Genomic DNA, 72,089 nt, shown 5'->3' on the forward strand with positions numbered 1-72,089 from the left:
TAGGTCATACTTCTAGCTGAAAACTATAAGCTGAGTGAATTCAAAATAAAACCAACTAGTCATAAAAATGTATTTTCCTCACTTATCTCTCATCTACATAATTAAAAAGTTATTTACTTGTTATTTGGATTTATATATTGCTCTGTTCGATAGAATTTGCATATTTTCTAAATTCTGCTAACACTTTCAATTAAAGTCAAGTGAACAAATATTTTAAGCCTGATGTCACACTGTGATGAATGCCAGACTTTAAAATGATATTTTCATAGTTTTGTGTCATGGAAAAGTTTTGCTAGATACTACAGAATATAAATGTGCTCTAAAGCTTTAAATGATATAACTATAATATTTTTAGTTTGCATTTGGCATTTGGACTGGTGATATTGAACTACTGTAGAAGGATATGAGCCACCCACTATCGCATCCACAAGAATCAGATGTTTAATGAGACATCTTCACTATTTTCCAAGCACAAAAACCATATACCATAGATTCTTGTATAAAAACATATACAAACCCGCTCAACTCCAGGTGCACGATCCTCAAGGAATGCCTTTCTTTATCCATCCATAGGAACTTGGAAATGTATTAGGTCGGCACTGCCTTGTTTGTTCAAATCAATGTGAACACTTTATTGGTCCATGATAAAAGCTACATACATACAGCCATGAAAAAATAAATAGATAAATGGATAACATCTATGACTAAAGACCAAATTATGGCCTGAAACGTGTCAGATAAGCCTCTATTTTTTCATGGCTGTATGTATGTAACTTTTACAATGGACCAATAAAGTATTCACATTGCTTTGAATGAACAAGTGCGTGTCTTCCTATTCCATTTTTAAGTTCATATACTGTACATGTCAAATGCCAGGAAGTGCAGCTTAGTCTCATTCAAGTTGCCAAAAGGCCATATCACCATTAAAATGTTGCTACTATTGCTGTTTTAAAATATTTATTGCTGGAAGTACTTGTTATAAGACATAGTTATTGAATATGTCCTGGTGCTAGGTAAGCTTTGAATATCTCAGATGGAAGTAATCCCTTAATTTATATATTATAATATTGTGGTACCTGTTGTAATCATTAGATCATTTGGTTCCATGTTCCATGATATGGCAATTTAAGGCTCAAATCTAACTGTCCAATAATAATAATACACTGACTGGTCAATTCTAGTGATAAACAGGCCCAAACCTACATTGTTCCCTCTGCCATTAATACCGTTGATCATCCTGGCACTGATCGTGGGTGTTAGAATTTTAAAGAAAACCTGTTACCAGTAATGGGATTATTAACTAGTGATAGGTTCTAGTAGCCTATGCTATGCTGATTTTAAAAATGTCTTTATCTGAATTCTGAATCATTTCAGCAATTTATATAACTTTAATTCACATTACCTGACTCCCTGTCAGCAGCATGCAGTGAGTCTTGAGAAAGTGGGAGCTGTAGCCTGTGTGTACCCCTGCCTCCTCATTCTTTTTTCCTCTATGCCATGACTCCCCTTTCCCCTCCTGCCTGATCAATGTAGATGACGGGAAGTGGGGAGAAGTGAGGGAGCTGTATGAGTTTGGAGGAGAGTAGACTGACACAGGAACACACATGCTGCAGCTACCCCTCCCCTGCGACTCACTGCATGCTGCAAGCAGAGAGCCAGGCAGTGTTAATTAAACTTATATAAACTACTGAATTGATTCAGAATGATGACTAAAGCATTTAAAAAATCAGCATAGCATAGGCTATTGGAACCAGTTGTCACAGGTGCTCCTACAAACATCCCGGGTTCGTGGGCACACCCTTACCTCTTTTCAGCCACCACCTCCCCTGCCTTATGTCTTCAATTTCCTGTTCCTGTCTTCATGTTCCCCCACCTGCTAGGGAGAGAGTGCCGGCGCTTGAAGATTTACAGGGCCAGGGCACCGTTTATTGGTGCTGGCCATTTCCAGGAATTTAATAAAAGCGGGCCTCTGCTAGCATATTCTGCTGGATATTTGTGATTTATACCTCAGAAAAAGCTTGTTTTGTTGCCTAGTACCTGTCTGATGATTTCCCATTGTGACCCCGGTTGCGTACCTTACTTTGACTGTGGAGCGACCTAGTGGTACCCTGCCGCAGCAAATCCAACCCGCTTTGCGGCAGGTTCTGGTGAAGACCAGGTGCCACCTAGATTCTGCTCCCAGGTGTTGGCTTACACCATCTCTCGGGCTGATACAGACGATCCACTACCTCAGATCCTTACACCAGTCACCATCTAAAAATGAATCTTGACAACAGGTTCGCTTTAAATGCTGCCAGAAAACTGCCAGTGGCTTTTAATAGCAGGTGGAGAACCAGAACTTATATGCTGGAGATGGACCCAATGACTCCAATTGCGTGGCACTTCAAGTGGAATATCTGCCGGCGTTACCTGTTGGAGTAAGTGTTCGGATCAGCTCATCCATATTCTATTCATTTTTTTTTTATTTAAAAAAAACATATACCTATAATGTTTATATTCATTGATAATCATTAAAAGAGTTCAATCATTTTAAATTTGATGAATTAATAGGCATGTGAAGAAATATTAACAAACAAATCAAAACTGAATTACCAGTTAGAAAAAATAATATTACAACCTTTTTCTTGTTTAAATTTTAGAGGTAAAATTAAAAGATTGAAAAAAAGGACTTTAAAATTACTAGTATCTTACAGAACATTTATAAAAGATCAAACTGTTTTCAGTACAATGCACTTCCCAGACAGGGAAATTACAATGACTGCACATCTTCTTTTTTTTTTCCATTGTGGTAGAAGTTCCGTACGTAACAATTCATCCTTTTCATTGTAAAGGTCTTCTTAGAATACCTATAGTTATCACTTCAGCAACATGATCTGACATATTCTTAACAGGAGGAGTCAGCAGAAATAAAAAGAAACCCCAGGACATTGCCACTCGAAACCACAGTTGCTTTGTGGGCTTGTATTGTAGAATGAAATCTGCAGGTAGCCCTGTGGAGGCTTCCTGTATCATTTTAAAATCTTACAAAACTCACTTCCTAGACCTGCTGAGTCAGAAAGCAAGCATTTTCTATAGACACCTCCACAAAAGTTGAGTATGACAAGACTATGCTCCAGCTGGGGGGTAAGGCATGACATTTCACACTGCATGTGTAACACTCTGGTGCTTTACAAAAGCTTTCAGTAGCATAGAACCTTTCAGGCTTAAATATACAATTAAATCAAGAGTTTGTGATTTACTTTACATTTTTCGATGTGATCACAGAGCTGCAAAAAGAAAACTAGGTACTTTTTAATTTCCTAAAATATTGGGAAATGAAGGGCTAATGCTTAGAATCCAAATGTTCTTCGTTATGGTAGTAAAATCAAGTGTCCCGTCTGCATCTCAAAATGACATTTTAGTCAGTACACACTAATGATGCTTACTATGCCTATTTATTTTCCTCAGATGCTTCTCTGTAACAGATTTTTCTCATTATTCTCATCAGAGCAAACAGGATATGTGACTACAATTTAGCTAGGGTCAGAAAATGTATTTTAAAACACAACTTTTAATATATGCAAATTAAAAACAAACTAAGTACAAATCATTAAAAAGTATATAGAATACTATTCTTGTGGGTGATCTTATGAACCAATCTATCAGTAAATATACAAATGAAGATAGTAGAAAGGTTAGATCCTATCCATCCAGATAATTAAGGTAGGGAAGTATAATGGGTTGCACGTGGAGTATATAGGGAGGTCACATGAGTGAGTCCAGGTCAGGATTCAGATGTCAATAAATAACAGGAATTTCACAGCACTCATCTGGTGAAAACCAGGTGCCACTTGGATTCCGGTCCCAGGTGTCGGCTAATTCCATCTCCCGCAGTGTTCCAGAGGATCCACTGATCCTGACACCGTGTCATAAACCTCATGATCTGGCTGCAACTTGTGCACAGCTCCCATGCAGTCGTATGTATGGGGCTTTAGGCCTCCTGCACTTAATGATTTTTTACCTACTGCCACAAAAACGTCTCTAATACTCTTTGTTTTAGTGTATTTCCCTCTTCATTCTGCTTGTCATTATGTCACACTAAAAATGTGATCTTATTATCTGAAGGACACACAACAGATTATACATATATACATATGGCGGTTGATAACTGGTTCAAGCAGCAGCATTTTTATTTATTAAATAATTTTTATTCCATTCCCTTATAAAAATGGATGAACCATCATACAAGTTCTCATACCTCTTGTGTCACCCCCTTCATCCTTATAGACTGTAAGCTCTTGTGTCACCTCCTCATCTCATAGGCTGTAAGCTCTTGTGAGCAGGGCCCTAACTCTTATTGTTTCATATGACTGTACTCTGTAATTTCTTATTTTATTTGTATATCTTCCCCATAATCTGTAAAGCGCTATAGAATTTGATGGTGCTACTGTATATAAATAAAGATTATTATTATTATTATTATCATCATCATCATTTCCATAGTAAAAATGAACAGGAATTAATCCTGATGAGTGCTGTCTATTTACTAATTTGTAGCCTATTAAGCAATCAGATACCTTGAAACAGATGTTTACAATGCATAACACTGTATGTGAGCTACTTCAAGATAAGATATTGTTTTGGAAACTTTGAAATCTTTTATTGTCCTGAAAGCAATGAAGAAGGAAAGCAGAGCAATAATTATGTGGCTGCAGTCTGCACTGCTATACAACTTGTTGAGTTCTGATGACAAAAAAAGTTAACAGTAAAGTAGGTGGTAAATTTTGGAATAAAAAAAAGTTGAATGATCGCTGGTGGAAGGACTTGGATAAATTGTAAGGATCTGCAGAAGTTGGATTGGAAATGAGTGAAATTTTGATAGACTTCTCCACGGATAAGCACTCTCTCCATGAGGGCAACTGGCAGCTTTATTATCAAGCACCTGTACTTTACACCTGTGATGTCCACATACCTGTATCCATGTTTTTTTTTAAAAAAAGATTTGAATGAAAAAAATCAATTTTAGTACCAGATCTTAACCCAGAAAAATAAAGCATGTAGTAAAATAATTTAAACATTATTAACATTTTTTTGCACATAGAAGTTCATCAAGACAACAAAGGAGGTGCCACATTACAAAAACAAGAGAATAGAGAATGGTCCAGAGTCACAACAAGTAAACAATCAGAACAACAGAGCAGAAAATGATCTACAGAATAGCAAACACTATCAAGATAGTCTGGGAACATGGAAGTAATATTGGAGGCCGAGGAGGAAAACAGGTAACAGCTGATCACTTGTCAGGATGTTAACCCTCTCAGATTCTACACATGTGGGTTGTGACAGGCCATTTTTGCTCGTTTACAATACCGTTCCCATAATTTTATGATGCATAATATATGGACAACACATTTAGATGTTTAGTGGGGCCCTGGTATATTGTTGTGTCTGCACCAGTTTTTTTGTCGAACACAAAAAGTGTCTTTGGAGCTTGTATTTATTAGATGTCTGCACCACCTTTGTGTTGCGGCTGCGTTTTGTCCAACACTTTTGAAAACTGTGCACCTACAGGGGCGTGTTGGTGTGTCTGCCTAGTTTATTTATTACTGTATTTGACACAATTGGGTCTCAACATGAAGCTAAATGCTCCAAGTCCATCTTGCAAACAGGCAAGATCTACTATGAGCCTGCGACACTACTGGATTATTTGGAGCAAACCGCACAGAGGCAGGTTGCAACAGTTTTGATATATTTGGGACAATATGGTTAATTTGTTAATGTAAAATATGAACTTGTAAGGGAAGGTAGAAGTTTTGTCACTCTAAGTATAGTACATGTTAAATGGTTTCACATTCTGCAGCTGCACTATTTATTGAGGTATAAGTGAACACCGACTTATATATAAGTTTTATTAAGTTAATATCAATATATAAAGTGTACTTACCCCCTCTTCATTTCCAGGGAACAGCTTTCAGTCTCACCCAAATCCCGAAAGTGCATGTGTTCACATGATAACTTGAGCCAATCAGTGACCTAAATGGTCAAAAGATTGTAAACACCACACATGTTGCACATTTTCTCAGTAATGTTTTTGTAATATGACAATAGTTCAGCCGCAACATCTTAACCCAGCATAAATAAACACATAAACACACTTCCAATAATATGAGTACTGTTAGGAACAAACTGTTTTTTTTTAATCTTTAGAGCAGTAGATGTTTATTGTGTAAATGTGCATTATGTTGATATTTCTTCCAAAAGAATAGTTTGACCTTTACATTAGTAAGAAGGCTATATTCAATGCATGTTGGATTTCGTTCATGCTAGTTTAAATTAGTCAGCCATAACCTTGTTGATTTTCCATCCACAAAATATTTTTCTCAGCTGCAAATTCTGAATAATGTTACATTTCTCATAAACATCAATTCATTGATGAGTTCTAAATAGATTAGTACTGGAGGTTCTTTCACATCGGTATGAATAGTACAGAGTGTTATGTATAGTTTAAGCATATGTACCTCATACCTACGGACTGATCCAAATGAAATTTGACAGCTAAAGTCATTTTATGTTATTTTATATCTTACTAGTAGAATGTTGTTGCTTTCTATATAAAAAATTAGCTATTGTATTATTGTCTAGCATGGATTTTGGAGTCCTGGATCACAAGCGTCACATATACAACAAGAATTGAAAGCTCATAGGGTCATGATCTTGTTATTTAACCCTAGTCAACTTATACTGAAAAGGCAGAAGGTATCATGGAGGACTCTGCTGTAACCCTAAGGACTGTATGGTGATAATAACCTGTCTTATGTTAAAGCCTTTTACCTGTCGAAAAGTCAACTTCATGTTATTCCTTCATTTTGCACCATGCTGAAGAAAGCTTCTTATTTTTAGTAGTGACTTTGTTTAAATAAAATTACCTTTATTGGTCATTACTGTTTCGGTAACTTTTGTGACATAGGATAATCCCCACTATATAACTTTGTAACTGCAATGAGGAGAAGGACAAATCTCACAGAACTATAGCTCTTTTTCAGAAACAATGACTTCTTTGCAGCTTACTGTGATCTCAAAATAAAGTCCCATTAAAATATTACAAGATAAAATATTATAGCATGTAAGTCATGTAACAGGCACGAATCTCACAGAAGTTTTCACAAAAAATCTCCACCAAAAACATACCATATATGCTCCAGTATAAGCCAACATGAGTATAAGCCAAGGTACTTAACTTTACAACCAAAAACTGGAAAAAGCTATTGACTCAAGTATAAGCCGAGGGTGGTAAATACATTGGTCACAGCATCCCCAGTATATAGCTTGCCAGCCTTTTCAACTCCCTCTAGTGTATAGCCTTCCAGCCCTCTGTACTGTATAGCCTGCAAGCCCCCTATAGTATATAGCCAGCCCCCTGTGGTATATATAGTCAGCTCCCTGGCTATATATATATAAGAAGTGATTAAGGCTGCAACTTTTTTCCCCTTACCCTTCATAATCATGTACATTTATTCTCAAAATTCTTGCAGCAGCATACCCAGATTGACATTCCAGCCTTTATTTTGAAGACTGCAATATATCAGAAAACAGTTCCTTACTCATGAGTATTGCAAAATACATTGGAGAGAATTTATCATTAGACTGGCACTTTGTGATTGTTCTACGTCTGTCTTTGGGGCTCCACTGCAGTCTGATTCATTAAATTGGCTTTGGCTCGTGATAAATTTGCTGGCAGGGCTTTGCTGTGTGCGTTGTTTGCAACAGTTACATGAAAAGTTGCAAAAAAAAACCCAACAAAACTCGAAATGTGGACCAGGGTGGGAATGGTGTAAGTTTGTGCCAAAACTTGCGCCTACATGGAAATCTGCGCCAAATCGCAAATTATGAATTCAGTTGTATTATGAAAACTGGACTATCCAAATAACGAATTTGGTGCAAGCAGGGTCCATGTCAAAGTGAGTTTGCACGCTCCTATGTTCATTTGGTGGAACTGCACCAAAACAATGCCAAACTTAGACAAAAACCCCAATCATAATCCCCCTATTGTATTTCCTTAAATATGTAAATAGTAGAGAAATTTGTTTTTTGACAAAGTTTATGAGAATAAAGACTTAATACTTAATTTGCTAAGTGATACCAAAAAATTCTCAAAGGATATGGAATAAAGTTTATTCCAATGTTAGCAGGAAAAGGTAATCCGAAGTAAATGATAATTATTCATGTCCAAGGTTTTGTAGTGTCATAAATGGGAAGAAAAAGTAAAAGGAACATTATGCCCTTAACAAGTAAGATTCTTGCCAAATACATTAGTGCATTAGTACAATAATACACTGAATTTACAACAATGCCGCAGATGAATTGTACTTTGACACTTGTTATCCAGAAAATTGCACTTTGTAACTGCAATGTCACAGAGTTATGAGGAGAAGGACAAATCTCACAGAACTATAGTTCTTTTTCAGAAACAATGACTTCTTACTGTGATCTCAAAATAAAGTCCCATTAAAACGTAATAAGAGAAAATATTATAGCATGTAAGTCATGTAACAGGCACTAATCTCACTGAAGTTTTCACAAAAAATCTCCACCAAAAACATACCGTATATGCTCCAGTATAAGCCAACCTGAGTATAAGCCAAGGTACTTAATTTTACAACCAAAAGAGCTATTGACCCAAGTATACTGTACTGTATAGCCTGCTAGCCCCATATAGTATATAGCCAGCCCCCTGTAGTATAAAGCCTGCCAGCCCCATAGTATATAGCATTCCAGCCCCACAGTATATAGCATGCCAGCTCCCTGTAGTACATAGCCTGCCAGCCCCTTGTAGTATATAGCCTGCCTGCCTCTGTAGTATATAGCCTGCCAGCCCCTTGTAGTATATATCCAGCCTCCCTTTAGTATATAGCCTGCCAGCCCCCTGTAGCATATAGCCAGCCCCCCTCTTTAGTATATCGTCTGCCAGCCCCTTTTAGTATATAGCCTGCCAAACTCCTTTATTATATAGCCTGCCAGCCCTTAAAAGTATATAGCCAGCTCCCCTTTTAGTATATAGCCAACTAGCCCCCTGTATTGTATAGCCTTCCCTATAAACTGAGTATTCACCATTCCGATGCCCCAGACGGCTCCTCTTCTTTCTTCATTTGGTCCACAACAGCTCTGTTGGCAGCGCCAGTTCCTCAACAGCAGCGGTTGACATCACAGTAGTGGACCTGTACCTGGCACACATGAAGAAAGAAGAAGCACTGCGCACTGAGCTGTTGCGGACCTGGTGCTGGTGGCCGCACAGAGGAAGATGGAAGTGTCGGAATAGTGAGTACTCAGTTTATTTTTTTATATATAATCAAGTATAAGTCAATTGGGGAATTTTCAGCACAAAAATTATGCTGAAAAACTTGGCTTATACTCAAGTATATATGATAGATTACATTAAGACATATTTGATATATAGAAGCCAATACAGGCGGTCCCCTGATTAAGAACACCTGACTTACAGACGACCCCTTGTTACAAATGGACCAGGCTACAAAAACCAGCTGTTACATTTATCAAACATGTCTGTAATGAAGCTTTAGTTTTAATCCTGGTTCTTATGACAATCCAATACTTTTAAAATACATTTCTCAGAGAGACCAAAAAAACTTTGGCTGGGGTTACAATCATAAAATATACAGTTCTGGTTTACAAACAAATTCAACTTAAGGATAAACCTACAGAACCTATCTTATACGTAACCCGGGGACTGCCTCTATAGGTTAATGATATGTCTTTTTTAATCTTCCAACTAGTTTCTCATGGACTGCACACAAAAAAGCACTTTCTAAAAAATTAAATGATAGTAGAACTGATGAACTGATGGTGCTTATTCAAAAAAGGGAGGCACCAAGATCTAAGTGTTGGAATCAAATGACCACTTCTAGCCTGGATACCAAACAAGATATAAGTAGGCATGGCTGCATCTTTTGCCCATATATATTGCAGTTGGGGCTATAGATTATTTTTACTTGTAAGTAGCGTAAATTGGTATCCCAGTGTCATAAAAGTTTGATTCGTGAAAATTCTGGTGACCAGTGAAGCCAAGAAATTGTTTAAATCTGGTGAGGCATTCCTGGGAAACCATGGTATTAAATTATATTACCGTCATGTTACCGATTCTCATATTTGATGGCTCTATAGATCATCACACTATCAGTTGTAGAAGTGTGTTGCTCTATGGAAAAGTCAGCATTCACCCAAAGCCACCAGTGTCTGGATGTTATCATCAAACATATCAGAGCTACTCATGCTTATTTGTCAAAATGAGCATCCTCTTTCTTTCAGAACAGCAATCAACTGGACACAATTCTTTGCAGAATTCTGTGTATTATGCCATTTGCTAAAATACTGTATGTAGTACCTATCACTTCAGTCTTCAGTCTTGTCTCTATATATCTCTATGTCCCTCTCTCCAAACAGTGGTAAATAGAAGAGCTTTCTGCATGTAATCTGATGTCCCACTGAACTAAAATTATGACTCTCAAAATAGAGTAGAGAGTAAGTAGACAATTTTTAGTAAATGATCAGTGCAGTAGGCAGGGATAGAAGCAAACTGCCTGACAACTGGAAAAGGGCATTGACATTTTTGGAGATTTTTCACTGCTAAAAAGTTTCACAGGATTATTTCCATCTCTTCACAAATCTGGTGTAAACATAGAGCTATTGCTAGGGCAACACCACACAAAGGCGGATTTATGATTTAGAACTATTCAAAGTATCATAGTATATAAGGCTGGGAAAAGATGCAAGTCCATCAACTTCAACCTTTAAGAATTAATCAAATGTTTTTTTCCCCATTACCCATGATGTTTTTGTTCTCCAGAAAGACATTCAAGCCTCTTTTGAACAAAGAGTCTGCCATAACAACCTGCTGTGGCAGAGAGTTCCATAGTCTCACTGCTCTTACACTAACGAATCCCCGCCTATGGTGATGGGAGAACCGTCTCTCCTCTAGGTGTAGATGATGCCTCCTTGTCCTGGTACAACCCATGCAGGTAATTGTACATTGTAATGAGGTCTCCACTCAGCAGTCAATTTTGCTAAACTGAATACAGGTGGTCCCCTACTTAAGAACACTCAACTTACATACGACCCCTAGTTACAAACGGACCTCTGGATATTGGTAATTTATTGTACTTTAGTCCTAGGCTACAATAAACAGCTATAACAGTTATCAAATGTGTCTGTAATGAAGCTTTATTGTTAATCTTGATTCTTATGACAACAAAAAATTTTTAAAATCCAATTGTCACAGAGACCAAAAAAATTCTGGCTGGGATTACAATGATAAAATATACAGTTCCGACTTACATACAAATTCAACTTAAGAACAAACCTACAGACCCTATCTTGTATGTAACCCGGGAACTGCCTGTAACCCCAAATTTTGTAATTTGCTATTGTATTCTATTCCCCCCTTTCTCCTAATAATCTTGATCTCCTCTCCTGTGCGCCTGTTCCAGTTCTACTATATCCTTTTTATACACTGGTGCTCAAAACTGTACACAATATTCCATGTGTGGTCTGACCAGTGATTTGTAAAGGGCAATTCTATTTCCTTATCATGAGAATCTATTCCTCTCCTGGGACTTATGAAGGAATCATCATAAATTAAAAATAATGCTCTGTCTATCACGGTACATATTTTATGCATTACACAGGAGTGTATGCCATCTGAGCCCGGTGATTTGTCTACATGGTTGTGAGGCAGTGCCACACCTCTGCCTGGGTTAAACTGTTGACATTCCAAAGAGAATTTCCATGATTCCTCATCATATCTTCCACAATAGGATTTTCCTGGGTAAAGTTAGTTGAGAAGGCAACATTTAAAATATTGGCCCTTTTCTTATCTCCCTCCACCATGACTCCCAGTTTATTTCTCATATGGCTCACACTGAAAATTTTTAGTTTTTTTATCATTTATTATTTATATACTTCAAAAATAATTTGGGATTATTTTTACTCTCCTTGGCAATATTTCTTTTTGTCTCTATTGTTGCTACTTTTATATGTTTTTAACTGAATTTATTTATCACTCTATAATCCTTTAATCTTTGTGCTTTAGCACCTTAAACGCCTTATCTTTCTAGTTCACTAGTACTAGTACAATACTAGTTAAAGACATTTGGGCTCATTTACTAAGGGTCCGCGTCCGCACTTTCGTTGGTTTTTCCGATGTTTCGCTGTTGGGTCAGGAATTTAACAGGATTGTGTAGCGCGCGAAAGGATTGTGGCACGGCTGCGCTGGCTATCATGCAACAGAAATTGGGGGGCGTGCCTTTGGACAATCCGACGGATTTGGACTGAGCGCGGGATTTAACTTTCAAATTGTGTCGCAAAACAATGCAGCTACATGCACAAGGAAGAAGAAGGTGAACTCCGTCAGACCTGAGTGGGGAAGCGACACATGCAGGATATTGGGCACACAATCTTAGTGAATCACAGCACAGTGCAAGATCGTCGGACAGTGCACTTTCATGAACTCCGCAGGACCCGATAAGTAAATGTGCCCCACTGGCTTTTTCTTGTTTCTCTTATGCTTTTTTCCCATATGGTATGTGTATCTCACATGGGTTTCTAATATTAATTAGAATATTTGTGAAAATGTCCCATTCTTTGAGAGTGCTTTTGTTTTTGAGAATTGTTTACCCAGTTTCTCCTCAACCTCTTATTTTGATTCCCTGTCAGGTCTGTTGGTTAGGATAAGGTCCAGCAGTGCCCCCCCTCTTGTTGGCTCCAGGACTAGTTGCGACAGGTAATTGTCTCTTGTTGTTGACAAAAACCTGCTACGTTTGAAGAACCTGCAGGTTTATGCTCCCCAGTCTATATTGGGGTAAATGAAGTCCCCAATTATGAGTTTTTCACCATGCTTTGAGGCTGCATCCATTTGACTTTTTCATCCCCTTATCTCCACCCATAGGGACTCCACATTTTCATTTTCATTAGCAATGTCATCGTGCAGGACGGGCTTGAGAAATATTTCACATATAAACATAACAGTCCCTTTTTTTAATTTATTTGATAATTTCTAAAAAGACTATAACCATCTATATTAACAGCCCAGTCATAGCTATTGTCGAGCCATATTTCACTGATATCACTATATCATATTTGCCCTCAAATATTCCAGTTTTTTTAAATGGCAAAAAAGTGGCATTTTCGACTTTGGGCGCGATTCTCTGTTACGGGGTCAGACACATTGAAAAACCGTTATCATATTTTGATAGATCAGGCATTTTTGGACGCAGCAATACCTAATGTGTTTATGATTTTTACTGTTTATTTATATTAATATCAGTTCTAGGGAAAGGGTGGGTGATTTGAATGTTTAGGTTTTTTTATTATAATTTTCTTTTTTTTACTTTTTTTTAATTTTTACTATTTTTCAGACTCCCTAGGGTACTTTAACCCTAGGGTGTCTGTACGATTCTATCATATACTGCCATACTACAGTATGACAGTATATGGGGATTTTACTCCTCATACATTACAATGTGCTGATAGCATTGTCACGGGGAGCGACGATCCTCGGAAAGATGGCCGGCACCGATCGCGGGTGTTACCGTTAAGCCTTTGCTGCAATATGCAGCAAAGTCTTACCGGCTATAGAGAGGGCTCAGCCCGCGGGCCCTCTCTATGCATGTCACATGTCAGTAAGGGGTTAATAAATGTTTTCTCAAAAAGTCCCAAAAACAACCTAAAAATGCATAAAATGTCCCAGCACATTGACCAGCATGGGAATAGAGTAACTATGAGATGTTTTATGAGACTTTTTGTAAAAGTCTTAACTCATGAATCTGGCATTGCACAGTGTTGCACGTGCAGTAGTTCTATGTTTTAACCAGATTAATGAAGAGGTAGAAATTGTCCAGTGAGATGTTTTAGCAATCAAAAGTCTCAAAAAACCTCAATGCGACCACTTTGAAACTTTTCTACATCAAAAACCCAAGAAAACTGATGATAAATAGCCCCCATTGAACTGTCCCAAGGTGCCGCCTAATGATAAATAACCCCCATCAAATAGATTTCTAAGAAGCAAATCCCTATGATAAGTAGAAAGAAGGTGGTTTACAACATGGGAAAAAAACTTTAAAGTAAGTAACTGATTTTACTAGTAAATATTTTGGTACATATTCTATACTGAGAAACTACAGCTCTATCAGTTCGTTTTGCTGGATGCAATACAATAATTTATCTCTAAGTTTTATTTTGCACTTACATTCCCATTAAACGCATTTAGTTGATTTACTTATGAACTTACATACAACATATACATTTCGTTTTAGATCCAGGGACATATCTTTATGCACAGCCTCTTAACCTATATTAAAAGTAAATGAGTTAAATGCAGTCTGTTTAACATTTCTAGCCAGACTCTTACTGCTACCATTTGCTGCTATTAGCAGGGTAAACATGTTTTTCCCAATCAGCATTCACTCACAGCAGAATCCACAAGCAATCTGCTCTGAGAAAGGTGATGATACTTTGCTCGATCAATACTGCATTTTTACACAACTTAGTCAGACAAGATTAGCAGGAAAACTATGAAGTTCAAGCTACGAATAGGGCACAGTTCAAAATCCTGCCTTCATTTATCACATTATACAACACTAAAATTGAGTTGCTTAATATGTACTGAATGCAGTGCGTTTGACAAGGAGTCATTAAAGTGTACCTCACCTTTCAACAAACTTTGCAGAAATCAGTAGTCCAGTGCTTGTATATGAGGAGTAACACTGTTTCTGGTCATTTTTTAGCCTGTGTATTTATTTTCCATATGCTTTTATGTCTACAGGTTCTGTTTCCAATTGTCTTGATTAAGTCACAAGTCACGATTAAGAGCAAGTGAACCACTCGAAATGTATAGACTTCATTTATTGCTGTATACCTGGATGTCACCTAAGCGCTTATAAAGAATAGCATCACACAAGACCTTCACAAGCTGGATTTGCTTTCTTTCTACAATCTGTTTCCAATTGTCTCTTGTGTGAAAGCCAAATCTTGGTTCTGTGACTAGGTTCCTGCTCACTCTTACCACTACCTTCTCCATTAAAGGAACTCTACCACTTCTAAAAAGTAAAAAACACCTACAAATACCTACAACTCTCCTCTCCATCTTGATCTAGGTGGTGGTCTTTGAGAATTTTGACACGTCAGGAACACCTAAAAAAAAGCTTTAAAAAAGCAGCCTGGAGCGGGGGATGCAATGCCGGTGCTCCAGGCTGCGAATTATCCCCGCATCTCACACTTCCCTCTCCCAGTATAATGATGTCATGCAGGAGGCATGAATAATTTTAAATAAATTCCAGCAGTTTAGAGTGCTGGACCCCGTGCTCTGGCTTGTTTTTATAAGTCTTTTTTTAAAGGGGTCTTGTCCTGTTAAGCTTAGCGATGACTACCACCGGGATGAAGATGAAGAGGAGAGTCGAAGAGTATTTATGGATATTTTTTACTTTTTAGAAGTGGTAGATTTTCTTTAAACTTCTATTTGTGCTGACACCTCGGTGGTCTTCTGTCTGTCTCCCTTGCCATGTGGAATTCAGCAAAATTGAATGATTAACATTTTAGGAGAAAGGAAACCATAATAATTATCAGGAAAAGTATATGGAAATCATTAACAAAAAAGAAATGACTATTGAAGAGTAATGTAGCAGTTATGAGCAAGTGTCCCCCTACACACACTCCAAAAATGGATAAATTGCCATTTATTTCTATTTATTTGTATAGAACTTATATGTTAAATAATTCTGCAACAACTAACAAAAATAAACATGGAAGTTTGGGGTATTTTATGGTTTCCTGATATCCATGTAAAACCTTACATTTTCTGTTTAGCTTCTATCCGGTCCTGTCGCAAAATGTCAGGGAATAGAGAATAAAGTGTTATTGTAAACAATAGAAAATTAGAAAAATATATTTATGGAAAATATTTTATTATGAGAAACATATTAATTTTAAGTGCTAATTTTTCTTTGGAACCTGAAATAAACAAAATCCTGCGAACACCAATTGAACTTAGTAACTTTCATGTTTATTAGCTTTTTTTCTATATTCTAATGATTGTGCAGGTAGTGTTCATTATAAGATTATATCAGAATATGTCAGTGCTTCTGTATTACGATATGATTTTTCATGTTACAATGTTTTTTTCCTATATCTGGTATTTTTGTGTGGCATTGGTCCTATGTTTTACCTTGGATATACACATACAGTACATCCAAATTTAATAAATGTTTTAAACCTAGATGTTTGGCATTACGCACAAAAAAGTCTTTAAAGTCTCCCTAATGTAGCGCAGAATTGCTATGTTCCAATTTTGCCACTAGGCGATTATGGTTCTATAAACTACCAGTAGTTTATACTAGTTTTAGTCATCTATATCAAATTGAGAAAAATCATAAGGATATCTATAGAGATGAGCGAACATGCTCGTCCGAGCTTGATGCTCGGTCGAGCATTAGGGTACTCGAAACTGCTCGTTACTCGGACGAATACTTTGCCCGCTCGAGAAAATGGCAGCTCCCGCCGTTTTGCTTTTTGGCGGCCAGAAACAGAGCCAATCACAAGCCAGGAGACTCTGCACTCCACCCAGCATGACGTGGTACCCTTACACGTCGATAGCAGTGGTTGGCTGGCCAGATCAGGTGACCCTGGGATAGACTAGCCGCTGGCCGCGCTGCTCGGATCATTCTGTCTCTGGATGCCGCTAGGGAGAGAGCTGCTGCTGCTCAGGGAAAGCGTTAGGGTGTTCTATTAGCTTACTGTTAGGCAGGAGTGATTCTCAAAGAACCCAACAGCCCTTCTTAGGGCTACAATAACGTTCTACTTTTTTTATTTTAATTTGCATCTTTTACCATTTTGTGAGGAATTAGCAGGGGGACTTGCTACCGTTGTGTTTAGCTCTTAGTGGCACACATATCCATAGCAAAGACCGAAGTGGGAAAATTCAGTAGGGGTTGGATTTCTATTAGGCAATAACTCAGTGTCATCTCATCTGGCATAGTAGTGTGCTTCCTTTGATACTTGGCTAGAAAATAGCCATAGGAGAATACAAACAGCTTCTTGAAGCCTACAGTAGCGTTCTATATATTTGATTTCTGGTTGATCTGCTGGTGGCTGTAGTTTCTGCAGTGCATGTACTTGCCAATTCTGAGCAATTTGTAGTGAGACTTGCGACCGCTGTGTTCTGCGCTTAGTGGCGCACATATCCATAGCAAAGGCCGAAGTGGCAAAATTCAGTAGGGGTTGGATTTCTATTAGGCAATAACTCAGTGTCATCTCATCTGGCATAGTAGTGTGCTTCCTTTGATACTTGGCTAGAAAATAGCCATAGGAGAATACAAACAGCTTCTTGAAGCCTACAGTAGCGTTCTATATATTTGATTTCTGGTTGATCTGCTGGTGGCTGTAGTTTCTGCAGTGCATGTACTTGCCAATTCTGAGCAATTTGTAGTGAGACTTGCGACCGCTGTGTTCTGCGCTTAGTGGCGCACATATCCATAGCAAAGGCCGAAGTGGCAAAATTCAGTAGGGGTTGGATTTCTATTAGGCAATAACTCAGTGTCATCTCATCTGGCATAGTAGTGTGCTTCCTTTGATACTTGGCTAGAAAATAGCCAGAGGAGAATACAAACAGCTTCTTGAAGCCTACAGTAGCGTTCTATATATTTGATTTCTGGTTGATCTGCTGGTGGCTGTAGTTTCTGCAGTGCATGTACTTGCCAATTCTGAGCAATTTGTAGTGAGACTTGCGACCGCTGTGTTCTGCGCTTAGTGGCGCACATATCCATAGCAAAGGCCGAAGTGGCAAAATTCAGTAGGGGTTGGATTTCTATTAGGCAATAACTCAGTGTCATCTCATCTGGCATAGTAGTGTGCTTCCTTTGATACTTGGCTAGAAAATAGCCATAGGAGAATACAAACAGCTTCTTGAAGCCTACAGTAGCGTTCTATATATTTGATTTCTGGTTGATCTGCTGGTGGCTGTAGTTTCTGCAGTGCATGTACTTGCCAATTCTGAGCAATTTGTAGTGAGACTTGCGACCGCTGTGTTCTGCTCTTAGTGGCGCACATATCCATAGCAAAGGCCGAAGTGGCAAAATTCAGTAGGGGTTGGATTTCTATTAGGCAATAACTCAGTGTCATCTCATCTGGCATAGTAGTGTGCTTCCTTTGATACTTGGCTAGAAAATAGCCATAGGAGAATACAAACAGCTTCTTGAAGCCTACAGTAGCGTTCTATATATTTGATTTCTGGTTGATCTGCTGGTGGCTGTAGTTTCTGCAGTGCATGTACTTGCCAATTCTGAGCAATTTGTAGTGAGACTTGCGACCGCTGTGTTCTGCGCTTAGTGGCGCACATATCCATAGCAAAGGCCGAAGTGGCAAAATTCAGTAGGGGTTGGATTTCTATTAGGCAATAACTCAGTGTCATCTCATCTGGCATAGTAGTGTGCTTCCTTTGATACTTGGCTAGAAAATAGCCAGAGGAGAATACAAACAGCTTCTTGAAGCCTACAGTAGCGTTCTATATATTTGATTTCTGGTTGATCTGCTGGTGGCTGTAGTTTCTGCAGTGCATGTACTTGCCAATTCTGAGCAATTTGTAGTGAGACTTGCGACCGCTGTGTTCTGCGCTTAGTGGCGCACATATCCATAGCAAAGGCCGAAGTGGCAAAATTCAGTAGGGGTTGGATTTCTATTAGGCAATAACTCAGTGTCATCTCATCTGGCATAGTAGTGTGCTTCCTTTGATACTTGGCTAGAAAATAGCCATAGCAATAGGATAGGATTGTTTGGTTTTAAAAACTCAAAAAAAAACAAAAAACACAAAAAAAAAAAAAAACACAAAAAAACACCAAAAAAAACAAAAAGAAGTAAAAAAAAAAAAAAAGTTATAACTCTCATTTTAAAAATGTTTAACCCGAGGGCTAGGGGTAGAGGACGAGGGCGGGGACGTGGGCGTCCAACTACTGCAGGGGTCAGAGGCCGTGGTCCTGGGTGGGTTGAGACACCACCTGCTGATGATGGAGCAGGGGAACGCCGCAGAGCTACACTCCCTAGGTTCATGTCTGAAGTTACTGGGACTCGTGGTAGAGCACTGTTGAGGCCAGAACAGTGCGAACAGGTGATGTCGTGGATTGCTGACAATGCTTCGAGCAATTTGTCCACCACCAGTCAGTCTTCCACGCAGTCCACCCATGTCACCGAAATCCCCACTCCTCCAGCTCCTGCACCTCAGCCTCCTCCCCCCCAGTCTGCCCCCTCCCAGGAAAATTTGGCATTTGAACCGGCATACTCTGAGGAACTGTTTTCTGGACCCTTCCCACAGTCACAAACCACTTGTCCGGTTGCTGCTGAGCAATTTTCCGATGCCCAGGTTTTCCACCAGTCACAGTCTGTGGGTGATGATGACCTTCTTGACGTAGTGGAAGTGTGTAAAGAGGTGTCCGACGATGAGGAGACACGGTTGTCAGACAGTGGGGAAGTTGTTGTCAGGGCAGGAAGTCCGAGGGGGGAGCAGACTGAGGGATCGGAGGATGATGAGGTGACAGACCCAAGCTGGGTTGAGAGGCCGGGTGAACACAGTGCTTCTGAGACGGAGGAGAGTCCTCGACCTGAACAGGTTGGAAGAGGCAGTGGTGGGGCCAGACGGAGAGGCAGGGCCAGAGCTGGTGCATCAGCGCCACTGTCAACTAGTGAAGCTCCCGTGGTGAGGGCTCTTGCGGCGAGGGCTAGATCTTCAGAAGTGTGGAGGTTCTTTAAGGAAACACCGGATGACCGACGGACTGTGGTGTGCAACATTTGCCAAACCAGGCTCAGCAGGGGTTCCACCACTACTAGCTTAACTACCACCAGTATGCGCAGGCATATGAATGCTAAGCACCCCACTCAGTGGCAACAAGCCCGTTCACCTCCGGCCGTGCACACCACTGCTCCTTCCCCTGTGTCAGCTGCTAGTCAGCCCCCTGCCCAGGACCCTGGCACAAAAACCCCATCGTCGCCTCCACGATCCTCCACAGCATCCACCAGCGTTCAGCTCTCCATACCCCAGACGCTGGAGCGGAAACGCAAATATAGTGCAACCCACCCGCACGCCCAAGCCCTTAATGTGCACATCTCCAGATTGCTTAGCCTGGAGATGCTGCCCTATAGGCTAGTAGAGACCGAGGCCTTTCGCAACCTCATGGCGGCGGCCGCCCCTCGGTATTCGGTCCCCAGCCGCCACTACTTTTCCCGATGTGCCGTCCCAGCCCTGCACCAGCACGTGTCAGACAACATCATCCGTGCCCTGACCAACGCCGTTTCTGACAAGGTCCACCTGACCACGGACACGTGGACGAGTGCTGCCGGGCAGGGCCACTATATATCGCTGACGGCACATTGGGTTAACTTGGTGGAGGCTGGGACCGAGTCTGACCCTGGGGCTGCTCATATACTGCCGACGCCGAGGATTGCGGGGCCTACCTCGGTCCAGGTGTTTCAGGCCTACTATGCCTCCTCCTCCTCCCACCCCTCCTCCACCTCCTCCTCCGAACTACCATCCGTGGGCACGGCGCCATCAGTCGGTAGCTCTAGGCACAGCAGCAGTGCCGTCGCTAAGCGACAGCAGGCGGTGCTCAAACTGCTGAGCCTAGGCGACAAAAGGCACACCGCCCAAGAGCTATTACAGGGCATCACGGCGCAGACTGATCTGTGGCTGGCACCGCTGAACCTCAAGCCGGGAATGGTTGTGTGTGACAACGGCCGTAACCTGGTGGCGGCTCTGCAACTCGGCAGACTGACACATGTGCCATGCCTGGCCCATGTGTTAAATCTGATAGTGCAGCGTTTCCTCAAGACATACCCCAATCTGTCTGATTTGCTCACGAAGGTGCGCCGCATCTGTGCGCATTTCAGGAAGTCCAGCCCAGATGCTGCCACTCTCAGGGCAGCGCAGCGCCGCCTCCAACTGCCCGCTCACCGACTGTTGTGCGACGTGCCCACGAGGTGGAATTCAACACTGACCATGTTATCCAGAGTTTACCAGCAGCGCAGAGCGATTGTAGACTGCCAGATGTCAACTTCCACCAGAACTGGTAGTCAAGTCAGTCAGCTTCCTCAAGTCTACAATGAGGAGTGGACGTGGATGTCTGATATCTGTCAGGTGCTGAGTAACTTTGAGGAGTCAACACAGATGGTCAGTGGCGATGCCGCCATCATCAGCCTCACCATCCCGCTGCTTGGCCTGTTGAAAAACTCTCTGGTCAGCATGAAGTCGGAAGCTTTGCGCTCGTCACAAGAGACGGGGGAAGAATATTCCCTTGTTGATAGCCAAAGCACCCTGAGGTCTGTTTCTCAGCGCATATCGGAGGAGGTGGAGGTGGAGGAGGATGAGGAGGAAGAGGAGGAGAATGTTGGCGAGACACAAGAGGGGACCATTGTTGAGTCCTTCACTGTTCAGCGTGTATGGGCAGAAGAAGAGGAGTTGGAGGAGTTGGAGGAGGAGGAAATGGACAGTCAGGCCAGTGAGGGGAGTGAATTCTTACGCGTTGGTACTCTGGCGCATATGGCAGATTTCATGCTAGGCTGCCTATCCCGTGACCCTCGCGTTCAAAGAATTTATTCCAGCACCGATTACTGGGTGTTCACTCTCCTGGACCCACGGTACAAGCAAAATCTTCCCACTCTCATCCCTGGAGAGGAAAGGAGTGTGAGAATGCATGAATACCAGCAGGCCCTGGTGCACAAGCTGAAACAGTATTTCCCTTCTGACAGCGCTAGCGGCAGAGTGCGTAGTTCTGCGGGACAAGTAGCGAGGGAGAGTAGGCGAGCAGGCAGCTTGTCCAGCACTGGCAAGGGTACGCTTTACAAGGCTTTTGCCAGCTTTATGTCACCCCAGCAAGACACTGTCACCTGTCCCCAGTCTCGGCAGAGTAGGGCTGATCTTTACAGAAAGATGGTGAGGGAGTACGTAGCTGACCATACCATCGTCCTAAATGATCACACAGCTCCCTACAACTACTGGGTTTCAAAGCTGGACATGTGGCACGAACTGGCGCTGTACGCCTTGGAGGTTCTTGCCTGCCCTGCCGCTAGCGTCTTGTCCGAGCGGGTTTTCAGTGCAGCTGGTGGCATCATCACCGATAAGCGTACACGCCTGTCGACTGACAGCGCTGACAGGCTGACGCTTATTAAAATGAATAAAGGCTGGATTTCTCAGAATTTCCAATCTCCACCAGGTGAAGGAAGCTCAACCTGAATAATTGATCCACTCCTCCTCCTCCTCCTCATTTTCCTCCTTCTCCTCCTCTTTGTACAGTAAAGCAGAGGAAAATGGCTATTTTTTGACAGGGCCCACTGGCTCTTGCTATAGTACTTCATGCATTTAATTTTTCTGGAGGGCCACCTACCCGGTCCTCTGTTTGAAACAATTTTTGTGAGTGCCACATACAGGCACTCAATCTATTCCATTTTTCTGGAGGGCCACCTACCCGGTCCTCTGTTTTAAAAAATTTTTGGGACTGCCACATACAGGCACTCAATCTATTCCATTTTACTGCAGGGCCACCTACCTGCTCCTCTGGTTTGAACAATTTTTGGGACTGCCACATACAGGCACTCAATCTATTCCATTTTACTGGAGGGCCACCTACCTGCTCCTCTGGTTTGAAACATTTTTGGGACTGCCACATACAGGCACTCAATCTATTCCATTTTACTGCAGGGCCACCTACCTGCTCCTCTGGTTTGAACAATTTTTGGGACTGCCACATACAGGCACTCAATCTATTCCATTTTACTGCAGGGCCACCTACCTGCTCCTCTGGTTTGAAACATTTTTGGGACTGCCACATACAGGCACTCAATCTATTCCATTTTACTGCAGGGCCACCTACCTGCTCCTCTGGTTTGAACAATTTTTGGGACTGCCACATACAGGCACTCAATCTATTCCATTTTACTGCAGGGCCACCTACCTGCTCCTCTGGTTTGAACAATTTTTGGGACTGCCACATACAGGCACTCAATCTATTCCATTTTACTGGAGGGCCACCTACCTGCTCCTCTGGTTTGAAACATTTTTGGGACTGCCACATACAGGCACTCAATCTATCCCATTTTACTGGAGGGCCACCTACCTGCTCCTCTGGTTTGAAAAATGTTTGGGACTGCCACATACAGGCACTATCCAAATTAAATTGTCTCCATAGCAGCCTCCACACGTTGTCTCCATTGCTACCTCCAAAAGTCGTCCATATAGCTGCCTCCATACATCGTCCCTTTATCAAACGAGGTGTGTCAGGCAGAAATTTGGGTTGTTTTCATGGATTCCACATCAAAGTTGTTAACTTTGTCGCCACCCTGCTGTGTTATCCACAAAATATACTGGCAAACTTTTACCATTTAGGGATATTATTTCAGCGCTTCTTGCGCATCTGTTTACATTCCCCTCACCCGGCATATCCTAAACTTATAAGAACGCTACTACACTTGATCTTATACAAAAGGTTCTTAGAAGTGCTGTTTGGGGAGTAGCCTAGAGACAGGGGCTTGGATTGGCGAAAGCTCGCCTGGCAGCGGAACGCCAGCTCCATGCGCATCATGCGCTTCTTGCGCATCTGTTTACATTCCCCTCACCCGCCATATCCCAAACTTATAAGAACGCTACTACACTTAACTTGGTGCAGGCTGGGACCGAGTCTGACCCTGGGGCTGGTCATATACTGCCGACGCAGAGAATTGCGGGGCCTACCTCGGTCCAGGTCTCAAAGGCCTACTATACCTCCTCCCACCCCTCCTCCACCTCCTCCGAATTACCATCCGTGGGCATGGCGCCATCAGTCGGTAGCTCTAGGCACAGCAGCAGTGCCGTCGCTAAGCGACAGCAGGCGGTGCTGAAACTGCTGAGCCTAGGCGATAAAAGGCACACCGCCCAAGAGCTATTACAGGGCATTCCACATCAAAGTTGTTAACTTTGTCGCCACCCTGCTGTGTAATCCCCAAAATATACTTGCAAACTTTTACCATTTAGGGATATTATTTCAGCGCTTCTTGCGCATCTGTTTACATTCCCCTCACCCGCCATATCCTAAACTTATAAGAACGCTACTACACTTGATCTTATACAAAAGGTTCTTAGAAGTGCTGTTTGGGGAGTAGCCTATAGACAGGGGCTTGGATTGGCGAAAGCTCGCCTGGCAGCGGAGCGCCAGCTCCATGCCAAGATCCAACTAACATAGTTTTAACTGCAGCACCTTTAATCTACTACTAGTTCACTGCCTCCATACATGGTCCCCTTATCAAACGAGCTGTGTCAGGCAGAATTTTGGGTTGTTTTCATGGCTTCCATGTTAACTTTGTCGCCACCCTGCTGTGTAATCCACAAAATATACTGGCAAACTTTTATCATGTACCGATATTATTTGAGCGCTTCTTGCTCACCTCCTTTGGTTCCTCTCTGCCACCCATTGGTTTGAAGCCTGAGTCCATTTAGGGTATGTCGCCATGACACTCTCTAGCCTGCTGCCGCTGCCTCTGCATGCCGTCCCCTATAGTGTCAGGGTCAATTATTGGATGTTTTAGATGCTATCTAGCTTCATTCTGTCACTCTGTCATGGCCATGCTGTTGCCCATAATTTTGGCATAATGGTGCGATTATGCAGCCTCAGAGGCATCCATGCATGCTGCCCCTGCTGTTTCCTGTCCATTTCCGTGGTGTTTCCATCCTTTTCTGAGGTTCCCAGGTGTTTGGCCAAGCTTCCCTGTGCAGAGCCTTGGTCCCCTTGAAAAATGCTCGAGTCTCCCATTGACTTCAATGGGGTTCGTTATTCGAGACGAGCACTCGAGCATCGGGAAAAGTTCGTCTCGAATAACGAGTACCCGAGCATTTTAGTGTTCGCTCATCTCTAGATATCTAGTCACATAGGAACCTATGTTATGTTATGTGATATTCACACATCTATGATTTCTTAAATATCAAACTAGACACCACCAATAGTGATGAGCGAACTCAAACCCACTATGTACCTGGACTTCAGCCAGAAGTTTTTGGGCTAAGCTCACACTCCAACACACCTCCCGACCCCCCACAACCCTCCCCATCCCTACACTGTTAACACCTGTGGAAGTTAACTCTTAGAAATTCAGGCAGAATTTAATTGATGATGGCGCATGTATACTGCTATTTAAGTTCTGGTTTTATGTGCCTGCCACCATTTTTCTAGGATCGTCAATCCCCATGATGTTATTGTTTCCAAGACAGCTCTGCCAACAACATTTACCGTTCATTGTGGGAAGACCTCCTATAGGCCATCTTTATATCATTTAATAGTATGTTCTGCAACACAGTCCTCAGATTGTAAACTCCAAGGTATGACATTGTATTAAATATACAAACAATTGCATTTGTCATTCACCATAGAGAAAAAATATACCACAAGTGTATTATTGAAGGAGCCTCTACATTAAATGCATAGTTAGCTATACTTTGGGGCACATGTATCATAGTTATGTCTCTCTGTGGTGAATTTTAGAGACATTTGGCAGTTCTTTTTTGCGCCATATGTATGATCATGGCTTTTTCTTCTGATACACGTTCAGTTTTTCTTACCTGGCAGGCACAAATTTTGTCTTCTTTTTGAGACTTTTTGTTGCAAATGTCTCAAATCCATATAGACACAAGCCACGTGAGATTATATGCAGGAGTGGGCACTACTGTTAATTTTGGATTTGAGGCTGTGTCCTGCATTTTAAAGCACAATAGTCATGCCCCAGGGATATGACGACATATGAGTCTGCTGTCACATGTGGTGTTAAGGGTGCGGTCACACATAACATTTTAATTGCGATTTAATTGCATTTTGAAACCTATTACAACAGCTGAGCAGAGGTGATTTGCCTATTTATATTACTGTTAACATTTGCATTTAAAAAAAACGCACAGAAAATGCGATGTTAACACATGCGTTAATGTCGCGTTTATATTGCATTTTGTTAACGCAAATGTTAACAGTAGTGTAATTAGGCAAATCGCCTCTCCTCAACTGTTGTAATAGGTTTCAAAACGCAATTAAAGCACAATTAAAATGCTACGTGTGACCTCACCCTTAGAAAAAACAGGCTACTTTGCAAAATTTTAGACATTTAAAGCATGTAAAATAATAAAAATTTACATGTTAAAATAGGGTCCATGAAAAAAATTCTTCCTTTGCACCTGCCCTGGACCAGGTGCAGATTTGCGACTAAAAAGCCGCAAAAATAAGCAAAAAAAATGATACATAAGTAAAAAGTTGCACAGAACATCTGGGAAACAATGATACATAAGGCACTGCACAAGGTGGAGACCAAGGCATATTTAAAAAACGACAAGTGAAAAGTTGCAAACAAGCCGCAAATACGACAAAAGTCACAATAATGAGACAATTTGAAGGGTAGAAATAATGATACATAAACCCCTTTGTATCTTCACAGCAAAACAGGTATATTCATAGAGAAATGTAAGCTGTAATACTGCAATGGTTTCAGTATGCACTACACAATTAGCTGAAAAGCAGTCTCCTTCTTTTTAATATCTAGCATTATGTGAAAAGAATCAAACTTTCCAATATATAATGCTGCCTTCCCCTAAGCTAGGCTATTACTTTGTAATTGCTCAAAATTACTGTATTTGTTACAAAAATACCTATAACAATAAATACAAAACTGCTTATACTATTAGAAAATATTCCTAAGAGACCATATTATGAAAAGCAGAAATGCAGATAAACTTGGAACAAAATTTGTAATTATTTCATTTTTTGCAGACGGTGAACCAAAGCTTTTGATAAGAATAAGGATTGGTTGACCCCAGAATAAAAAAACAACAATGTTAGACTTGTTTCGAAATGTTAAACAACTCCAAACTTTTTGCTATATTCTGGGATTGTCCGATCTTTATTCTTATCAATTTTTATAAGCTACTTTTCACCATCTGCAAAAAATGATAGAATTACAATTTTTGTTCTATGTTCTTGGAAACACATCCTGCCAAACACCATAGCAGATGCTCCTAGTCTTTACCATCAGGGAGTTACTCTTGTAACCTTTATCAAAAAGACACTTTTTTTTATTACTGGCAACATCATAATCTGTTGTTCTGTGAGTTGTGGTGCTCGGAGGACTTGGAGAAAACCCACGTAAACACTGAGAGAATGTGCAAAGTCTTTGCAGATGTTTGCCAGGATGGGACTTGAAACCAGGACCCCACGCTGCAAGGCTATAGTGGTATCCACTAAGTCACCACACTGCCCCATATAGTGCAAACATGCCATTTTGTGTAAGTGGGTAGAGCTTATGGACTAAATTGTGAGGACTCCCAAGTGGGCAGAGCTAATGGGCTAAATTGTGAGGACTCCCAGGTGTAACTATACCCGGTGATTGGACTTGAGAGTGTGGGTTCATCACAGACACTTTTACAGGTTCCTTTATCTCAGTGGTGGCGAACCTATGGCACGGGTGCCAGAGGTGGCACTCAGAGCCCTTTCTGTGGGCACCCAGGCCTTCACACCAACACAGAGTTTTCCAGATATGACTCAAGGCTTCCTCCTACGGTCCAAGACAGCCCAGAACGCACCATGCTCAGCGCTATTTTAAAGCCACATCCTTGGCTCCCAGGACTACAGGAAGAGTGGGAAGGTGTGGATAGAGGTGGATTGCCATTTGAGCTTCTGCCCTGGGTCCCCTGATTCATCCTCTTCAGGGAACCCTGAGGGAAGCTACAATCCTCCATCATCTTTCTATTGTATTGGTGAACTCAGAACATCAATATGTCTAAAACTTGTGATACAGCAGGGATCAATAAGTTACTGCTTAAAATTTCATGTTGGCACTTTGCAACATAAAAGTGGGTTTTGGTTGTAGTTTGGGCACTCTGTCTCCAAAAGGTTCGCTATCACTGCTTTATCTCTTAGCTGCATGTGGCTACAGGACAAAAAGCTGATTTATACAAACTGCTTAAATAAGGAAGAAAGGCAGAGGAAAAAGAAGGATACAGGAACATATGTGACCAGTTTAATATTATCATCTGCACTATTCATTCATAAAATTTTGACAAAAGTTTGTTCATGCTTCAAGTATGCTAAAAAATATAAAGCAAACATAAAAATATAGCATTAACAGAGGAATACAAAACCTTTTATCAACAACTGATTTTTTTTTAGGTACATCCAACATTCATTAAAAGATTAATGGTTAGTGACCTTCAAGAACAGATAAAGTAAGATTTAGTTTAATTTATCGATCGCATTTCACCTAAAGGAAGTTCAACTTTTATTAGCATTTCTCTAAAAAAGAATGGTGTTTCTCAAAATGTGATGTTATAAAATGAAACTTTGGTAGTATAATACTATTTGTCATGATTTACATATCATCCGAGATAACATTTTTGTCAATAGAATTGCTTTATTAATGTTATGCTGTTTGCATTATAATACCCCTGAGGTTAACTACAGTAATAAAGATGTAATTATTTGCCCTGAAGAACAAGTGACGACACTTCATAAAGCTCTTTGTCATTTAAAGGTTAAAGCAATCAATAGCAATTTTCTATAAAAACAATTTGTATAACTTTTTAGGAAAAGAAGAAAATCATTTAGCTAAACTGAAACCAGTACATGGTGTACATTAGTAAATTATCATAAAAAATGGAAGAAAAGAGATTATTAGAGCTTTCATTTTGGGCAGGTATCACACCTAGTCACTATGACTATTTGACAACATACAGAAAGTGATTAGGACTGTTAGGCCAGCTTCACTTGACCTGGACACATAGCATCATGATTACTTACTATATGATGCTGGCAGTAAATAATTTCTTGTACTTTCATAATGGTTAAAGGTTTTGGCCACGTTCGTTACGAGCAAAATCGACAGGGGAAATTAAATTACTCTTGTTGCCAATATGGGGAGGATTGTTGCTCCAATCGGGAAGAGGATCCTCCCCAAAACACACACATGTGGGGTTAAGCCAATTAAATGCCACGGCTGACTTGCAAGCGACATTTAAAGAGTTAATATTTGTGATAATGGTGGAATGAATTTGAGCCAAACATTGACCCAATTCTAAACTTCCAATGACTTCAGAAAGGACTCAAACTTCAGCAAAGTTCAGCAAAGTTTGTTAAAAACACAAATTTTTTGGTTCACGTCTGTTCATCCATAATAAAAATTCTGCATTGGTTTCCTGAAATGAAATGAGGAACCCTTTGGTTCAGAAATGTCTTCTACCTCATCAGCTGTTATTACTGTCCATAATAGCCAGATATAGAGGGTCATGTTATCCTAATTTTCAATGACCAATAAGCTGATTATAAGGTCCTGGAAGCTAGATTGGAAATGGACAGTTAGAGATTACATGATCCTCTATCTGCAGCCATATTTTGACAGGAATGTGTGACTTAGGCTAGGTTAGGCTAAATGCATTTCTGAACCTGGAGGCTTAATTATATTAGAAAAGTGATGTAGAGCTATTAATATATATATATATATATATATATATATATATATATATAGCAGTAAACAACAAGTGAAGCAGCACTCCGTATGGGTAAAGTGAAGAAACTTTTTATTCCACCATGGATGAGGATGCAACGTTTCGTCTTACTCTATGAAGACATTATCAAGCATGCTTGTTGTTGTTTACTGCTACGACTAACGGGGTTTGTATATATATATATATATATATATATATATATATATATATGCTATCCCCCACACATTACAAAAACATCAACTAGCTTCTTTCAGATACTAGAAAGCAGTCCCACGGAATGGCTGTGATTTCTTACATTATTGATAACTATGATGCTGTGAGTCCCTACACTGTAGAGGAGTATATAAGCCCATCGGTCTCTGACAGAAGACTGGTCATAATGGGGGTCATTTACTAAGGGCCCGATTCCCATTTTCCCGACGTGGTACCCGAATATTTCCGATTTCCCCTGAATTGCCCTGGGATTTTGGCGCACGCGATCAGATTGTGGCGCATCGGCGCCGGCATGCACGCGATGGAAATCGTGGGGCGTGGCCGAACGATAACCCGACGGATTCGGAAAAACCGCCGCATTTAAAAAAAAAATGTGTCGCGAAAATTGTACTTACCTTCACTCAGCCCGGCTCGGTGTATTCCAGTGCATTCCAGGGAACTTCAGCGCCACCTGGTGGACGTCGGAGGAACTGCCTTAATAAATCCCGTCCGGACCCGAATCCAGCGCAGAGAACGGGTCGCTGGATCGCGAATGGACCGGGTAAGTAAATCTGCCCCAATGTTTAAGGGTGATTATTCTCTTGGTTTTCAAAAAAAACGCTAATCAATTTCATTGAACTGTAAATCATACTATATTCCCTATGTAATTAAAATTCTGGAGCATCTTTTCTGATAACCTGAAGCTGCGTTCTTCCATTGTTATTTCTTTTATTTGTGTCTTATACACCACCTGCCTTTGTTGTGCTCCAACTGGTAACTCCCACTTTTTTAAATACTCTTATTTCTTGAAAGGAATGACAAAAGAACAGCTCGACCCAGTTATAACAAAAGATGCAGCATGTAACTTGTAGTGACCCTTCAGAAAAATCTATTTTTGTTTCATGTGTGCCCATTCATTATCCATCACTATGTGAGCAACCCAAAACTTCAGTTGAGGGGTGCAAAGGTTGAATAAAGGTTTTTTGTGGGGTTGGAAATTTACACCTATATTCAAACAAAGCTGGTCAATACCCAGTCATGGCTTTTTATCTTACACATTACTACCAACAACCTTTATTTTTTGAATTTTCTTTAACAACTTATATTATAGTTTGAATAGTGACCAAAGGTTGCTCTCCAAGAGATGGTACGCATATGTTTCTGTCCAAAGTTTAGCATCAGACATAAAATTATACAATATAAATCTTTATAACATTTTACACATTCTAAACAACACAGGGAAGAATAGGCAGTGAGGTATAGCAAATCCTCTTGTACTTAGAGACACTAACCATCCAAAGGTCACTGTGAAAGCCATTTCAGGAAAATTAAATAGTAAATTGCATGGTGACCAACAGTACCACATTTTGTCTGTAAATAAATTGGAAATTACAGTTCCTCTGTCAAAAGCATTCTGATGTATTGCAAAGATAGTGAAAATTCACATCTCATCAGAAATACTTGTTTTAGCTGAATTAATGTTCAAAAATAAAAATAAAAACTTTTTTCCATTGAAATTTAACTTAAAGTTTCATATCCGGTATAATTATTTTTAAAATTAACTTGTATACATGAATGAAATTGGTATTGCTCATTGTAAAGGATCAGTCTCAAAATGACAGACCCCTGTTATTGTTCAGTAGTTTGTACAGGACAATAATATGCTCAGTCATAATAGGAGATGTTCAGTCCGAACAATATCTGGAGCGAAGTTTCTTAACCTCTACATATTGTGGGATTAGTTCACTATAAATTCTTCTATAAATGCCACAAGAACTAGGCATGGGTACTAATACAATGGGGCACATTTACTTACCCGATCCATGCGTGATCCAATGACAAAGATCGCACAAAGATCGTGCGATATCCTGCATCCTGTGTCCCCTCCCCGCTCAGGTCCGCCAGAGTTCACCATCTTCTTCCCGATGCATGTAAGTGCTTGGCGTGCAACACTATTTTAAAGTTAAATCCTGCGGTTTGTCCAAATCCGACGGATGGAATCATCCGACGGGCCGCCCCCCGATTTTTGTCACATGAAAGCCGCCGCTAATGTGCCAAAATCCGATCGCGTGCGACACAATGCCCTTCTAAATCCCTGTCCCTGCATGCGATCCTCTAAAAGTTGGAAAACCTGATGGAAATGTTGCCGCTGGACCCTTAGTAAATAAGCCCCAATGTACTGTAAAGCAAGTCATTCTCACTGTAAATCAGATCACTACATGTTAGACCTGAGAGAGTAAGAAAGACTCACCCGTAAGACGCCATGAGGTCAACAATCTGAAACAATATGGTCAGCCATCATATTGGCTGTAAGCACCATGGTTAACACCTTCTATATTGGGCCCTTACATACATCCTTTACCCACCATGACACGTGTTGTTAAGGAGTTAAGGTCTCTAAAGACTTACCATAGAGGCTTAACAAGTTTTCTGAGAGTGGAGTATGTAGAACAATCCATGACATTTCTTATTTGCAAAAAAAAACCCTTTTGTCCAGCATACTTTCTCCTAACATCTGTAGTTGGTCACATCTTCATGAATGCTAATGTACAGTACTGTTTTAGGTTTTTATAGCTACAACATTCAATGCATTGTTTAAAGTATTCATTTTCATCCTGTTCTTTATAAATGTAAAATATATTAAATCAGATAAGATACTGTATATGTTGCAGATTTAGTTAGGAACAGAATCAAAACATTTACAGAAAAAAGCTGAAAACCATTATTTCCCATTGCATCCCATTGCATCCCATTATTTCTGTATTGTGTGGAAATTGTATATTTTTAATGTTTACCTAACTTTTGCTTCAATTTTGTTATCCTTGACCTAACTTTTCTAGTGTGTTCAATGCTGAAAGGCAATACATCTGTCAAATTAAATATAACCAGATTTAAGTAATAGGGTCACATTGCCAAATATATTTTTGAAGCAGAATAAAGCTAAATGTTTATTCCATTTCAGTAGAACATAATCTAAAACCTATTCAGGCATTTTTTAATTATCTTTTAATGTCAACAATGGATTTTTTATTTAAATAATAGGTTTATTTTGTTATTTATAAGTGGAAGTATAACTAATCCAAGAAAATAGAGTGCATGGTTGGGAAAATGGAAAAGGCACAGACTGTGCAAGTAGTAGTATAATGCCAGGAACATTTTATAGATAGTGAGCCCTGTTTAGAACCCCACCCAGCTGTCCCTACCTACTTGCTGATCCTATTTTAGAAGGTAGGTTCCCTTCCTGCACCAAAGGAAACACATAGCCATAAACAGAACAAGACAAAACAAATTAGGAAGGTTGTACAAATATTGGAGAAAAAGAGTGGACTAGTCAGAATAAGACAAGAGTAAAATGGCAAGTAAGGGGGTGAGCAAAATCACAATGATGCAATAAAAAATATGCTAGCAACATTCACATGGCCGTCTGCGGGGACGTACATGCGGCCGCATGTACGTCCCCATAGACGGCAATAGCGTGTGTGCGGCCGTGCGCCGCTATTCTCTATGGAGGGAGGAGGGGTCACCTCCTCCTCCTCTTCAGCACACGGCGGTATGCCCGCACGGCAGGCATACCGCTGTGTGAATGTACCCTTATAGCAATCATTAGGAAGAGGGTGACTTAACTTCTTATTGGCTAACAAAGTTCCAGGCCAGACATGATTGGACCAGCCTCCCTAACATTTAACCCAAACAGAAAACAATCAACAAAGGGCCAAAATCCCTGAATCTGGACCACACTTCACACTTCACATAACTACCAGCCAGTGCACACATATAACAACCAGCCAGTGCATACATATAACAACCAGCCCATGCACATATATGATAACCAGCATATGCTTATATATTACCAGTCAGTGTACATGTATAATTACTAGTCAGAACAAATGTATAATAACCAGTCAGTACACATCTGTAATAACTGACCAGTGTACCAATATAATAACCAGCCAGTGCACATATATAACAACCAGCGAACACATATCTTCTAATTACCAGACATTGCATATTCATAATAACCAGCCAGTGTGTATGTATGATAACCAGCAAGTGCACATATATCATAACCAGGCAGTGCACCAATGTAACAAGCAGCCAGTGCACATTAACCAGCGGGTGTTTATATATTATAACCAGCCTACATAACAACCAGCCAGTGCACATATATAATAACTAGCCAGTGCACATTAACCAGCCGGTGTTTGTATATTATAACCAACCTACATAACAACCAGCCAGTGCACATATATAATAACTAGCCAGTGCACATAGACTAGCCAACTGTGTATATATAACAACCAACCAGTCTATATGAGCATGCAGCACTGAAGCCAGTGCAGTGCTGGGACAGGAGTCTGCAAGGGAGATCAGGGTGCCTGCACTGCCATCCCTCCAAATAATAAAATTGGTTTGTCTTATGGATGCAGGGAGCAAGTCAGGGATCGCAGCACAGCATATAGTGAAGAAGGTGCAACCAACAAGGAAAATTCCTGGTAAACTCAATAGCCAGTCGACCCGTGCAGGGATAATGGGTCACGTGATCTAGCTGGTCAGCAGGCTCTGTAGGCTAAAGGCAGATGGAGGGGCTTTGTATTCATTACTGTCATGCCCCCTCCTCTGTAATCACTTACTTATGAGTGGATGCAGGGGCATGATAAGGACAAGGACTAATATGGGACTAATGACTACTAATAAGGACTACTCATATGGGAGACAGTAATGACAGCACAGCCCCTCCGTCTGCTGAAATTTACAGCATACGGGACATCACAGGAAGTCTTGAATTCTGCTGGCCTACTTGCGTCCCTTCCTGGTGACTGTGAAACTAATAGAACACTATCCAACTATCCAGATTCTGAAAGAGGTTCAATATTTTAATGTTACTGTATGATGCAATGCTTATTGCACATCCAAATAAAGGCTGTAAATATACTCACTACAATGAAGAAGAGGACAAATGCCTCATAACTACTGTACGTGTCAGGAATTATTCTAAATTTAATAAGTGTGTAGCATTATCTTAACTACAGTTGACTTTCTCTTGTAAATACAAACCCTTAAAAATGTGACAGCTTTTTTAAACTGCTGTACTTAAAATTCAGTCACGGTGCTTATTCTTCACAAAATGTACAACTGACCTTTTGAAAAATAGGCTCCGAAGAAGAGCTAAGGGATTTGGGGAAATCATGGTTTGTGTGCAAATAGGTCAAGTGCTCTTATGATACTCTAATAAGAGATGTGGCAGTAATGCACAGAAAAGTTTATTGAAAACTGAGACAGATGTGATAACAGAAGGATATTCTCAAAATGTTATAGGATGACAGTGTGCAATTTGTTTAATACATCCCTATAGACAGTGATCGTTGGATGAACCGTCTACTCCCATGTATTGCTAGCTAAATATTAAAAAGAAAAAATAGTACAGAGATGGGTTACGTTAGATCTCAATAAGATAAACTTCCTCTTTTCCCCGTAAACATTATATTTTGAGGGTAGGAGATGAAATATTGGCAATTCTTGGAAATTATTTTTGGTGTTCACAAACTATTGCCCTCATAAATTAAAATATAGACAAAAATCAAATAGGAACACGTCAACTTGTTCAGTCCAAAAGTATGTTGCAGAAATGGACAAATAAGCTGCAGTCACCAGGAACCAATCACATAAATAAATGCAGCCCGCTTGGGACGATCCTATTTTTGATATAGCTTTCTAGGATGTTATGTGTTCTTTATATAATTTAGTCAGTTCTTTGAATGCACCAGCAAATGTTGGAGTGTACATTTTCGGTACAAAATCTCGATCTGAAAATACCTCTTTTGCTTCTGTTATCCACTGCTGTCTATCTAATCCTGTCATAAAAAAATACTGCCATATCAGATTAAGCTGGCATCAAGACAAAAATCTAATAGGAACTCGTCTACTTCAGTCTAAAAGTATATTACAGAATTGGACAAAAAGGATGCAGTCTTCAAGAACCAATCAAATAAATAAACATTTGGTGTTGTAATATGAGTTAAAACATAACTTTTATTCAAAGTCATCATAAAATGGCTAATTTCTAGCCAAATGCTTGCCACACCACATAAAAAATATATAACTTAATAAGAGCCATGCATTAAAGAAAAGAAAATGGTTAGGTCTTACCAGCTATGTAGTTACATGAAGAAGAATGGCAGGTGGGGTCCTCAGATATGTGAAGGTACAGAGGATGCACAGGGAAACAAAACCTATTGCACCTTAACTGATCACTCTATACCCTATTTCCCCAATGGACTCTAGACCTGACAAAGACAGTCCTCACACTAAGAGGTGGTCTATTTGTCCTGTCACTTAGTACTAAAGGAACATCCAATCGCTCTGTACATATCATGCCTCCCGACGCATTTCTGGAGGCATCAATGATGTCTCCATCATAAGGGGATTAACAATGTCCATGGTTAGACTGCCTAACGATAAGAGACATGAACAGTGGTCTAAAGGTCTCGAAGGTAGCTGGCACAGTGGTGTCTACAATACCATTCGGAAGGCAGTGATAACTAGAGGTAGTGTAAAGGGACCCGTCCCCCAAACAGTCATTGATTTTGCTACCATGGGCAGTCCTCATTGAGGACATGGAGTCCGAAGATGTCCTTATTACTATTCGAACCTATCCGTGGGCCTGATGCTCCATGGTGTTTGTTAATAACTAATTTCCCATTTGGTGGGATCTAAATGGTGTCCGACAGGAAGTGAGTAGCCACAGGTCACCGGAAGTAATGTTCTGACACACAAACTGATGACATGAGGGGGAGTGTATTATTAATATGCTAAACATTTACTCATCGTCGGGTGAGTTCTAGGACTGGCCTTGTCAGGGCAGAATTTAATTGGGGAGATAGGGTATAGCGTGATGACTTGGGGTGCAATAAATTTTGTTTTCCTGTGCATCCTCTTTACCTACACATCTCTGAGGACGCCACCTGCCATTCTTCTCTATGTAACAACATAGCTGGTAAGACCCAACCATTTTCTATTCTTTGATGCATGGCTCTTACTTAGTTAATATATTTTTTATGTGTGGTATTTGGCAAGAAATTAGCTCTTTTATGGTGACTTTGAATAAAAGTTATGTTTTATCTCTTGATATAACACCAAATGTTTATTTAGAATTTAATATAGTTTATTTTTTAAAGAGGATGTCTCTTTTCTCTGAAGAAGCCCTACTCTCTAGTGCTAATGCTTTTGCTGGTCATGGTACCCTGCCGAATGCAACAGCCATCCTACTGGACTTAAGGTATGCATCTAGCTTTGCAAATCCAAAATGAAAGGAGCTCAAATCCTTTCACTGCTCAAAGTTATGGTAAGGTCTCCGAGTCTGGCAGAGGTGGAGGACACTTAAGAGGAACAAAGACGTCTTGTCACTGTTAGTTCACATATCAGCTGTTCTTTAATAATCTATCAATGGGTGTGAGCAAAATTAATCCTTGGATTCCAGTATAGAGTTCAGAAGGCTGTTAAGAGTGAAAACCGCCAGCCCTGACCTCAGCCTGTCTGACTTTGCTTGCTTTCTTTCTTGTGCTTTGGTGACATGCCGAGGAGTCTTCAATTCACCAACTTTTACTAACAAAAACTACTCTGTAGACTTCTCAGAACTTGGAATCCCTTTAACATTTTAACTCTAAGCCAAATATGTTGCTCAGTAATAATGCTATTATCACAAACTCAATTGTGTATCCATATAATGTTCTCAGTGGGTTAAGATGTTGCCTACTATATATATAATATATATATATACATATATATATATATATATATATATATATATATATATATATATATATAATATATATATAATATATATATATATATATATATATATATATATATATATAATATATATGTGTGTATGTGTTTAGCAAATTGATGTGTAATGCTGTGAGATCAATTTATGTAGGCACATACTTGATTAAGGAGTAAATAGCATTGCGTGAATAATATGAGGAGAGATGTTAGTGTTTCACACTTGTGCTTAATTTCCTGATCTAGCAGTTTGCATTTTGCGATAAAGTAGAACATTTCCTATTTCATAATTATGATTATAATACAAAAGGGAATAATATGTTGTAATTTTTGCGCAATAAATAACAGAAGATGAGTCACATTGTCCTGGATGCATTAGTGAGTGTTTGGGAATCTTCAATTAGCTTGCCATTAGTGAAACACTATCTGATAATGTTTCCCTTTCTCTTCACTTTTTCATGCTCAAGTCATTTTCTACTTCTCTCGCCATTCAATATATATTGATTCAACTACATTGAAGTTTCCTGTGTCTACAAAAGTTTTAAACATAATACTTAGTAATTGCTTTATTAATATTAAATATACTCTGTTTCTAATAACCATTTGGAATAGAAGCAAAAGACATAATGCATTTGCATTAAGAATGTGGGTAACCTTGTTCTCTACATTAGATGCGATAGCAAACACATTCATTTTTATATGTCAAGCAAATTATTACAGGGACAGTAGAAATGATGAAAGTACTAAACAAAAAAAGTTTCCTCCAAACAGAAATTAGACTTTAAAGTAAAATGAAATATGAACACTTACTAAAGCCTGGATTTTCATGATTCATTTTTACTGCTGTCAAGGATATGTAAAAAAAAAAAAATGGATGCAATGTCGAGATAGGTACCTTTTCAGTTAAACCCCATGCCTGCAATCTCAAGTCCTGTTGAGCTGAGGGGAGGTGAATGAGATCGGGGAGTAGAGTTGTGTGAGTAAAGTTGGCACTACACCAGAGACAAGGAAGGATAACATTTGTAATAAAAGGGATTTGGGCCTTGCACTAATGAGCACGAGGTAATTAGACTACACTAGTGGTTAAACAATAGGCGCGATTTGACATAGGAAACATAGGTACTTTTTGAATATGGACAATTTTGACTTTTACATGTGAAATTAAAGATATATTAAAGGCAGTATATCCACACAAATACTAATATGAATACTATTATTATTATTATTATTGTTAATTAGAGATGAGCGAGTATACTCGTCCGAGTATATGAAACACAGAAGCAAAGCAGGATGTATGCAAACATATGAAAACTTTATTGAGTCAAAAGGTACATAAAAGCAATTAAAAAGCACTACACGTGCTGAAGTCCAGCAAGTCCAGCGCGTGTCTCCCGATAGGTTCGGAGATACGCGCGCACATCTGCAAAGTGAAGAATAGAATTAAAACATTAAAAACAGTGAATACAGGACCATTTAAGTGCAGAACACATTGAAAGAACACTATTCTTCACATTCCAGATGTTCCGAACATCTCCGAACCTAGCGGGAGACACGCGCGCACACCTGCAAAGTGAAGAATAGTGTTATTTCAATGTGTTCTAACAAGAAAAACATCAGGAAACATCTGTAATATTTTATTAAACACTGTTCTTTTACAGTTCTGTTTTAGCAAAAAAATGCTCGGGCACCCCCATTGACTTCAAAGGGGCTCGTTATTCGAGACGAGCACTCGAGCATCTGGAAAAGTTTGTCTCGAATAACGAGCACCCGAGCATTTTAGTGCTCACTCATCTCTATTGTTAATGCTATTAACAATAAAATAACTTTTGACCTTGTTAATTCAAAAAATTGCACAATTATCTTTTCTCTAAATAAGTTGATAATTAGTTTAAAGCTACATTTTTAATAGCTTTCATAATTTCATAAATTCTATAAATAAACTAATGACCTGTGTTTATTCTGTCCATTGACAAAATGTAGGTATGTGGACACTATAAGCCTGGATTGCCTAGGGTCAATAAGTAAAATTATTGCTAGAGCTCCACCATACTACCAACAAAGAAACATTACTTATATTGCATGACTCAATGGGTATTCTGATATTCAAGAAGTTTTAGACAATGGCAGTGGAGGCAGTGAAATAAAAAATTCAAATATTTTCCTTTTCTCTTATCCAGGGCACTGATCCTATCACTGCTAATTGCCTTTTGTAAATAGAGGCTTTTCCACTGCTGTTTCCTTGGTAGCAGTCCAGCCCCGAGGACCCAGCATCTTATTCAGAAGGCAAACTTAGGTCACTGACCCACTAGGAATCGTACATGTTTTAGAGTTTCCTTCCAATTTAGATTCTTATTCAGTAACTATGGTACTCATTAGATACAGGCAGAATTGGCATCCAGTAACTTGCCGATTACGATTCTTCTCTATAAAGCCTATCAAGTCTATCATATGGTGAAACAATAGATGGATAATCATTAATATCCCTGCTGCCACTTAACACAACACAATTTGGGCAAGTAACTTGGAAGCTACATGCAGTAGGCTCAAGTGTTCTTCAGGCACTGGTTGTGTACCTTACCTTGGTCCTTCCGTAAATCATACTATTTATGTATGAATCCTGCTAAACAGGTTCTGAATAGAGATGAGCGAACATACTCGTCCGAGCATTAGCGTACTCGAAACTGCTCGTTGCTCGGACGAATACTTCGCCCGCTCGAGAAAATGGCATCTCCCGCCGTTTTGCTTTTTGGCGGACAGAAACAGAGCCAATCACAAGCCAGGAGACTCTGCACTCCACCCAGCATGACGTGGTACCCTTACACATCGATAGCAGTGGTTGGCTGGCCAGATCAGGTGACCCTGGAAAAGACTAGCCCCTGCCCGCGCTGCTCGGATCATTCTGTGTCTGGATGCCGCTAGGGAGAGAGCTGCTGCTGGTCAGGGAAAGCGTTAGGCTGTTCTATTAGAATAGTGTTCGGCAGGAGTGATTCTACAAGAACCCAACAGCCCTTCTTAGGGCTACAATAACTTTATACATTTTTTTTTATTTGCTTGTGGCTGGGCTTGCTGGCACTAGTAGTGCAGCTAGTACCATATAGTGAGGAATTTGCAGGGGGACTTGCTACCGTTGTGTTTAGCTCTTAGTGACACACATATCCACCTCAAACACCAAAGTGGGACAATTTATTAGGGGTTTGATTAGAATTAGGCAGAGTCTGCTGATTTATTTTTTTTTTTTTTACCTTATTTCATTTTATAGCTCAAACTCATCTTGCAAAGCAGTGTGCTTTCAGTGTCGGCTACAAAATAGCCATAGGAGAACCCCAACGGCTTACTTAGGCCTACTATAGCGTTATATTTTCCTTTTTTTGGTTTGCTTGTGGCTGGGCTTGCTGGCATTAGTAGTGCAGCTAGTACCATATTGTGAGGAATTTGCTGGGAGACCTGCGACCGTTGTGTTTAGCTCTTAGTGACACGCATATCCACCTCAAACACCGAAGTGGGACAATTTATTAGGGGTTTGATTAGAATTAGGCAGAGTCTGCTGATTTATTTTTTTTTTTTTACCTTTATTTCATTTTATAGCTCAAACTCATCAGGCACAGCACAAAATCCAGTTGTGTGCTGTCAGTGTAGGTTAGAAACTAGCCATAGCAATAGGATAGCATCGTTTTGTTAAAAAAAAAATAAAATAAAAAAAAAATAAACACAAAAAAAAAAAATTAAAAGTTTACACTTTCATTTGGAAAATGTTTAACCCGAGGGCTAGGGGTAGAGGACGCGGGCGTGGACGTGGGCGTCCAACTACTGCAGGGGTCAGAGGCCGTGGTCCTGGGCGGGGTGAGACACCACCTGCTGATGAGGGAGCAGGGGAACGCCGCAGAGCTACACTCCCTAGGTTCATGTCTCAAGTTACTGGGACTCGTGGTAGAGCACTGTTGAGGCCAGAACAGTGCGAAGAGGTGATGTCGTGGATTGCGGACAATGCTTCTAGCCATTTGTCCACCAGTCAGTCTTCCACGCAGTCCACCCATGTCACCGAAATCAGCACTCCTCCAGCTACTCCACCTCAGCCTCTGCCCACTCCCAGCAAAATTTGGCATTTGAACCGGCATACTCTGAGGAACTGTTTTCTGGACCCTTCCCACAGTCACAAACCACTTGTCCGGTTGCTGCTGAGCAATTTTCCGATGCCCAGGTTTTCCACCAGTCGCAGTCTGTGGGTGATGATGACATTATTGACGTAGTGGAAGAAGTGTGTAAAGAGGTGTCGGACGATGAGGAGACACGGTTGTCAGACAGTGGTGAAGTTGTTGTCAGGGCAGGAAGTCCGAGGGGGGAGCAGACTGAGGGATCGGAGGATGATGAGGTGACAGACCCAAGCTGGGTTGATAGGCCGGGTGAACACAGTGCTTCTGAGACGGAGGCGAGTCCTATAGCAGAACAGGTTGGAAGAGGCAGTGGTGGGGCCAGACGGAGAGGCAGGGCCAGAGCTGGTGCATCAGCTCCAAATGTTGCCCGTAGTCAAGCTCCCGTGGCGAGGGCTAGATTTTCAGAAGTCTGGAGGTTCTTTAAAGAAACACCGGATGACCGACGGACTGTGGTGTGCAACCTTTGCCAAACCAGGATCAGCAGGGGTTCCACCACTAGTAGCTTAACTACCACCAGTATGCGCAGGCATATGAATGCTAAACACCCCACTCAATGGCACCAAGCCCGTTCAACTCCGGCCGGGCACACCACTGCTCCTTCCCCTGTGTCATCTGCTAGTCAGCCCCCTGCCCAGGACCACGGCCCAAACACCTCCCGTGCGAAAACCCCATCTTCGCCTCCACGATCCTCCACAGCATCCACCAGTGTTCAGCTCTCCATACCCCAGACGCTGGAGCGCAAAAGGAAGTATAGCGCAACCCACCCACACGCCCAAGCCCTCAACGTCCACATCTCCAAGTTGCTTAGCCTGGAGATGCTGCCCTATAGGCTGGTAGAGACCGAGGCCTTTCGAAACCTCATGGCGGCGGCCGCCCCTCGGTATTCGGTCCCCAGCCGCCACTACTTTTCCCGATGTGCCGTCCCAGCCCTGCACAAGCACGTGTCAGAGAACATCCTCCGTGCCTTGACCAACGCCGTTTCTGACAAGGTCCACCTGACCACGGACACGTGGACGAGTGGTGCCGGGCAGGGCCACTATATATCGCTGACGGCACATTGGGTTAACTTGGTGGAGGCTGGGACCGAGTCTGACCCTGGGGATGCTCATATACTGCCAAAGCCGAGGATTGCGGGGCCTACCTTGGTCCAGGTCTCAAAGGCCTACTATGCCTCCTCCTCCTCCCACTCCTCCTCCACCTCCTCCTCCTCCGAACTACCATCCGTGGGCATGGCGCCATCAGTCGGTAGCTCTAGGCACAGCAGCAGTGCCATCGCTAAGCGACAGCAGGCGGTGCTCAAACTGCTGAGCCTAGGCGATAAAAGGCACACCGCCCAAGAGCTATTACAGGGCATCACGGCGCAGACTGATCTGTGGCTGGCACCGCTGAACCTGAAGCCAGGCATGGTTGTGTGTGACAACGGCCGTAACCTGGTGGCGGCTCTGCAACTCGGCAGACTGAAACATGTGCCATGCCTGGCCCATGTGTTAAATCTCATAGTTCAGCGTTTCCTCAAGACATACCTCAATCTGTCTGATTTGCTCACGAAGGTGCGCCGCATCTGTGCGCATTTTAGGAAGTCCAGCACAGATGCTGCCACTCTCAGGGCAGCGCAGCGCCGCCTCCAACTGCCCGCTCACCGACTGTTGTGCGACGTGCCCACGAGGTGGAATTCAACATTAGCCATGTTATCCAGAGTTTACCAGCAGCGCAGAGCGTTTGTAGACTGCCAGATGTCAACTTCCACCAGAACTGGTAGTCAGGTCAGTCAGCTTCCTCAAGTCTACAATGAGGAGTGGACGTGGATGTCTGATATCTGTCAGGTGCTGAGTAACTTCGAGGAGTCAACACAGATGGTCAGTGGCGATGCCGCCATCATCAGCCTCACCATCCCGCTGCTTGGCCTGTTGAAAAACTCTCTGGTCAGCATGAAGTCGGAAGCTTTGCGCTCGTCACAAGAGACGGGGGAAGAAGATTCCCTTGTTGATAGCCAAAGCACCCTTAGGTCTGTTTCTCAGCGCATATCGGAGGAGGTGGAGGAGGATGAGGAGGAAGAGGAGGAGAATGTTGGCGAGACACAAGAGGGGACCATTGTTCAGTCCTTCACTGTTCAGCGTGTATGGGCAAAAGAAGAGGAGTTGGAGGAGTTGGAGGAGGAGGAAATGGGCAGTCTGGCCAGTGAGGGGAGTGAATTTTTGCGCGTTGGGACTCTGGCGCATATGGCAGATTTCATGCTAGGCTGCCTATCCCGTGACCCTCGCGTTCAAAGAATTTATTCCAGCACCGATTACTGGGTATTCACTCTCCTGGACCCACGGTACAAGCAAAATCTTTCCACTCTCATCCCTGGAGTGGAAAGGAGTGTGAGAATGCATGAATACCAGCAGGCCCTGGTGCACAAGCTGAAACAGTATTTCCCTTCTGACAGTGCTAGCGGCAGAGGGCGTACTTCTGCGGGACAAGTAGCGAGGGAGAGTAGGTGACCAGGCAGCTTGTCCAGCACTGGCAGGGGTACGCTTTACAAGGCCTTTGCCAGTTTTATGTCACCCCAGCAAGACACTGTCACCTGTCCCCAGTCTCGGCAGAGTAGGGCTGATCTTTACAGAAAGATGGTGAGGGAGTAAGTAGCTGACCATACCATCGTCCTAAATGATCACACAGCTCCCTACAACTACTGGGTTTCAAAGCTGGACATGTGGCACGAACTGGCGCTGTACGCCTTGGAGGTTCTTGCCTGCCCTGCCGCTAGCGTGTTGTCCGAGCGGGTTTTCAGTGCAGCTGGTGGCATCATCACCGATAAGCGTACACGCCTGTCGACTGACAGCGCTGACAGGCTGACGCTTATCAAGATGAATAAAGCCTGGATTTCTCAGGATTTTCATTCTCCACCAGGTGAAAGAAGCTCAACCTGAATAATGTATGCACTCCTCCTCCTCATTGTCCTCCTTCTCCTCCTCTTTGTACACTAAAGCATAGGAAACTGGCTATTTTTTGCCAGGGCCAACTGGCTCTAGATATAGTGCTCTATGTATTTAATTTTTCTGCAGGGCCACCTACCCGGTCCTCTGTTTTAAGCAATTTTTGGGAGTGCCACATACAGGCACTCAATTTATTTAATTTTTCTGGAGGACCACCTACCTGCTCCTCTGGTTTGAAAACTTTTTTGGACTGCCACATACAGGCACTATCCAAATTAAATTGTCTCCATAGCAGCCTCCACATGTCGTCTCTTTAGCTGGCTCCACACGTTGTCTCCATTGCTACCTCCACACGTCATCGCCATAGCTGCCTCCAAAAGTCGTCCATATAGCTGCCTCCATACATGGTCTCCTTATCAAACGAACTGTGTCAGGCAGAATTTTGGGTTGTTTTCATGGATTCCACATCAAACTTGTTAACTTTGTCGCCACCCTGCTGTGTAATCCACAAAATATACTGGCAAACTATTATCATTTACCGATATTATTTCAGCGCTTCTTACGCATCTGTTTACATTCCCCTCACCCGCCATATCCCAAACTTATAAGAACGCTACTACACTTGATCTTATACAAAAGGTTCTTAGAAGTGCTGTTTGGGGAGTAGCCTAGAGACAGGGGCTTGGATTGGCGAAAGCTCGCCTGGCAGCGGAGCGCCAGCTCCATCTCAAGATCCAACTAACATAGTTTTAACTGCAGCACCTTTAATCTACTACTAGTTCACTGCCTCCATACATCGTCCCCTTATCAAACGAGCTGTGTCAGGCAGAATTTTCAGGTGTTTCACCAGATACATAGTGGAACTCGGCCCATCTGTCGCCGCCATGCTGGCGACCTGAAGTTGCAATCATAGCAGCGCAATATGGATGCCCCATACTGTCGCTCTTAATCATGGAACCATTTCCGTAAAAACAATTAAAAATAGAACCACTATGCTATTCCATTATTCCTAGGTGAAATATTAAAACGACCCGGCCTGCTTTGAAAATTATAATTTTTTCAAAGTAAACGCTTCTGGCCCCCAGGCCCATTTTGGGTGGGGAGGAGCCGAGAGACAGGGGCTTGGACAGGCGAAATCTCGCCTGGCAGTGGACTGCTAGCTCCATCCCAAGATTAGGCAGCCTCAGAGGCATCCATGCATGCTGCCCCTGCTGTTTCCTGTCCATTTTGCCTCCACGATCCTCCACAGCGTCCACCAATGTCTCATTTCAACTCTCTATACCCCAGACGCTGGAGCACGAGAGGATATACAGCACATCATCCCCTTATCAAACGAGCTGTGTCAGGCAGAATTTTCAGGTGTTTCACCAGATACATAGTGGAACTCGGCCCATCTGTCGCCGCCATGCTGGAGACCTGAAGTTGCAATCATAGCAGCGCAATATGAATGCCCCATACTGTCGCTCTTAATCATGGAAGTCGTCTCCATGGCTGCCTCCACATGTCGTCCCCTTATCAAAAGAGCTGTGTCAGGCTCATTTTTCGGGTGTTTCACCAGATACATTATGGAACTTGGTCACTTGGTCGCCACCATGCTGTGTTATCGACTAAATATACCGTCAACCTTTTGTTCACATAGGAAATCATTTCACCTCCTTTGGTGAAACCTGAGTCCATTTAGGGTATGTCGCCATGAGACTCTCTAGCCTACCACTGCTGCCGCTGCCTCTGCATGCCATCCCCTATAGTGTCAGGGTCAATTATTGCATGTTTTTGATGCTATCTAGCCTCATTCGGTCACTCTGTCATGGCCATGCTGTTGCCCATAATTTTGGCATAATGGTGCGATTAAGCAGCCTCAGAGGCATCCATGCATGCTGCCCCTGCTGTTTCCTGTCCATTTCCGTGGTGTTTCCATCCTTTTCTGAGGTTCCCAGGTGTTTGGCCAAGCTTCCCTGTGCAGAGCCTTGGTCCCCTTGAAAAATGCTCGAGTCTCCCATTGACTTCAATGGGGCTCGTTATTCAAGACGAGCACTCGAGCATCGGGAAAAGTTCGTCTCGAATAACGAGTACCCGAGCATTTTAGTGCTCGCTCATCTCTAGTTCTGAACATTGTTGCAATACAAATTCTAAGAACTTTTTTACTTTTCAACATATCATTTTATAGTAAGGACAAAGGTAAGTTGTTGTATAATTGCAAAAGTTTTATAGCTTATTAAGTGTTCTTAATGTTAACAAATCCCAAAATGAGCAAAATACACATAAAATGTTTGTCAATAAGTTAATACAGTGTATATTCATTTTATCATAGTATGTAAGTTGAAACACTATCCTTGGAGTCACACACTTTTATGTTATTTGATTTCTGAGGCAATTAAATTTTTCTAAAAACTTTTAACCACCTTATTCCGTCTTTTATCTGTCGGCTAACTAATGTCTGAATTTCAATCTTGGATCTGTGTTAAATGTAGCATTGGAGAAATGAATCCATCTGAAAAATCTTTTAATTAAATTTTCCCTGCTGTCATGTACTTCTGACAACAACATAAGATTTTTGCACGCATTTGATGGCGAAGGTATATGAAGAAATAATGAGTCTAAGAAACTAAGATGAACTTTTTAAATAAACAAAACTTTCACAACATTAAATTTCAGCCATATTAGACCCACTGGGGTACATATATATCATTTTTGTATTGGGTTTATCATTTTTGTGACTTTTTTTGGCGCATGTTTACTTTTGCCTTGGTCAAGTTTCCGCAGTCTTCCCTGAGCTATAACCTGCAAAATGTTTCAAAATGTCAGGCATAGGAAATAACCTTTTTGCACAAATTCAATAAAAGCCCGTACCTACTCCAGGAGAGGCCACTTAGATACACATGACCAAAAGAAAACCAAGCAGGAACACAAAACCCGACTAAAACACATGTGCCCCATTGATTAATGAGAAAACACATTTATTTAGGACCAGTATGTCAATTTCATGAATATACCAAGTATCAAGGAAGGCACAAAAATAAGTTTATGGTAATAATCATATAAAACATTACACAATTTACACAGATCCAGAATTTAGGAACACATATAATGAGCAAAACATCTATACCAACCACTGACCATAACTCCTCCTCAGAGGAGGAGTATGCTAGAAAACCTTAAATGTAACCTGTACAGGTGCTTACAATTAGTCAAATTACCTCCACATCCAGTGCTCCTTTGGCACATTTCAGGAAGGTGGATCTCTGTCTCCTATCCAGCTTTTGGGGTCTGGATGATCCCTCCATGCTCTCACACAGTAGAATGATCCTATTGGACACCCGTCAAAATCGACATGGACCAGAACTTATGGTCATGCACACTGCACTGCAGACAACTAGTCGTCATCTTGGATAAGGGAAATTCTATATGTTAGTATAAGTGTTAAAGCTGGGAATGCCCATTTATCCTAAACACAGAATAGAGTGGAATCTTGAATTATAAGCATAATTCATTTTGGGATTTGTTCATAATTCAAAGGTTTCAGGTTCCGTTACCTCCCAAATCGGAAACCTCCGGGTCCATTCATACCTACACATGGATCCAAATCATTTATAAATCAAATTAAGTTTTCCCATAAGAAATCATTAAGGCATAGATGATTCATTCCACAATCTAAAAATATTAAGTAATTTATAGTACCGCATCTAGCCCCTTTTTTCTCCTTCCCACTGTTTCATGAGAGTGGGAGATACAGTACAGTAGAGGGTGGGAAGGGCAGTGATCAAAATTTGGGATATGTTCAAATTGTGGTGGATTGCTATATTATTGTTACTATGAACTTACTTTTGTGACTCCCTTGATACATGTGTTGTAAAATTGACATCCTGATTAGAGATGAGCGAGTATACTCGTCCGAGCTTGATGCTCGTTCGAGTATTAAGGTACTCGAAACGGCTCGTTGCTCGGACGAGTATTTCCCCTGCTCGAGATCGAGCATTTAATTAAAAAAACACAGTGAAGAACAGTGAAGAATAGAATAAAAACAGTGAACACAGGATCATTTAAGTGAAAAAGACAGTGAAGAACACAGTGAAGAATAGATTACAGATGTTCGGCACATCTGCTTACTTGTCGGAAGATATGCGCGGAACGGCAGCAGGGAGACATCAAGCAGCACGGGGAGACATCGGGCAGCACGGGGGAGACATCAGGCAGCGGGGAGACATCGGGCAGCACGGGGGAGACATCGGGCAGCACGGGGAGACATCGGGCAGCACGGGGGAGACATCGGGCAGCACGGGGGAGACATCGGGCAGCACGGGGGAGACATCGGGCAGCACGGGGGAGACATCGGACAGCACGGGGAGACATCGGGCAGCACGGGGGAGACATCGGGCAGCGCGGGGAGACATTGGGCAGCACGGGGGAGACATCGGGCAGCGCGGGGAAACATCGGGCAGCACGGGGGAGACATCGGGCAGCACGGGGGAGACATCGGGCAGCTCGGGGGAAAAATTGGGCAGCGCGGGGAGACATCGGGCAGCACGGGGGAGACATCGGGCAGCACGGGGGAGACATTGGGCAGCACGGGGGAGACATTGGGCAGCACGGGGGAGACATCGGGCAGCGCGGGGAGACATCGGGCAGCTCGGGGGAGACATCGGGCAGCTCGGGGGAGACATCGGGCAGCGCGGGGAGACATCGGGCAGCACGGGGGAGACATCGGGCAGCACGGGGAGACTTCAGTGGAAGAAGAGGAGCGGATCCCGGGACAGCGTATCACCCCGACAAGTAAGCAGATGTGCCGAACATCTGTAATCTATTCTTCACTGTGTTTTTCACTGCGTTTTTCACTTAAATGATCCTGTGTTCACTGTGTTCACTGTTTTTATTCTATTCTTCACTGTTCTTCACATCTGTTAACTTGTCGGGAGATAATATACGCACGGAACAGTGAAGAATAGATTGCAGATGTTTGCATACATCTGCTAACTTATCAGAAGACATTCTTTTTCAATTAAATAACACATTTTATTCCCGAACCATGGTCCCTTTGAAAAATGCTCGGGTCTCCCATTGACTTCAATGGGGCTCGTTATTCGAGACGAGCACTCGAGCATCAGGAAAAGTTTGTCTCGAATAACGAGCACCCGAGCATTTTAGTGCTCGCTCATCTCTAATCCTGATCCTAAATAAATGTGTCTTTCTCACTGCCATAGAGTGCACACTGCACATTTTAGTTTCTGTGTATTTCTTTCAATGTGGATCTTATTGAAGTACAGATGCAGCAATGGTCAACATGACTGAAAGTATGTTTGCTCAATTAATTATCAAAAAAAAGGGGCAGATCTGTGCATTAACTAACACTGCAAACTGTGTTATCATATCTGGTTAACAGGTCAGGTCAGTCATATTAACCAGTGCTACATGTGTGATTGTCTTTTCTGAATTGTATGGGTAATAAATATTTGTTCTGAATTTTCAGACATTTTTGTAAATTTTTTACACTTTGATATCTGTGAGAAGGTTTCTATAGGTGTTAACAGCTTTGGTTTTGGTCCACCTTAAAGAGGATACCATGAGATAGATATCGAAAGACCTGTAATAATTTTTGGTTATTGCACTCAAATATCAGTCTGATCATGCTGTTTTTTGGTTTGTATTCCTTTCCTTGACAGCCTTGATTAAATTGCACTACACCCATCAGTCTCCTGCAGTTCTGCTCCAGTTTAAAGGGGTATTCCCAAGAATACAAGTTTCTTATATGTACTCAGGATAACAAAATAACACAATGGGGCTCATTTACTAAGGGTCCGCGGACCGCACTATTGTAGAAATATCAAGCGATTTCCAATGTGCGCTGCATTTAGAAGGGATTTTTGTCACACGCGATCGGATTTTGGCGCATCGGCATAGACTTTCATGAAACACAAATCGGGGGTCTGGCCGTTGGACAATCCGACGGATTTAGACAATGCGTGGGATTTAACATGTCAAATTGTGTCGCAAGACATGCACTCATATACACCGGGAAGAAGAAGGTGAACTCCGGTGAACCTCAGCAGGGAAGCGACACATAAAGGATCTAGGGCGAACGATCTTTGTGAATCGCTCCGGACTTCATTCTGGTCAGACAGTCCAAATCGGGTATCACGACAGGACCGGATAAGTAAATGTGCCCCAATATTTAATTCAATGTTATTAACAAAAATACAGTATTTCACAGATATATGTCCAACTTGTCTCTATTAGTCCTGGTGTACACAATTTTGGTTGCCTCTAGACACTAGTAACTTCTGACATCTTGGATTCCTGTGTGACTCTGTGCTGCTGTGTTTCTGTCTCTCTCTGCTCTCTGACTGTAGCCCCACCCCCTGCAGTCCAGCTGAAGCTCAGACTGACACATACACTGATTCACTTCCTGCCAGAAAACCGCACATTTTTAGGAAAGAGAATCTGGGAAATACAAACTCCAGGCAGATAAGTGATCTGGGGGAAGGAGAGGCAGGCATATATCTGTGAGAACAGAGATGTAGCAGAGCTGACAGTGTCAAAGTCTGTCACCCTGTGTCTGCCATGCCACATCTCATCATCTCTGATCTGTCTCATCTGTCTTTCTATGTGTCAGTTTGTTAGTACAATGTCAGAAGCTAGATGAAAGTGTATATACACCTGTACCCTGATAATGTAATCACATTATCACCACACAGAACTAAATGGATCATAATGGGGCAGATTTATCAAGTGTCTGAAAGTCACATGGCAACCAATCACAGCTCAGCTTTCATTTTACCCGTCTTCATGAATATTTTAAAGGGGAGCTGTGATTGGTTGCCATGGGCAACTGGAAATATTCTGACTTTCACACAGTTGATAAATTTTCCCCAATGTGTCTGCTCAGAGAGTCCCTGCCCACACCCTGGAATTTTGCACTGACCAGCTTAGGGAGTGATAGGAGCTAAAGCAGCAATACAGCGTAAAATGTTAAAGTAAGGAGGTTAAAATGATCTTTATTGTGTAAACATCACTAAGGGATTGAGATGTGAGAATTTTCTTTTGTGGAAAAACCCCTTTAATAATAGTTAACGCACTGTTATTAACAGAAACTCCCTTCACTCACAATTCAATATTGCTGATATGTCTTGTCTGGATTTCATAATTCTATTCCAATCACTCCCTGGGGCTGTAATTTGACATCATATAAGAGATGTGCCTGCCCTTGTTTATTTGCCTGCTATAGTATTAATACTTTGTAAGCCTGTGGTGAACTCTGCTTCTCTTTCACAGTCCGGCTTGTCAAGATGCTCTCTGCAGTGAGTGTGCAAGCAAGGGGACAGTAACTCCCCGTGATGACCCCCCCCCCCCCATGCTTACTGGCGTGAAGGTGGCGACTGACGTGGCACAGAGGCCAAGATGAATATCCCCCTATAGGTTCAATACCTGACATCACTTTAGTGAGAAGAAGTCCTTCTTATTTTACCAGAGGCTACAATAAGATGTGTAAATAATATGTAAACTTGAATTATATTAATAATAACTGTAATAAGTATAACGTTTCCAATGCAGCTGAAGTTTAGTTGCTAAGCATTGCTCTCAATTTCTGCAATTGATTTCCTTTGCTATAGAGAAAAGTGAAGCTCTCAGAGAGAAAATGTATCTGGGGGGCATTTTGTAATGAATTATTTGGCTTACAGAGAGAAAGCAATTGTTCTATTTTGAGAAATGATAATATATTACTAGCAGGACCTCAAATACAGCCATGTCTGGTTCATGAAATAATTGTTTTTATATGAGAATCTCTAGTGCTTGGTAATTTTATATGAAATGTACCTTTTGTATGTTTCTAATTTTCTTTCTTCTGTGAAATACACAATTAAATGTATAACAAGCATATTAAAATGTCACAACTGGATAACAAAATAGTTATCAAATACTAAGTGGTAAAAAATCAGGATTAGAGATGAGCGAACATACTCCTCTGAGCTTTATGCTCGTTCGAGCATTAGCGTACTCATAACTGCTCGTTGCTCGGACGAATACTTCGCCCGCTCGAGAAAATGGCATCTCCCGCCGTTGTGATTTTTGGCGGCCAGAAACAGAGCCAATCACAAGCCAGGAGACTCTGCACTAAACCCAGCATGACGTGGTACCCTTACACGTCGATAGCAGTGGTTGGCTGGCCTGACCAGGTGACCCTGGAATAGACTAGCCCCTGCCCGCACTGCTCGCATCATTCTCTGTCTGTATGCCGTTAGGGAGAGAGCTGCTGCTGCTGCAGGGAAAGCGTTAGGGTGTTATATTAGCTTACTGTTAGGCAGGAGTGAGTCTACAAGAACCCAACAGCCCTTGTTAGGGCTACAATAACATTATATTTTATTTTTTTTTTGTTTGCTTGTGGCTGGGCTTGCTGGCATTAGTAGTGCAGCTAGTACCATATTGTGAGGAATTTGCAGGGAGACTTGCGAACGTTCTATTTAGTTCTTACTGGCACATATATCCATCTCAAACACCAAAGTGGGACAATTTATTAGGGATTTGATTGAATTAGGCACAGTCTGCCTTTTTTTTTTTTTCTTCAAAACTTAAAGTGACTTAAAATCCAGTTGTTGTGTGCTGTCAGTGTAGCTTAGAAACTAGGCATACAAGAACCCAACTGGCTTTCTTAGGCCTACAATAGCGTTATATATATATATTTTGTTGATTTGCTTGTGGTTGGCCTTGCTGGCACTAGTAGTGCAGCTAGTACCATATTGTGAGGAATTTGCAGGGAGACTTGCGAACGTTCTATTTGGCTTAGTGGCATACATATCCATCTCAAACACCTAAGTGGGACAATTTATTAGGGGTTTGATTGAATTAGGCACAGTCTGCTTTTTCTTTTCTTTTTTTTTTTTAAAACTAAAAGTCATCAGGCACAGCACAAAATCCTGTTGTGTGCTGTCAGTGTAAGTCAGAAACTAGCAATAGCAATAGGATAGCATAATTTTCTTAAAAAAACAAAAACACAAAAAAACACAAAAAAAACACAAAAAAAATTTACAGTTTACACTTTAATTTTGAAAATGTTGAACCCGAGGGCTAGGGGTAGAGGACGAGGGCATGGGCGTCCCACTAGTGCAGGAGTCAGAGGCCATGGTCCTGGGCGGGGTGAGACACCACCTGCTGATGAGGGAGCAGGGGAACGCCGCAGAGCTACACTCCCTAGGTTCATGTCTCAAGTAACTGGGACCCGTGGTAGAGCACTGTTGAGGCCAGAACAGTGCAAACAGGTGATGTCGTGGATTGCGGAAAATGCTTCTAGCCATTTGTCCACCAGTCAGTCTTCCACGCAGTCCACCCATGTCACCGAAATCAGCACTCCTCCACCTCAGCCTCCTTCCCCCCAGTCTGCCCCCTCCCAGGAAAATTTGGCATTTGAACCGGCATACTCTGAGGAACTGTTTTCTGAAACCTTCCCACAGTCACAAACCACTTGTCCGGTTGTTGCTGAGCTCTTTTCCGATGCCCAGGTTTTCCACCAGTCGCAGTCTGTGGGTGATGATGACATTGCTGACGTAGTGGAAGAAGTGTGTAAAGAGGTGTCGGACGATGAGGAGACACGGTTGTAAGACAGTGGTGAAGATGTTGTCAGGGCAGGAAGTCCGAGGGGGGAGCAGACTGAGGGATTGGAGGATGATGAGGTGACAGACCCAAGCTGGGTTGATAGGCCGGGTGAACACAGTGCTTCTGAGACAGAGGCGAGTCCTCGATGAGAACAGGTTGGAAGAGGCAGTGGTGGGGCCAGACAGAGAGGCAGGGCAAGAGCTGGTGCATCAGCGCCAAATGTTTCACGTAGTGAAGCTCCCGTGGCGAGGGCTAGATTTTCAGAAGTCTGGAGGTTCTTTAAAGAAACACCGGATGACCGACGGACTGTGTTGTGCAACCTGTGCCACACCAGGATCAGCAGGGGTTCCACCACTACCAGCTTAACCACCACCAGTATGCGCAGGCATATGAATGCTAAACACCCCAGTCAATGGAACCAAGGCCGTTCAACTGTGGCCAGGCACACCACTGCTCCTTCCCCTGTTTCACCTGCTGCCTCTGCTAGTCAGCCCCCTGCCCAGGACCCCGGCCCAAACACCGTGCGAAAACCGATCCTCCACAGCGTCCACCAATATCTCCATGCGCAGCGTTCAGCTCTCCAACCCCAGACGCTGGAGCGCAAGAGGAAGTACAGTGCAACCCACCCACACGCCCAAGCCCTCAACGTACACATACTCCAAACTGCTTAGCCTGGAGATGCTGCCCTGTAGGCTGGTAGAGACTGAGGCCTTTCGCAACCTCATGGCGGAGGCCACATCTCGGTATTCAGTCCCCAGCCGCCACTACTTTTCCCGATGTGCCGTCCCAGCCCTGCACCAGCACGTGTCAGACAACATCATCCGTGCCCTGAACAGCGCCGTTTCTGACAAGGTCCACCTGACCACGGACACGTGGACGAGTGCTGCCGGGCAGGGCCACTATATATCGCTGACGGCAACTTGGTGGAGGCTGGGACCGGGTCTGAACCTGGGGCTGGTCATATACTGCCGATGCCAAGGATTGCGGGGCCTACCTCGGTCCAGGTCTCTCAGGTCTACTACACCTCTTCCTCCTCCCACCCCGCCCTCCTCCTCCGAATTACCATCCGTGGGCATGGCACCATCAGTCGGTTGCTCTAGGCACAGCAACAGTGCCGTCGCTAAGCGACAGCAGGCGGTGCTCAAACTGCTGAGCCTAGGCGATAAAAGGCACACAACCCAAGAGCTATTACAGGGCATCACGGCGCAGACTGACTGGCTGGCACCGCTGAACCTGAAGCCAGGCATGGTTGTGTGTGACAACGGCCGTAACCTGGTGGCGGCTCTGCAACTCGGCAGACTGACACATGTGCCATGCATGGCCCATGTGTTAAATCTCATAGTTCAGCGGTTCCTCAAGACATACCCCAATCTGTCTGATTTGCTCACGAAGGTGCGCCGCATCTGTGCGTATTTCAGGAAGTCCAGCACAGTTGCTGCCACTCTCAGGGCAGCGCAGCGCCACCTCTAACTGCCCACTCACTGACTGTTGTGCGACGTGCCCATGAGGTGGAATTCAACATTATCCATGTTATCTAGAGTTTACCAGCAGCGCAGAGCGATTGTAGACTGCCAGATGTCAACTTCCACCAGGACTGGTAGTCAAGTCAGTCAGCTTCCTCAAGTCTACAATGAGGAGTGGACGTGGATGTCTGATATCTGTCAGGTGCTGAGTAACTTTGAGGAGTCAACACAGATGGTCAGTGGCGATGCCGCCATCATCAGCCTCCCCATCCCGCTGCTTGGCCTGTTAAAAAACTCTCTGGTCCGCATGAAGTCAGAAGCTTTGCGCTCGTGACAAGAGACGGGGGAAGAAGATTCCCTTGTTGATAGCCAAAGCACGCTCAGGTCTGTTTCTCAGCGCATATCGGAGGAGGTGGAGGAGGTGGAGGAGGATGAGGAGGAAGAGGAGGAGAATGTTGGCGAGACAGAAGAGGAGGGCATTGCTCATTCCTTCACTGTTCAGAGTGTATGGGCAGAAGAAGAGGAGTTGGAGGAGGAAATGGACAGTCAGGCCAGTGAGGGGAGTGAATTCTTGCGCTTAGGGACTCTGGCGCATATGGCAGATTTCATGCTAGGCTGCCTATCCCGTGACCCTCGCGTTCAAAGAATTTATTCCAGCACCGATTATTGGGTATTCACTCTCCTGGACCCACGGTACATGCAAAATCTTTCCACTCTCATCCCTGGAGAGGAAAGGAGTGTGAGAATGCATGAATACCAGCAGGCCCTGGTGCACAAGCTGAAACAGTATTTCCCTTCTGACAGCGCTAGCGGCAGAGGGCGTAATTCTGCGGGACAAGTAGCGAGGGAGAGTAGGCGAGCAGGCAGCTTGTCCAGCACTGGCAGGGGTACGCTTTACAAGGCCTTTGCCAGTTTTATGTCACCCCAGCAAGACACTGTCACCTGTCCCCAGTCTCGGCAGAGTAAGGCTGATCTTTACAGAAAGATGGTGAGGGAGTACGTAGCTGACCATACCATCATCCTAAATGATTACACAGCTCAATACAACTACTGGGTTTCAAAGCTGGACTGGTGGCACGAACTGGCGCTGTACGCCTTGGAGGTTCTTGCCTGCCCTGCCGCTAGCGTGTTGTCCGAGCGGGTTTTCAGTGCAGCTGGTGGCATCATCACCGATAAGCGTACACGCCTGTCGACTGACAGCGCTGACAGGCTGACGCTTATCAAGATGAATAAAGCCTGGATTTCTCAGGATTTCCATTCTCCACCAGGTGAAAGAAGCTCAACCTGAATAATGTATGCGCTCCTCCTGCTCATTTTCCTTCTTCTCCTCCTCTTTGTACACTAAAGCAGAGGAAACTGGCTATTTTTTGCCAGGGCCAACTGGCTCTAGCTATAGTACTCTATGTATTTAATTTTTCTGGAGGGCCACCTACCTGGTCCTCTGTTTTAAACAATTTTTGGGAGTGCCACATACAGGCACTCAATCTATTTAATTTTACTGGTGGACCACCTACCTGCTCCTTTGGTTTGAAAACTATTTTGGACTGCCACATACAGGCACTATCCAAATTTCATTGTCTCCATAGCAGCCTCCACACGTCGTCTTTATAGCTGCCTCTACACGTTGTCTCCATTGCTACCTCCACACATCATCTCCATAGCTGCCTCCCAAAGTCGTCCATATAGCTGCCTCCATACATCGTCCCCTTATCAAACGAACTGTGTCAGGCAGAATTTTGGGTTATTTTCATGGATTCCACATCAAACTTGTTAACTTTGTCGCCACCCTGCTGTGTAATCCACAAAATATACTGGCAAACTTTTATCATTTACCAATATTATTTCAGCGCTTCTTACGCATCTGTTTACATTACTCTCACCCGCCATAACCCAAACTTATAAGAACACTACTACACTTGATCTTATACAAAAGGTTCTTAGAAAGGCTGTTTGGGAAGGAGCCGAGAGACAGGGGCTTGGACAGGCGAAAGCTCGCCTGGCAGCGGACCGCCAGCTCCATCCCAAGATCCAACTAACATAGTTTTAACTGCAGCACCTTTAATCTACTACTACCTTACTGCTTCCATACATTGTCCCCTTAGCAAACGAGCTGTGTCAGGCAGAATTTTGGGTTGTTTTCATGGCTTCCACATCAAACTTGTTAACTTTGTCGCCACCCTGCTGTGTTATCCACCAAATATACTGGCAAACTTTTATCATTTACCGATATTATTTCAGCGCTTCTTGCGCATCTGTTTACATTCCCCTCACCCGCCATAACCCAAACTTATAAGAACACTACTACACTTGATCTTATACAAAAGGTTCTTAGAAGTGCTGTTTGGGGAGGAGCCGAGAGACAGGGGCTTGGGCAGGCGAAAGCTCACCCGGCAGCGGACCGCCAGCTCCATCCCAAGATCCAACTAACATAGTTTTAACTGCAGCACCTTTAATCTACTACTACTTTACTGCCTCCATACATCGTCCCCTTATCAAACAAGCTGTGTCAGGCAGAATTTTCGGGTGTTTCACCAGATACATAATGGAGACCTGAAGTTGCAATCATAGCAGTTGCAATCATAGCAGCGCAATATGGATGCCCCATACTGTCACTCTTAATCATGGAACCATTTCCGAAAAAACTATTAAAAATAGAACCGCTATGCTATTCCATTATTCCTAAATGAAATATTCAAATTACCCCGTCTGCTTTGAAAATTATAATTTTCAAAGCAGAAAACGCTTCTGGCCCCCAGGTCCATTTTTGGTGGGGAGGAACCGAGAGACAGGGGCTTCGACAGGCGAAATCTCGCCTGGCAGCGGACCGCCAGCTCCATCCCAAGATTAGGCAGCCTCAGAGGCATCCATGCATACTGCCCCTGCTGTTTTCTGTCCATTTCGCCTCCACGATCCTCCACAGCGTCCACCAATGTTTCCATGCGCAACTTTCAACTCTCTATACCCCAGACGCTGGAGCGCGAGAGGGTATACAGCACATCATCCCCTTATCAAACGAGCTGTGTCGGGCAGAATTTTTGGGTGTTTCACCAGATACATAATGGAACTCAGCGCATCTGTCGCCCCCATGCTGGAGACCTGAAGTTTCAATCATAGAAGCAATATGGATGCCCCATACTGTCACTCTTAATCATGGAAGTCCCCTTATCAAACGAGCTGTGTCAGGCTCATTTTTCGGGTGTTTCACCAGATACGTTATGGAACTTGGTCACTATGTCGCCACCATGCTGTGTTATTGACTAAATATACCGTCAACCTTTTGTTCACATAGGAAATCATTTCAGCGCTTCTTGCTCACCTCCTTTGGTTCCTCTCTGCCACCCATTGGTTTGAAGCCTGAGTCCATTTAGGGTATGTCGCCATGACACTCTCTAGCCTGCCGCTGCCTCTACATGCCGTCTTCTATAGTGTCAGGGTCAATTATTGGATGTTTTAGATGCTATCTAGCCTCATTCGGTCACTCTGTCATGGCCATGCTGTTGCCCATAATTTTGGCATAATGGTGCAATTAAGCAACCTCAGAGGCATCCATGCATGCTGCCCCTGCTGTTTCCTGTCCATTTCCGTGGTGTTTCCATCCTTTTCTGAGGTTTCCAGGTTTTTGGACAAGCTTCCTTGTGCAGACCCTTGGTCCCCTTGAAAAATGCTCGAGTCTCCCATTGACTTCAATGGGGTTCTTTATTCGAGACGAGCACTCGAGCATCGGGAAAAGTTTGTCTCGAATAAGGGGCACCCGAGCATTTTAGTGCTCGCTCATCTCTAATCAGGATCATTAGAGATCTTATTGTGATCCTTTCATTTATGCAGAGGATTCCTATTATATTATGAGACTCAGGTAATGAAATTACAGTACATCCTTCAAGTATCCTGCATGTGCAGAATAAGGCTGTCAAAGATTATGAACAGCTTATTAAAGAACGAGAAGATGAGTTGTAGGCAGTATTCATTTTCAGACATCTTCTTTTACTGGAATAACATTATAATATTTTCTGCTGCACAAAACTGAAATATAAGACATGTAAAGAAAGAAATTTCCAAATCTCTTGAGAACTACATATCAGCTGGTAGGCAATCAGTGCTGACAGGAGATAGTTTACAGACATGCATCTTTTGGTTTTGCTAGGTATAAAATCTGGGCATCACTTAAATGTCTTATTATTACTAAAAGTGGTAAGTATTTTGTAAAATAGAACAACTATCTGAGTTACATTTATAATTCCATTATTTTATTAATAATGAATGTGAGAGAAACCATTCTATGTTAATGACACACAGATCTGTTCCACAGATTTAATTAGCCATACTGGCATACAAGTCTCGATAAAGTTGCAATCCTGAAACAATGGCAGATTAGTTCCCCTCTTACATCACCTCCATACAAAGTGGGCATAGAAAGGCAAGGCATGGGTGGTTCCAGTAGTGGAGTGCACCTGCTAAAGCCTGCACAAAGACCTGGAATACGCAGCACCTTCAGTAAAATTGTCGGTCTGGTTTTAGGTCTTATTTTAGGAATTTGATAATAAACTTGCATAGTTTGTGGAGGGCAAAAGTTGTTATTAATGGTATTGGCTCAGACAGCTTTTCACGAAAGCAATATTATTTGCAATATTTTTTGAGCCCCTTGATGTTAGGTCTTGTGATGCTATAAGGAGGGGGGGGGAGTTAGGTTAGAGCCTTTAAATAATTCTGTAAAGAAAAGGATACAGGGTTGGGTAAAGCTGAGATTATCCCAGGTTGATAGAATAGCACATGTGAAAATGATTCTTCTGCTCAACCTCAACTGCCTCAACTGCAATATTTGGTAGTCTTAGTCAAACACCAGTGAGCCAGGTGTTTGAGACCTGCACCCAATTTTAGGTTTTCCATCATTATTTTACTGTAGTTCCCCAGCTCATTCTTTAATACCCCTCCAATTCATCCTAATTTCTGTTGCCTAGATATTCCATATCTCTCCTTTTTTCTCCTCTGCCTCTCCTCTCTGCCAGCCCTTCCCCTGCCTACCCACTGCACAATGAATTAATCATAAAATACTAACCATGACTTACAAAGTTATTGACAAATTGCCTCTATTGCCATATTCTAATCCTAATCACTCTCCTACTATTGGCTCTTCTCACTACTGTCCAGTTGTGACTTGTCTTCAATAATGAGCACTGTCAATAGACATCGGCTGTGTAACACTAGAGTACTTGTTCATCCCCTGGGCTAGTGAAAATGTGGAGTGGATTTCAAGAAGGCTTTTAAAAAATATTAATTTTGTAACCCGTTGTTTTGTTTTATGTGCAGGATATGTTCTATTTTAAAAGACATCTACCACCAGGATGAAGGATTGTAAACCAAAAACACTGACATACTGGTGTGTGTCCCCTATGGCAGAATCTGTACTTCTTTCAGTTTTCTATGCCCTTGTTTTTAAGAAAAAAAGCCTAAAAATTATGCAAATGTACCTGAGGGGCTCCAGGCTCCACACCTATGGAGCCTGGGGTACCTCAGATTAATTTGCATAATTTTAAAACCCTTAGAAAAAGAAAACAGGACCTAAGAAGCTAAAAGAGCAGATCATGCCAGAGGGGGCTTCATCTTGGTGGTAGATGTCCTTTAAGGACTATTTCACAACTGACTTATGTCATCACTTTTTCATTATATTTTCTTTGTGTACGCTTAATTACCAAAATGAGATTTAAAGTATGAGATGGGAACCAGCCTTAACACAAATTTTCATTGGATAGTGGATTGAATAAAATTGTTTATAGGTTGCTACTAAAGGTAGCAATATTGAGATTTTTTTAAGATTGAAAGGTAATCTACCACCAAAAACATGCTGGTGTGTGTCCCCTTTGGTAGGATCCACTTTTCTGTATGCTTCTTATGCCCTTTTTTTAGGAATAAAAGGCTTTAAAGGTTATGCAAATGAGCATGCAGAGTCCAAGACCCCTTTAAAATCCTCAGACTCATTTGCATCATTTTAAAATCTTTTTGTTTTTTTAAAAAACAGGGAATAACAAGCTAAAAGAAGAGCAGATCCTCCTAGAGTGCTCACACACTGGTATGTAAGTGTACTTGGTTTACAATCTTTGATCCTAGTGGTAGATTTCCTTTAATGTTGCAGATATTTTATATCAAATTGGAATTCAGAAAATTTGAAATTCATTTCCTCTGCTCTAAATTCCATAGAATTTTTCCAAATACTAAAATTCTAACAGATTGGTTATTGGGTATGGATTTTGGCATGGCCCATAGGTATTCATATATAGCAAATATGGGCAGTTTTGTGAGGACACTGGCAGTCATGGTAATCATTAGCACCATAAAATTGCTTTGCAAGCTTCTGTTCCAGTACCAATATTACTATGGTGGATGAAAGGAAAGAGTTGTTCTCAAGAGAACCATCCCCTTCAAATGATCACTGCTGGACCAAATTCTATCACCAGTACCAATTCACTCCTATTGCTGTAGAAATCTATGGGAATTATCGAAGAGAGAATAAAAGTTTAAATTAAATGGAAAGTAAATTGAATTTAATGGTGGATCTGACAGAATGGACTTTTATTTTGTTTCACAAGAGGGGTATAAAGTCTCATTGGCTTTATCTTTTTCAAAATTATATATCAGTATTTTTATTAGTGCTCTAGTGGTCTCTTGTGGACTAGAATTCTCCAACTTTCTTAAAGAAACCTTTCATTAGATTTTTCATGTTTTAAACTATGGCGCTATGGGACTTGTTAAAGTCATTTATACATTTGGGTGTAATTTAAGAGAAGCTACTACTGGAATCATACCCATAGGAATAATGATAATGGGTGTAAAGCATCCATGATGCTGTGCCCACACCTCCCCGGTGATTCTGCCACACAGTGAACCCTCTATTAAACTTAATTCTCTAGCAGAAACCTTAAATGAAGATTTTAACAATGTCATGTTAAGAATTTTGTTCACAAGCCCTGTAGAAACTTTCTTCAGTATAAATATGAATATTATTATCACTGACTGCATATTTTGGAATATTTTTAACATTCATAAAACTTCACTATGGTTCAGTTTTTTTCTGTTCATGGGTTAAAAAACTTGAGCTTGTAGGAGATAAAATAGTAGAAATATAAGAGTAGAAAAAAACATTGTATACTGATGAATTTAATAAAGTAAATGATTTACTTAATTGTTTTATTGTAATGTAACAATGCATGCATGACAAAATGTGGTTACCGTACATATATTTACAACAAAATAGAACTACCATATGTATGATAATTACTCCACATTTTTGCTAACAGGTACCAGATAAAAAGATCATTGCTTTACAATAGTCTAAACATCAGCCGGGGTCTCGTTTATATGGGTAAATTCTGTATTCTATAACTAGAAAGATTTTAAGGATAGTGAAGATTTTAAAGATGCTACATTTATCGTCTTACTTTTGGGATTTTGGTTGCCTCAGAAGAAAACTTATGTCAAGGAAGTGTGCAATCCTATTGTCTGGAACTTTTTGGTCAATTTACTTTGAGTATGTTTTGTTTATTCATGTTGAAAATCTGATGTGTAGCAAATAAGTTGGCAAATAAAATGTGCACAGGAAAAAGCTGATACTTTGTTATAAACTGCTCAAAACTTTCTAGAGATGTCACAGGGTATATTTTAATATGTAAGCAAAAATAAAATTTTCAATTTTATCATTGTGATAATAATATTACTCCTCCACAGTTTGGTTGTTATATATATATTTTTTATTTTTCTTTCTTTGTGTTGTTTCATTCTGCCTGTTATAAATCATTAGGCTCCATTTGTTTAAGACCAGCCAGGAAGATGAGCCTGGCAGTGTGTTTATAACACCCCAGGGTGTCTATGTTTGATCAGAGAAGCATGGTCTTCCCAAGTGGTAGAATTAACACCTTTCGGCCAGAGTAGTCTAGCTAGTGGGGGATGAAAAGAAGCCACAGACTGCATGTTCTTCCATCCAAATTTAGACAAATAGGGAATATCATAGCTGTCCATAACTGGGGCATAATTCATAATTATGGGTCCCCAGTTACACAGGACAGTTATGGGGTCTAGACACACCCCTGGAGCGAAAATCAGAATGTTAGCACCAGGGAAAGGCAGCCAACAGCAAAACACCCCTGATATTAGGCTAAGACACCCCGAGTTTGGTATGTGGTTGATGGGAATAACGTACCCGTTTGGTTGGAAGCCATGGCACAATTGTGCCATCTTCCACTTAAAAGTTATGGGGTTTTGATAAAAACCCAGACCCAAAAAGTACCTCACTGATGGGAGGGGATAGAAAAACTCCCCCCCACAGTGACATCACAGCCAGGGGTGGGGGTCAAAAATCACCTGGGTTTAAATTAATGAAGCAGCCACATAGTAGTGTTCAGTCTGAGGATTCTATCATAATAGAAGGCTGGATCGATGCTTATGCCCCGTCCAAAGAATTTCTTCCTATTCCACTAGCAAGAATTTTTTTTGTTTCGCTCATCCCTCACTGTTTGTAAGTATCGTTTGTGTATTGTTTTAATCTTTTTTTCATTTTATCTGACAATTTTATTCTTTGAGTGTACTGCATTTTTATGTAAATTAGAACTTTTTAATAAGCCTCTGCTTGTAGCCTTAAAGAATCTGAGTCTCTGAAGGGAATCACGTTACCAGAGGTCATTATTAGCATAGTCCATGTAGTAAGCGATTGCATGTTCTGTGTGAATTTATAATTGTAATATCGTGTAAGAAGTGAGTGCATGTGCTGAGTTATCATCAGGTTGCATTGTCTGTGTGGTTGAGGTGCCTACGGCCTTCTTTGCGTAAGTAACTCGTGGGTTGTGGCAGTGTGGATTGGCTGGGGCTGAAATTCTGTGGAGTAAATTTAGCGTAAGGACGCCATTTTGTGGAAGTGGGTGGAGCTTAAGGGCTAAATTCTGGGACTCCATAGAGTAGGTATCCCCGTATGTGAACTCCGGTGATTCGGGTTTGTGACAATCATTATTAGCTCATTTTAAAAGAATATTAAAATGAAGAATCATTAAAAAGATATAGAGTTTGTTTGTACAAATTGAACATAATAATAATTTCTGTATGGAGCTATACTGTACTGTACGACGGTCTATATCAGCAACTAGAATAAGTACCTAATAGAGGCTAAGAGAAGAAAAAGTCATTTGCGTTGCTGTCCTAATTATATATTTCTGTTTTGTTTAGCCTTTTTTACTTTTAGGCATTTTGATTTTAAAATCATGTTACATCTACCTTAAGGGGGTGGAGACATGGAGTAAACACACTTGGGCTTACTTACTAAGGGTCGCGGATCGCACTTTCGTCAGATTGTTCACCGTTTTTGGGATTTTTACAGCTTTGACAGGTATTTAACAGGGCTTTGCACTGGGATTGTGTTGCACCCGATTGGACTTTGGCAGAGCTGCGTTGGCTTTCATGTAACAGAAATCGGAGGGCATGCCGTCGGACGATTCAACTGATTCGGACTGAGCGTGGGATTTAATTTTCAGATTCTGTCACAAGACAATGCACTTACATGCACCAGGAAGAAGAAGGTGAACTCTGTCAGACCTGAGTGGGAAAGTGACACATGTGGGATATCGGGTGCACAATCTTAGTGAATCGCGACACAGTCCATTATCATTGGACAATGCACTTTTAAGGAACTCTCTGGACCGGGTAAGTAAATGTGCCCCACTGTGAGAAACGCCTTAGCTGTTCCACTTACTTTTGACCACCAAAATGAAGGCCTTAACTCCCAGGACCAGAATTTAGTCTCATTCCATAATCTGTAGCACAGTATCAGCCCTATTTCAAATTCCTAAGCTTATGTTAACAATGGGGGAGATTTATCCGAACTATCCGTGTTCAGAACTTTTGTGGTTGCCCAAAACAACCTATCAATCTCAGCTTTCTTTTCCCAACAGTTGTTTATTAAATGAATGCTGAATTTTGATTGGTTGTCATGAGAAACTAGAACAGTTCTGCTTTTAGAGACAGTGGATAAATCTACCACAATGTGCCATACATTGTACAGTGCACAATGTTAACTCCCCAACCTCTAAGATCCTACAAACACTCGAACGCCCCTTGGCGCAGTGGCACATGAGATTGTCAGGTATTCAACTTTTTCTGATCTACTAAAATTGCAGATTGATGACAGTGAGGCATATTTTTTAAAAGCGTCTAAAAGTGAGATTGTTTATCAATAGACTTTCTAGTGAATAGAAAAACGTCCAGTTCGCTCACCCAATCACCTGAATTGTTCTCCTGCAAACAATCCATTTGGCAGTGCACACTGCCAGACCCTCGCCTCCACAATATAGCAAGAAAAAATAACGGTCTGTGGCACTCACGGAAAACCATGTTGGTATTATGCATCGCATGACTAAGACACGGTAGCATTAAAACACATCTTTCTTGTGTGGTTTTTATCCTTGTGTTATGCACCTGCACTGAAAAAAAAAAGGTAGCTCTATTTGCACAATACCATCGTGGTTTTCCATGAGTGCCACAGACCGTTATTTTTTCTTGCTATGATGATAAATATATTAAATTTTTCCATTTCTTGGAACATCTTTGGAACTCCTATCACAGCGATGGTGAACCTTTTAGCCACGGAGTGCCCAAACCCTAAACCCCCCTCATTTATTGCGAAATGCCAACCAAAAATTAAAGCAGTAACTTATTGATCCCTGTTCTTCAACAAAGTTCAATCATACTGGCCTCCTTAGGACACCAACACAATAGAAAGAAGGAGGAATAATTTGCATAATTGTAGCTTCTAATAATAAGATAATTTGGCCCTGTCTACAAATTCTCCCTCTTCCTACAGTCCCAAGTAGCCAAGTAACTATCACTGAAAGCATATTTTAACAGGTTCGCGACCGCCCGCCGTGTATTCACGGCGGCGGTCGCGTTCCAATGCATGGAGAGGGCTTGCTGATCGCCGCCGGCAAAGCTGCCGGCAGCTTCAAACAGATGGCAGCGCGTAGGCGTCGCCATCTTTCCGAGGATCGACGCTCCCCGTGACGTCATCGGGGAGCGGCGATCCGTCACCATGGTAGCTTCGGGTCTCACGAAGACCCGAAGCTACTTCGGGTTAACCCATTCATTACAATGTGCTATCAGCACATTGTAATGTATGAGGAGTAAAATCCCCATGTACTGCCATACTGTAGTATGGCAGTATATGGTAGGATAGATCAGACAACCTAGGGTTAAAGTACCCTAGGGAGTCTGAAAAATAGTAAAAATAAAAATTAAAAAAAAGTTATAATAAAAAAACCTAAAAATTCAAATCACCCCCCTTTCCCTAGAACTGATATAAATATAAATAAACAGTAAAAATCATAAACACATTAGGTATTGCCACGTCCGAAAATCGCATCCAAAGTCAAAACTGGCACTTATTTGCCATTTAAAAAAAAATTATAAATTCTATAAAAAGTGATCAAAAGGTCGTACAGTCCTAAAAATAATATCATTGAAAACATCATCAAAAGTCGCAAAAGATGACACCACCCTCAACTCCATACAACAAAGTATGGAAAAGTTATAAGCACAAGAAGACGGCAAAATAAAAAAAAAATTTTTGTTCATGAGGTTTTAATTTTTGTAAATGTATGAAAACATTATAAAACCTATACAAATTTGGTATCCTTGTAATCGTACTGACCCAAAGAATAAATTAGATGCATCATTTGTGGCGTGAAGTGAAAGCCGTAATATCCAAGCCCACAAGAATACAACACAAATGCGTTTTTTCACCATTTTCACTGCAATTGGAATTTTTTTCCTGCTTCCCAGTACATGGCATGGAATATTCAATGTGATCACTATGAAGTGCAATTTGTTATGCAAAAAACAAGCTGTCAAATAGCTTTTTACGTGTAAAAATAAAAAAGTTATAGATTTTTGAAGGTGGGGAGTAAAAAATGGAAATGAAAAAACGGGAAAGGGCCCGGTCCTTAACCGGTTAAGTTGCTAGGAACTGCAGGAAAATTCTTTGAGTCCTGTCTGGTGTGCTGGGGAGACGGCCTTTGTGCCCACAGAAAGAGCTTGGAGTGCCGCCTCTGACACCCGTGCCATAGGTTCACCACCACTGTCCTATCATTTGCCATAGTTTATGCCAAAAAATTGTGTACATTTGTTGCACAGTGGCACAAAGAAAGAGTATACCCAATTCAAAATAGTAAAGGCTTTTTCAGCATTAACACTGCTAAGACAAAAATGTCTAAGCAGTATGTAAAATGATTACTAAAAGTGTCACAAACACATGCTAGACAGTTTTTGGCACAAATTACTCCTGGATTCTGGTGGACTTTGCTAAGTATCTCTGCCAGTGTTCATTGCCTATTCACAGTAAAGTCCATTTGATGATCAGTAGGGCTGCGACACCAGGAGACCTTCCCCCTCTCACACACTTAGGAGTTGTTTAAAAATACGAGTAGGACCAAAAGCTAACAGCCTTGCACGTAGTGTAGTGGTTGTCCAGGTTCAATGCAGAAAAGGCTCACATTTACTTCAATGAGGGCTGTACACAACGGTCATCATTACGCAAATTAATTTGAGTAATTTTTATTCTTCCTAGAAAAAAAGGCTTTATAGAATACAGTAAGTAACATTTGTGCTGTCTGCAACTAGAGCTGACATAGTACAAAACGATCATCCCTGCAAACTCCCTATATGTCCTCCCTTTCCCTTGTCTTTTGGTGTGCAGTCAATTTTGAAACAAGATGAAATAAAGGAACCTTTATGCTGTGTGCCACCTTTCTCTTTTGTTGGATATATTTCAAGGTTGAAGTTTTCAAATTCATATATAGAAAATATGTGCATGGGAAGAATCACTCTGACATGCAGTTTCAAAGTAAGATTCTCTAGTTCATTGTTATACTATTCAACTTTTATATCCCTTAGGGGGGCACAGCAGTCCTCCCTAGGTATTACACTTGTTTCTATTGACCAATCTATATTTAGTCACACACAAAGTCATACTTCTGCAGCTGTAAAATATTTATAATCAGTAGATAACACAGGACATAAATTACAGACACGTCTTTTGTCACAGAGCTGAGCATGTGCAAGTTGTGTTGTTTGAGGTCATGTAAGACATTTCCTTTGAGGTCATGTTAAACATTAATACATATTGTACATGTTTGCCACCCCACCCACCTAATCGAGATTGGGAAGTACTTGTATGGAGTACATGCCTTTTCCATGAGTAGATCAGACTTATAGTGCCCCTGCTGTTTGTAGGTTACATCTTCATCTGGAGGACAATTTTACACAATGCTGATGCCTGTCCAGTGCAAAACAAAACTGATAATATAACTGATAACCGAATAAAATAAAGAAACAACCTTCATTTGCTCTATTTCTTCACATGTTCTGACACTCGTGATGATTCACATTCCAGTCCCAGCTGCTTCTGACCTTGGGCGAATAACTTTATTTCTCCCTGCCTGAGGCATTAAAATTATATTGTAAGCTCCTTGCAGCAGTCAGATAGTGAGCCTAAAATATCCAGTGCAGTCCTGTATGTACCAGACATATCACCGAAGATAAGAATAGTACTTATAACATATGTGTGTATTCAATACAATCCTGCAGTTTTCTGTATCTCTGTTTAATGTCACTGCTAACATATCACAGATATTAAAGAAACATGTTGGTTGATGCTGAAGGGATCCACTTAATAGAGTTTAATTACAGGTCTAATTTACATTGTTGAAGAAGTTAGATGGTGCCACAGACAGTAGACTTTCGGCACAAGACTTTCTACCCTACTGACATTCATTGTATTCTGCTGACAGTGAATAGATTCAGCAACATTGAATTAGATCTAAAAATAGATCCATCTTTCTTGTAGGTAACAGCAAGCTAAAAGGACTCAATTACATTAGAACAATTCACTGAAAACCATCCATACAATTAAACTGAAACCCTTGAATTTTTGCAAAGCCTGTTATCAGACGATGGTGTATGGAAGCCCGGACTGACTAATCCTTTAGAAAATAACACAAAATGAAAAAGACCAAGCTATATGTTGACTATTACAGAATTGTGAAATATTATGCAACAATAATAAATATGTATTTTCAGTGATAATGGTTGGACTTTTTTAAAGTATTTTCCTTTTGCTATTTTTTGTGGCATTTGTAACAAAACCTTTTTTTCCATTTATTTATGCAGCAAGATAAAAAATCTCTTAAAATCTCTAATTGGTTTCAAATGTTTTGCAACACCAAAACAATTTTCTTATTTTACTGGCAATTAAAAATGGCAAATGCCAAGGAAGAGACCCATGGGAAATGTAAATATAGGTAACATTAGTAAGCAAAAAAATGTTGCTGTTTTTAATTTCAGATTTATTTTTGTATTGGTTTATAATCATTGTTTATACAACACGAATAGGTGCTCAACCATTTCCATTTACTTGTTTGTCTCAAAGGGAACCTGTCATCAGATCTTCATTAATATATCTAATGTAAGCTTTCCATAGCACTATGCTAAGTATTGCTCACACAATTTCTGTGATAATATTACCACTGTACTTTTTTTTTTCTCTCTTGTGTTGTTTCATTATGTCTTGTTATGAGTCATGAGGCTCCATTTAGCCAGAGCAAATGGCTGAAGGGGCACATTGCTTTAAAACCCACCAGGAAGAGGGGTGGGGCATCAAGTCTCCAATACGCAGGTAATTGACACATTGGGCCAGATTGTGCTGGAAGACACAGGATGGAGGGCTGTAGGGTGCTTTCCCTCCGAAATTCCAACAATGGAAATATTATAGTTGTCCATAACTGGGGCATAGTTCATAATTTTGAGTCCAACGTTACATGGGAGAGTTATAAGATCTAGATACACTCCTGGACCGAGCATCGGAAGAAGAGCAGCAGGGGAACTCAACCATTTGCAGAACACCCCAATATTAGGCTTTGCCCCCCCCCCGCCCGAGTTTGGTATGGGGTGAAAAGTTATAAGGTACCTGGTTGATAGGAAGCAATGGCTCAGTTGTGCCATCTTCAAATCAAAAGTTATGGGGTTTTAATAAAAACCCAGACCCAGAGAATACCTGTTTGATGGCAGGGGGATAGAAAAAAACTCCCCCTTGTGGTGACATCACAGCCAGGATTGGGGGGTCAAAAACCTTCTGGCTTTAAATTAATGAAGTGGCTATATTACTTTGTTCAGTTTGAGTTCAAGTATCGTATGTGCATTGTTTTGAACTTTTTTTTATATTTATATGACAATTTTGTTTTTGAGTATAATGTATTTTTTATGTATATTAAAGTGTTAACTTTAATGAGCCTCTGCTTGCAGCCTTAAAGAATCTTACTTTCTGAAGGAGAATTACATTACCAGAGGTCATTTTTAGCATAGTCTATATAGTATATGTAGCAATTGCATGTGTGAAACACAGTGTGCATGGTCTGTGTGGTTGAGGTACCTAAAGCCTTCTTTGTATAAGTAACTTGTGGGTGATGGCAGTGAGTAGACTTCTATTTGTGTGCTGAGTGCGTGGAGTAAATTTAGCCTTAGGACGCTATTTTGTTGAAATGGGGGCGGAGCTTAAGGACTAAATTCTGGGACTCCATAGAGTAGGTGCACCCCATGTTTGGACTATGGTTTTTGGGGTTCGTTACAAGTTCCTATCCCCAGAAATTAACTCTGTAAGTCACTAGAAGGAGCAGCGAGGAATATGAGCCCAGCAGAGTATATTCTGCATACATGGGCACATTACTGTAATACTACTGATATTCTGCATACATGGGGACAGCATAGTAATACTACTTATATTCTGCATACATGGATCAAACACAGTAATACTACCCATATTTTGTATACCTTGACACAGCTCAGAGAAACTATTAATAACATGTATTTTCATATCCTTAAAGGGGTATTCTCATCTGGGCATTCACATTCAGTTTCATTAATTTGCCATATATAAACATTTCTTCAATTGGATTTTATTAAAAAGAATGTTCTTGTGTGAAGATAATTTCTCATAAATGTAGTCTTATGTTCCCTTAGAAACAAGATGGCTTCCTTGGTTACGACCACCCCACACTCTGGCAGCGGTGGTCAGACATGCGCTATGGAGCTCTGCCGGACCTCCTGGATTCAGCAATTATTACCACAGAAGGGCTGTGGGACCTGTAGTAACTCCCGGACATTTCATATACAAAAACTTTTTGTTTATTTGTGCAATCCCTCCAGCAGAGGTGGTTGTATCCAGGGACACAATCTTGTTTCTAAGGGACCAAATCACTACATTTATAAGAAATTATTTTCACACAGGAACATTTTTTTAATAACATCTAGTTGACGAAATGTTTATATATGGCAGATTCATGAAACGGAATATGAATGCTCAGACGAGAATACCCCTTTAACTGCATATACACAAACTGCACGGTACCACTTCTTTTATCCTGAAGATATAGGTACTCAAAAATGTTTAAGATTG

The 72,089-nt window shown here is 41.6% G+C and overlaps 1 long non-coding RNA gene across 1 annotated transcript; it reads right to left on the reverse strand.

Annotated features, from left to right (window-relative positions):
- Window positions 1–4,690: 4,690 nt before the first annotated feature.
- Window positions 4,691–32,204, reverse strand: LOC140120609 (uncharacterized). Its single transcript, XR_011853905.1, has 3 exons — window positions 32,129–32,204; window positions 5,924–6,012; window positions 4,691–4,951 (listed from the first exon to the last, which is right to left on the reverse strand). It is a non-coding gene; the product is annotated as an uncharacterized lncRNA (long non-coding RNA).
- Window positions 32,205–72,089: the final 39,885 nt, after the last annotated feature.

Source organism: Engystomops pustulosus, chromosome 3 (assembly GCF_040894005.1).
Source record: "Engystomops pustulosus chromosome 3, aEngPut4.maternal, whole genome shotgun sequence".
NCBI classification, from domain to species: Eukaryota; Metazoa; Chordata; class Amphibia; order Anura; family Leptodactylidae; genus Engystomops; species Engystomops pustulosus.